Here is a 69,903-nt window from a genome sequence, read left to right on the forward strand (position 1 = left end):
TTGGTTTCTATTTAAATGATGTGATTCAAAGCTGACTGCTAGCCTGTGATAGTATTTCTGAGTTGTGTTACAGTGTTCTGCTGGCTGCAGCTTTGTGCATTTTACTTGATAGATTTGTGTTGTTTATGCCCTTCTTGTATACCAAGTGCTTTTTGCACAATTTGAATATCCATTCCAATTCTACATACTTGTTAATTGGAATCCTAATAAACACCCCTGTGTTCAAAGTGATCAAAGGCACACAGGTGGTGAATCCTCTCAGAATTGATCTCATTCTCTCCTTCTTTCGGATTTTTTTTCACACACACAAACACATATACAGAAAGTGTACAACTGGGCTCTGCAGCCCTCATTTGTCTGCATAAATACAGTGTCCTGATCTGACACCCTGAAGCGATTGTAGCCACACCTACTCATCCACAATACACACTATCAAACAATAAATGTTTACAGTCTACACAGACTCTTTTTAGCTTGTGCCCCTATAGTAATGACCAATTGTATCCCTCTCGTCATGGAGAACATTCTGATGGTGCTCAACAAGTTTTCTTATAGTATGATATAACTAACTAATATAGGCTACTTTTACCTGTATAAAGTAAAACGGCTAATTTAAATAATTTAGATGAAAACCCACAATACAGAAAAATACAGTACATTTAAAATGAAAGGTGTGTAACCTGTTTTTGTACCTTATATATGAGCTTGTGCTCCTACAAATTTGTATTGTGACCCCTGGTGGACTCTCAACCTCAAGGTTGAATACCCCAGGTCTGTTTGAAGATGTCACATGTAACAAAAGGCCATTACAACTGTTTAACTGCTGTACATGGCAGGCCACCTTGTCAGTTGGTTATTTCTCCATTACACTTCATTCCCATTAAAATCCAGAGGTGACTGTTTTTTTAAAGGCATCTGGAAAAATAATTTCTATAGATTAGTCTTTTGATAACACTAAGTTTAGCTTAAGCTTTTATTTACTATGGTTGCGTTCTTAGTTAATGTGTTTGTGTATGAGTGTATGATTGATTGTATGAGATTAAGCTTGTTTGTACGTCTGTTTGTATGTTTTTCTGTACTTGTAACCTACTGTACGTGAGGCACTTTGTAACTCTGTTTTAAAATGTGAAATACAAATAAATTAATATTATCATTATTATTGCTGTTATATTAGGGTCAGTTTAAATCAAAATACATGATGCATATCATTTTTGTATGAGTTTATGACGTACCTAATATTGCCATCATCATTTTTGATATTGTAAATTTACTAGTCTTATTTAGCTGTCCATTCGTGTAACCACATACATCACATGAACTAATTAAGCTAATATGAATCGCCAATATAAAAGCATAATTGGCATTAAAAAAATTATGAAATGCAATTATAGTTAGTGTTAGATTTAAGGTAAAATATTTAACCATTTAGATAGATAGATAGATAGATAGATAGATAGATAGATAGATAGTTACTTTATTTATCCAAAGCTGTGAAATTCCGGTATAACAGCAGCACATTTCACACAGCACACAAAATATGTACAATATATAAACAAACAAATGTAAAAAAAAATATAGATAATAAGAATAATACATATAAAGAATTTACATGAATACTAATAGTGGAAATAGTGCAGTAGTACAATCAGTTACCAGTAGTGTGCAGAGGAACATGGTGACATGAAGGTGCCAATGTTCCTGTTTTATTTTAGATTAAACAAAGTCCAGAGTTTTTCTGTCAGACAGAGGTGAGGTGTTGTAACGTCTTATGGCATCTGGTAGGGAAGGTGCTGAATCAGATTTACCATAGTGTTGGTTCATTTAGCTACATATCACTATTATATAATGATTATTATTATTATGATATTTATTTTCTGTCTAACAATAAATGGGCCACTTTGGGGGTAGGTGGGTCACACCTGGCTCCTCCGCGCCACTAGGGGGCGCGTGTCCGCTGTGAATAAATGCCATCGTGGGTCGACGAGGCCGCCCAGCCATGTTGAGGAGTCTGTCAGGCGAACTGCAGCCCGCCATTGTGTAGACACCAGGCTCTGTAGAGAGAGAGGGGCGCTTGGCTGAAACTCTTCACTAGCTAGACACATTCTGTACCCTGCCGCTTTTATTTAGGAGTAAATACAGTTATACAGGCGCCGGGGGGGGAAAGACATGTCAGCCAGCAGCCTCCTTGAACAGGTAAAGAGAGGTATTTTCTGAACATTTACGAGGGGCCAAATTTTCTCAGCATCGCGACGGCTAGCGGGGATAGCTTAGCTCCGAGGCAGCGGCTGCGTCTCCGTAGTGCAGTAGGCCTGACCACCTGCTAAAGGAACTGACTGCTGAAAAATATATCGCTTCATCTATTTTTTCCCCTTCCTCTCTTCTCATAAATCAAACCTTCATGAATCACCTGGACCCAATCCAGAGACCGAAAGGCCAAGCTAATAAAGGTAAGGCACAACATTCACCTGACGCGATCGACTCGGGCTTGAGTGAATGCGGATCTTTTTTTTTTTTCCTTTTTTTTTTTTTCCTTTTTTTTTTTTTTTTTTTACGTGCGGTGCGCTTTGAAAAATCTTGCGTGCGCGGACGCGATAGCTCGTCTGCTAGCGTCTGGGCACACAGGCCCCGGCTGTGAAGCTGTAGGATTATTATGTTTCGCCCACTTTGCCAATCCAATGAGTATAACAAAACGAAACGGCCTCTCGCCAGAGTGCCCTCGCTCCTTTACCCGCCACTTCCCTTCGCATCCCCGTGCTGACATTTGCGAGGTTCCCACCGTTAGCATTAGCTAGCGCTCGACTAGCTAACGACGTTGAATGGCAACATGATTGGCACCAGCGCGATTTCCCCGCGACGCTCCTTGTCGCCCCGGCGAGTGCGAGCAGGCGCCATCGACACTTGATCTCTTCGCAAACATCAGTCGGTGGAAAAACGTGTTTTTATTAATTACTCTTTTCGCAGTGTCGGGCTACAGGTGCCATGCTAGCACGCCATCGCACTGCGCTAACGTTAGCCCCGTCCGTCATGTTGAAAGGACTGTTGGCGCTCGTTAACGTGGAGACGCTGCGCATCGCATGTGGCTCGCGTGCTAGCGCTAGCCGATTGCTGCGTCGAACCCAGGATGACACGTCTTCCGACATGCTTTCCACCGGGCCTCGCACAAACCCCGCCACCGCTGCTGTTCGGACAACATCGCGTCACCGGGCCGTGCACCTCGACCCCACTCGGCCGTCCGCTGAAAAGCCCCCCGAACACGCTCGTGTCCACCCCAGCACGGGACAGATCCCAAGTTGTGACAACAAACCGAGGACCACTCGTCCGTCTGCGTTCAACATGCGTTCAATCTGCCCCCAGTGGGTCGCTTGTGGTCTGTGGACCCATCATTCATTACGAGACTGTCCGGTGCATTTCGTTTTCCTCTGTAAGGAGAGACTCCTCAGTTCCACCGTTGAATAAGTTGATACTGTGTAATGTGACACCCTTTGTACAGTAGTAATGTGTCACGCTTTTGCTGGGTGTTCTGTCCTGTGAGACTCGTACATTATTGCAGGGAGTGGTTCTGTTATGCAACAAGCGGTGGTGATGCTGATGTGATGCATGACCCACACGACGTAGTGTGTCTTACCATTGAGCATCTCTGGAGTCACACAAATACGGGTTGTGTTAACATCAGTGTGTTGTTTTTTTCTTTCCAGTGCAAAACGGAGCTGTGACACAAAAGGATACTTTGAATGACGATGAGTTTGAGCCTTACCTGAACACTCAGGCCCGACAGGTAAGCTTTCGTTGACTGGTGTTTGCTCACGGATGCTGCTTTTCAGTGTTGTCGCCTAAATTATCATCAACTGAAGTACCTTTCAAAAAAGGGATTCATTTTGTTGAATCCATACTTTTGCAATGTATGTGTGACCAACAACTGTGACACAGTTGATGGATAGGTTTTAGCTGGATTTCGGACAAGTTTCTTTCTAAGAAACTCACAAACTTTCTTTTTTTTTTCTAAGTTTGACTTTCTTTGTGAAGAGGATGTTGAATGTAGGTTTTTTAAAGATATTTTTTTGTATAAAAGCTGCATTTGGAAAACAGGGAGACTAATGTCCAGATCCAATAATGACGATGGCCCTATTTGCCTGGGTCCTTTCATAAATGCCTTGAATTGATCCTGATGCCAATCTAGCAATTAGGCTCGGAGCATCAAATATTGACGCTTAATGTTCTACCTTAGATAAACAATGTGTTTTTGGATATTATACTTGAGCTATGGGATTATCCAGGCCTCATGTTAACTAAATATATTGTGCATGCTGTAAATCACTGACTATTTTGGCATCCGTAACATTCCATTTGTGTCCTCCACACTGAATTTTGAACATAAGCATCGGAAGATGATTTCACACAAGAGATTTGTCAAAATTTCAGTGAAAGCTATTACATTTCTCCACCGTAAGATTGATACACACACATGCAGAATAATTTGTTTCAGTAGCCATGAGTCCAAGCTATGTGTGCACATTCTTGTTTGCAAGAATGAGCAACAAAAGACCTTAAGAATTTGGAGCTGCATTGGGACCATTTGTCTTTCCTAAGTTGAAACCAAGATGCTGTTAAGTGGGTTTTAGAGGAAAAGAATGGATGTTGTATTTTCCTCCACTCAAAAAACTGAACAATTCTTTTGTCCAAGAGACTATAAATAGGCAAAAAATGAGTTATTAAAGATCAGATAGGAAGAGAGAGAGTTCCCTCTTTGTTGACATTGTTATACATCCTTCAATATTGTGAGTTGAATCTTTAATACATATGAAAATTACAGTTTATCAATCACTTTGCTCGTCTTTTATCTTGGTCTGACTTTTTGGATCCACAAGAACGAGGTATACACATCAAACAGAAGCTTTTGTCAAGTTATCGGTAATAATTGTTGCTGCATGGCAGTGTTTTTTCCCACCTTAATATCATGTCACTAAAACGTAATCTTTTTTCTATTTAGAGCAATGCCTATACGGCCATGTCGGACTCGTACATGCCCAGCTACTACAGCCCCTCCATAGGATTTTCCTACTCCCTGAATGAGGCAGCATGGTCCACAGGTGGAGACCCTCCTATGCCTTACCTGGCCTCCTATGGACAGCTGAGCAATGGGGAGCCCCACTACCTCCCGGACGCTATGTTTGGCCAGCCAGGCCCCCTGGGGAGCAACCCTTTCCTGGGCCAGCATGGCTTCAACTTCTTCCCCAGTGGTATCGACTTCTCGGCTTGGGGCAATAACAGCTCTCAGGGACAGTCGGGGACACCACAGAGCTCTGGCTACAGCAGCAGCTATGCCTATGCTCCCAGCTCCCTCGGGGGTGCCATGATAGATGGACAGTCCCCATTTGCACCTGCTGCCAACGAACCTCTCAACAAGGCACCTGGAATGAACAGCCTTGACCAGGGCATGGCGGGGCTAAAGATCAGCAGTGCTGCTCCTGGTGGTAATGGGGACATGGCTCCTAAGGTGGTTGGTTCTGGCATGCCTGGAGGGGGTCCCCTTGGCCCTGTATCATCTGTAGGACCTCCCATCATGCCTCCTGTCTCTATTGCCCCTGCCAAGCCCGCTTCCTGGGCCGACATTGCCAGCAAGCCAGCCAAGCCTCAACCCAAGCTGAAAACCAAGGGTGGTATGGCTGGTGCCAATTTGCCGCCTCCGCCCATTAAACACAACATGGACATCGGCACTTGGGACAACAAGGGTACCATGCCTAAAGCTGCCGCCCCTCAGCAGATACCCCCTGTTCCCAGCAATGGGCAGCCGCCCAATCAGGCTTCCCCACAGCTGGGCGCTACTGCTGCAGGGAACCCACAAATGCCCCTCAGCAATGGACAGCTAGTACCACCTGGTTCCCAGATGGGGCAACATCAGCTTCCACCCAGTGGGCAGCCAGGTATGGCTCAAATGCCCCAGCCTCCCCTCTCCCAGGGCCCTCCTCCCCCAAACCAACAGCAGCAACCTTCTCAGCCCACTCGTTGGGTCCCTCCACGGAACAGGGCCAATGGTTTTGGGGATGCTGGTGGGGGTGGTACAGGCCAGTCGCCTCCCACTTCTTCTGGCGTGGGTGTTGTTCCTGGGGTCCCCTCTGAGCCTCACCCGGTCTTAGAGAAGTTGCGTATGGTCAACAATTACAACCCCAAGGACTTTGACTGGAATCCCAAGCAGGGCCGGGTGTTTATCATCAAGAGCTACTCGGAGGACGACATCCACCGCTCCATAAAGTACAACATCTGGTGCAGCACGGAGCATGGCAACAAGAGGCTCGACACGGCCTACCGTTCACTGGGTGGCAAAGGGCCACTCTATCTTCTTTTCAGTGTCAATGGGAGCGGTCACTTCTGTGGCGTAGCAGAGATGCGCTCACCCGTGGACTACAACACTTCTGCTGGTGTTTGGTCACAGGACAAGTGGAAGGGTCGTTTTGATGTGCGCTGGATCTTTGTTAAGGACGTTCCCAACAGTCAGCTGAGGCACATTCGACTTGAGAACAACGAAAACAAGCCAGTGACCAACTCTCGGGACACGCAGGAGGTACCACTGGACAAAGCCAGGCAGGTGCTAAAGATCATCGCTGGGTATAAACACACCACTTCCATCTTCGATGACTTTTCTCACTACGAGAAGCGCCAGGAGGAGGAAGAGTGTGTGAAAAAGGTAACCTAGTTACTGTTGATGTGATGAATGAAAAATAATTTAAACTTGTTTTGAAAAAGGTGCAGCATATGAAGTCTGTGTGTGCATATGTCCAACATTGCTTTTTGCCTTACAAAGTAATCCAAGGATCTACGTGATTTACAGCTGGAATGACATCTTTGTCAGAGATTTAAATGATTGTAGAGAGTAGAATATATTTTTTTCTCACAGAAGATCATATATCATTTACTTGATGTTCAGTCAGCTGATACTATGAAATGATAAAGTGGTTATAAAAATTGAATTTGTGTTCCTATGTACACATCTAACATACTCGGCTGTGGAATCTGACAATAAGTCAAATGTTGTATTTTTAGTTTTTTTTAAATCTCTTGTGAAACTTTTATAATGGGTTCAACTAAGCAGCATCACCATAAAGGACGAACATGGGGGAAATGTGTATTTGTAGATCCCAAATTTTTCCGACAATCATTTTTTTCAACAAGGTATTGTTTAAACCTGGGACTTTGATGTCTTGCACATCTGTACTACACACTTTGTAATCCCTGACTTTCAGAGGAGCAAATGAAGACGACACAAAATTGGTTTGGAATCTCCCTGAACACAGCAGCTTATCAATGTTTAGTACATTAACGTTATCTGCTTGTTTGCTGTTAGAGGTAGAAAGGTCTGCTTTATTCTCTCTGTATACAAATATATATCTTCAAGTATGTTGTGATGTTTTGGGGGGGTTTATTCTAAAAATTGTTTAGTTGGATCCTCATATTGACCCCCTTCTAAATCGTATATGCTTTAGAAGGAAAGTGTATTGGGTTGTAGAGCCACAGAATATGCTGCCTGAAGGTTACTGTTTAGTACTTAATAGCAAATATACATGAGTTGATCGGTCTTGTTTTAGAATGTTTGGTTTATATTACAGATTTTATCTGCTGCCTACTTCCTCACACTTCAAAAGCATGCAAGCGATGTGCACAGAAAAACCATGTACCAGATTTAATTATACAGCCATTAAGATTTGAAATGCCTTTTTTTTTACTATACATAACATAGAATTCTTCTTCTCAAGTATTCATTTAAGACATTAAATACTGTGATTTAAGGTGTCCATGTTATCGGCAGCAGTAAAATTTACTTTGTTGTTTAGTGACGGATGCAGTGGACGATCTCTGTGGACATATGAAACTTATCCAGGACAGTCAAGTTATACTCTGCAGTTTTAAATTAATAATTGGCTGCTTTGAAATATTAGTTTGGTTTTTAGATGTGACCATTTTCATTGTTCCTAAATATGATGTCTGTGATCTATATCGTATCTTTTTGATCATGACTTGTGGTTAATTCAGCGTTGTCAGACTCTTATCAAGGTGCTCTGCTGTTCCAAGGTCTGATTTTTGAAGTATAGTAGTGACTTGTTTGAATGTGAAATTGTTCCAGTTACGCTCAGTTTTCACTCCTCTGTGTGACAGGTGGAGGTCCAGGGCACCGAGCCATATCCAAGCAACCCAAGCAACAGGACTCATTACAGGCTTCAGGTAACTTGCTTCATCTGTCGCCACATGCAGAAGCAAAATGTTCTGTTATTTTAATACCGGGAGACGACGTTAAATCCTTTCAGATGGTTCCAGAACATACTGGCAGAAGTCTTGAGCCGTTGTAACGTGATCAGAAATCAAGAATCTAAAACATTTCTGTATCCTTGTCCTTTATAGTAGAGCTAGAGTTGTCTGTTATTAATGAGCAAATTAACACATTTGCACATTTTACTTCATGAAAGATTGAACGAGGAGAAGCATTGGGTATCCTTCAGCTGTAGTTTTAAAATATATATTTTTTTTATTTGTCCATCCTCGTTTTCTAATGTGCTCTCTCTTTGATTGTGTTGCAGGAGCGCCCAGGACGAGTCAAGTAACAGTCGGAGCTTTGGTTAAAGACTGCAATGGCCCCCCTAAAGCCCTGTCCACCCCATTACGTCATTACATTCAGATCTCTTAAGAAATTCTAATAGGGGTGAAGAATTAACCAAGGACAAAAAAAAAAACTAAATGAAGACTTTCTTGATTTCTTTTGACTTTGAAGACTTACTTCGAACTTGTAGTAAAAACAAAAGGAAACGATTATTCATAGGACTACAACTAAATACATAGCATCCTTAGGTGAAATCTTTTTTGCCCCACCCCATTCCACTACATATCCTCTCCCCCCTGTATGCTGCTTTCCCCTTTTTTCCTTTTTTAAAAGAAAGGATCCTCTGTTTTTATGGTCCAAGAGTCTTTAATTCTCTCATAAACACACAAATACAATAGAAATTTGTAGTGTTGGCTTAAATTAGTGTCCCATAGTCAAGAATGGGGAGTTTGTCTCATTGTTTTCTTTTCAGGAACCCCCCCCCCCCTGTCTTCTGAGGATGCACATCTCTTCAACCAGGACTCAGTGGAGTTTTTTCCCCTCAGTGGATTTTCACCGTAGGCGGGTGTCAACTTCGCTCAGTGCAGAATCTGTTGCACACATGCTGGCCATGTTTTTGGTTGAGAGGACTGCAGATGTTCAGGGTGGCCCTCTTATTTTGTTGTCATGTGTTTGGCAGTGTGTGTGGGGAAGGTAGGGTCTGGAGAGGAAGAGTAGTGAAGGGGCTCAAGAGTTTGAAAGCAGAAGAAAAGTTAAGTTGATGAGCCATGCTCAATGTATAATTTAAATCTATCAAAAAAATATGGGGCCCTCTGTTGACAGTCTTCATTGGACTTTAGTTGCTCTCTTTTTCATTCTCTTGGACAAGCTAATTCATCATTGCTATGGGCTGCTTTCTTGTTTATTTTTTTTTCTCCTTCCCCCATTTTCTAAAGACAGTGATGTGAGTGGCCTTGCCCCCACTCTTTCTATTAATCAGTTCAAAAGTAATAAATGTGGTATATTCAGCAGAACTGGTGTGCATTCCCCTTGTTTGACTCTGTAAAGCAATTTTGTCATTCAGTACATCTGTGCATTCTTTCCATCTGTTTTTCTTTTCCTTGATGGGTATATGAATGAATGTTGTTTTTTTGTTTTTTTTCTTCCTGCTAACCTTCACTCTCAACCCGTCCACTCTTCCCCGCAACATCCCGACTTCCACTTCTCAACACTGAGGAATGTTCTCTCCTATCTACTTTCCGAACCCACCTTGTTCCTCCACACTCCCGTCTTTTCGTGTCTCTGACTGCTCAGCCAACCATACATAACTATAATATCACAAGCGGCTTCCACCATTATCAGAATGTCATTGTTGGTGAGCAAAAAAAAAAAATCAACAAAAAACGAAAGGTCCTCTTTCAGAACTACTGGCTTCTATTTGTGGCATAATAAAGATGCTCCACAAAGTCATGTGTCGGTTTTCCTCCTCATTAGCTGTTTTTTTCTTTCACTGTAATCACGTGGGTGGCGTCTTCTACCGGTCTACTGGTGCCAAATCATTTTTTCCTCAGCACAATGTGCAAAATGAGTTAGATGTCTTCATCATGCTTTATTTGATTTATAATGTCTGAGTACTGCAATTGGCAAGGTATTTTTTGTCTAAGGGACTATAAGTTGTTCTACGATGCTGTGTGGGCTAAAGCTTCTTCTTTATCCTCTTCACTGGAGTAGGACTGATGTCAAACCAAACTCGTGCATGAGAGGTAAGTGATGAAGTTAACTGGATACACACAAGCTGCCAGTGACATACTGGTTAACCCGGTTGAATTGGAGCTGGAGGTTGTGAAAATGGATGTCGTTTACCTCCATGTGTACCAATGACATAATCTGGACATGGATGATTTTTTTTTTGTGCAAGCCGCCATTTTCTGTCTTAAGTCATTGCGACTTTTAGGTAACGGCCACAAGAGGGCGATAGATCATCATTTACTGCTGCTCAGCTCTTCTGTTGGGGGTTAAAGTTTTTTTTAAACGGGCCTCAGCTTTAAGCACAGACCTCGAGTACATTTAGCTGTTGGTGTGTGTGTGTATGTATAAATATATATATTGTTTTTGTTTTAAACATTTGATTTATACACTTTTTAAAACACTGTCTATAGGACTATAGCTGACAGTGGCGACTGTTTAAGGTTCATAAAGTAAGTACATGATCAGTGCTATGTGGTTTCTATATTCTTGAAGTGTGTGTGCGCGTGCGTGTGCGCGCGCGTGTGGGTGCGCGCGGCACGTGTCGTGGCTGCGTGGCCCGCGCGCCGCCTCGAGGGGATCACCCGTGGCCCTTATCCGCGCGTCTCTGGGGACGCGTCGCAGCGCCCCCCGGGATGCTAATGAAGGGCCATAAAAGAGAGGCAGACAGCCACCGAGACGATGGAGGAGGAGGAGGAGAAAGGGAAATGGGACCACGGGGAGAAAGGGAGGGAGGGAGCGTGGGTCAGCATCCACACCTCAGAGCGAAATGCATGGAGGAGAAATCTCCCACTCATGGTGACAGTTTAGCTGTGTGTGTGTGTGTGTGTGTGTGTGTGTTTGGACTTTTTCTTTTACAAAGGACAGATTCTCGACAATATTACAATGGATATAGCCACTCAAATTGTCACCAATTCAATCTACTGTCACTAATTCAGACTCAAGTAAGAATAATATATTGATTAAAACAAAATTTCAAAATGCCCCATTCCAGTTCACTGAGTATCATTCTTTTTCAGACGACTGAATATCTGATTCAAGCTCTGTGACCCTGCATCACACAGGGCAAAAGATATTTGGGATAGTTTTTTTTAAAATTTATATTGAAGAGCCACATTTCAAGCGCCTTGTGTTCGTGGGTTCATATATTGAACTGCAAGGTCATGGTTCTGCTTTATTTTCCCTAATTACCACGAGGCATCCATCTCTTTCTTCCATTAGTGACGCCTCACCATGTCGCCAACCCGAACTCCATTTACATGACTAAATTAGTTTTCTTCTATTTCCATGCATTGTGTTTTTTTTATTATTATTATTTTCAAATCAAAAGGCCTGCCAATAATGTTCAAAATTAGAAAAGTGTAGTAGCCTAATACTAAACCAAAAAAAATGCAGCAACATAGGATAATGGATACTATCTTTATCTATGTGTGTGTTTGTGTGTGTGTGTGTGTGTGTGTGTGTGTGTGTGTGTGTGTTATAATGCCAGTTTCACTCACATTTTACATTAATTTTGTAGAGGCCACATACATTCCATGTATGTTACAAAATATGATTTGATTTAAGATGCTGAAAATTTATATATATATATTATTTTTTTTACAATAGAAGATCCCTTCTCAGTGACCTCTAATCTTTCTCCTGTCATCACATTATCATCCTTATTTTGCATAATAACAGAAAGCAGCAGAAGCAAAATAAATATGCAGGCTCTTTAGGAATAAGAATGTCATGATGATGAATGATTCCATCACGTGGGTGGAGGGGAGGGGGGGACTATACATGGTCACCTGCTCCCCGGCGCCAGGGGTCCTGCACTGTTGACTTATTGAGTGTCACCCCCTTCGTTTCTTCTAGTGTTCCCAATTCTATTGAGGGTTTTGAAAATGCGTAATATGCGGACAGGCGTGGGGGCCTATCCACAGTTGATGACCTCTGTCTCGACATATGTGGCACACTTGCCCTCTGCACGCTCTCATTGTGTGGAGATGTCAGGCAATAATTAAATGTCTCCCACTGGTATGTAAAGAAGAACAAGCACACAGGCCCTAATATAGATGCAGGATGTAAAGCCCATTTGCATTTGTGTGTTCATCTAATCTCAAGCTTCAAATCCCAATTTCTATGATAACAGATTTTTTTTTCTAGTTTTATTTAGTCCATTCCTCCTTAAATACAAGATAAAGCCATATTTCCACTAAAGCCTGAAAAAAAAACACGGAGAATAAAAAAGATGCTACAGAATCTAAAATATGTGCATGAGTCTGTGCAATATTCCACTGATTTCCTTTTTTCTTTTCTTTTTTGCACAGTCCGCCTCCATCATCTGAGATGTAGGTCAACTCACATCTCCATCGCCTTCAGCGATTTACCGCTGGAATCATTTGATGCAGCTCTGTGATTATACAAGTAGAAATAAAGCTCATTATTTAAATTTCCTTGACGTGCTCTGGGCCTTTTTTTTTTTTTTCCTACTTTGAAAAGAAATACTAGATAGTGCAAATAGAAATGTAGTCCATGAAATGACTTCTTTATTGGGATTTTTTTACAGAACAAAAACAAACAAAGGCGAGATATTGAAACTCACAAACAAAAACCATAATATTAAATGTGTTCAGTTTGGAATAAATGAAGTCGGCATGCGTGAGAATGGTTCGGGAGGTCTGTTGCCTTTCATGACAGGCCCACTGGCAGAGCTGGGTAAAAACTGTACAGCTCATGAGGCTCTTGCTGCATTCTCATCCTGTTTTTGCATCTTCCTCTGATAGGGCAAGTGTGCGCTCATGCGTAAACGCACAGACCTTTGAAGTGGCCCTTCGTCACCACATGGCAAATCCCCCTGGTGTGATCCCTCTGTCCATTTGGCCACCGGACCGACTCTGGTAGGCTCGCCAACAATTCTGTCTGTTCCGAAGTCAGTGTATTAGCTAGACTGGTGACCAGCGATTATTTCTCTCTGTTGTGTGTCCTGTACGTGTTAATAATTCATATCCTAGATTTCTGTGACTTGCATTTACTGACCCCTACACCTGCCTGAGGTCATTACTCTGTAACTTCTATGCCTAATGCCTCCTCTCCCGCTTCTGTTAATCCCGTAGGAGCGCAGTGCAGATCCATCTGTGTGGTTATCAGCGTAACACTCCTGTCCTGTACAGCCGCTTTGTGCTTGTTCTTTCAGGTGAGCGAAGACTGTGGCTTCTCTCTTGGCATTCACCGCGTGCCTTAATTGTATTGAAATTAAATCAAGGTCCACTGTGAACACAAAGAGCAAAAAACCCAAACTTCCAAAAACGTTCTCGGGGTCCTTTCCATGTCCTGTTCTTCTCTGTCACGTAGCTTTTGGCCATAGTTTTCCTCCTTTGTATTCATATTCTACAGACATTTTCAACATGTACTTGCATAAAAGTGCATCCTATTTTTGTATTTTCTTACCAGTCCATCCCTTTTTCACTTTCTCATTCTCCTTCCTCACCTGTGATCTCTCCTCCCAGTGGACTCAAAGGCGGCTATGCGGTTCCTTTCACATGTCAAAGTACATTGCAAGCTAATCCAACACCAGCATGCGTTCAACCTTTGGAGTGAAAACAGATTTTTTTTCAATACAGACGAAACATTTTCAAAAATTCATATACGATACAAACCAATGACATTGTGATTCATCCGATTGAACAACCCAGAGTGTGTAAATGCATGCATGCGTCTGTGGATGTGCGAAGAAAAGAGGAAAAAAAAAAGGCTTTCCAGCAACAAAATATGAACAAAGAAAAGAAAAAAAATTACATCTAGTGATCATCAAAGCAGCATTCGCGCCATTAAGGCATTCTCTGTAAACACACACTAGAGCACATCATTAAAAAAAGCACCACAGAGAGAGGAGAGCTCGGAGAAACAGGGAGTGAGATAGAGCAGCGAGCGAAGCTACCTTTGTTGCACCATAAAGAGAGCAGCAGCCCAGCTACCTGATTGCTGCCATTCCTGCAGACCATCTTCCCCTCAGAGCAAAACAAAGGATGACGACTAGATATTTATGAGTACACACAGCGATGCGCCGCTACGCCTCGTCCTCACCATAGCACTGCCTCCGATGTTCCTGGTTAAGAGCTTTGGTACGGTTTAACAACCCAGTTCTTCATTACAGTTGGTAAAGCTGTGTCGTTACCCCCCCCCCAATCCTCCCTCCCTCTCTCCCTCCCTCCTACTCTCCATCTCTTCTCCACAGTTCTGTGTGTGTGTGTGTGTGTGTGTGTGTGTGTGTGTGTGTGTGTGTGTGTGTGTGTGTGTGTGTGTGTGTGAGTGTGTGTGTGTGTGTGTGTGTGTGTGTGTGTGTGTGTGTGTGTGTGTGTGTGTGTGTGTGTGTGTGTGTGTGTGTGTGTGTGTGCGCGCGCGCGTGCGTGCGTGCACTCTGCGCATGTAACTATAGCACTATGTACATACTGGAAAACAGAATCTTTTTAACAAGCCTCCATCCTCTTGTCTAATAACTACTTACACAAATTAATAATTTAACTGAGTAAATACTGATGAATTTTTAAAAAATCAATCAACATGAGAGGAAGAATTTAGCTGCTTTGCCCTTATGTAAGACGCTCAGGTCCTTGAAAACTGCAACTGTTACATTTAAAATCACTGTCGTTTTAAACACCTGACCAATGCGCTTAACTCCTTTCAATATTTGCCTATATAGAATACTACTGTAACACAAGCAGAATAGGGTTTGCTCATATCAAATATATCCTTCCTCTCTAAAGACGAGGCAAAAAATAGATGGAGCTGCAGAGTATTTCCTCCTTCAGGTCCTTGGTCCTGGTTTTGTTGTTGTTGTTGTTGCTGCTGTAGTTGTAGCTGGAACTGCGCAGCTCCATCCTGTGAAGGTCCTTGTGGGTTGGGAAGATCAGGGGAGCAGGCACACTGGGGGTGGAGGGATGGCGGACAAGGGGGCTGAAGGGACAGGAGGCAGGCAGGTGTCACGCATGCAGTCAGGGGAAAGAGGAGGGAGGGCGGCAGGAACAAAAAACTCAGCTAAATTCTACCCAGTCACCATCATTAGAAAAAATTCCATTTGGATCTGCTCAAGACAAAACCAAAAAGGAAGACAAAAAGCCCAAGATGTAAAACATACATATATAAGCCCGGTAGGTATATATGTATAAGGATCCAAGGGAGAAGGAGGAGAAGGAGAGAGATAAGGGATGGACGGACGAGGAGGAACAGGCAACTGCCTCACACACAGACACACTGCGCCGAGACGAAGGCACGGGCTTCAATTTATGCTTTCTGGTCGACACCACCCCCCGCCTCACACCCGCACACACTCACACACACACTCATGCAGACACACACACACAGAGCGTCCCGCCCCTATCTGCCCCTGTCCCTGTCCTGTCCCGTACTGGATGCGTGGCCCAGCTGATCAGTGCAGAGGGATTAGCCATCGGGGCCAGCTGGCAGGGATTACACAGGCAAAGTGGGGGAGGTGAGTGTGTGTGTGTGTGTGTGTGTGTGTGTGTGGGGGGGGGGGGGGGGGGGGGGGGGGGGGGGGAATGGGAGGGGGACGAGGGGTGAGGAGGGTAGGCCTAATAGTGGGGGGGATGGGAGGCCCTGTCTTGTCCTGCACACACACACACACACACACACACACACACACACACACACACACACACACACACACACACAGATGTACATGTAGACACTGTGTACACATGCGCTCACACGTACACATTTCATGCAGATGCACATTATGTATCATGCACCGGTGCCCGAACACAATATGAAATGCTTACAAATATGACTGCAGCGAATGCACGGGCCGCAGCGGCACAGACTGCAGCAGCAGTCGGCCGGTAATGCATGCAGCGCATCCCCTCACTCAGCGAGCCACGACGCACAGTGTGGATAAATGTATGTAAATGTGCAAGAGGCATCGGGGACGGATGGAGGAGGGGGCCGAGAGAGGGAGGGAACTCCGCGGGAGAGCGGGGCTCGGCTGACAATGCAAGGCTCTGACCCTTGACCCCTTCTTCGCTCCATCATCCACGGCCATCAGCTGATCCCGGGAAATGGACAGCCGCTGTGCCCCCCCTCCCCTTCTCTTCCTCCCTCTCGAATCACTCACTATCACACAAATGCACACTTACACACACAAACACACACTCATCCACTAAAAGCGCTGAATCTACCGGGGCCTACCTCAACTCTTTTTTTTTTTCTTCCATCCTTTTCCATCCCTCGCTCCCTCCAGCCCTCCATTGCTCTTTCCCGTCTCATGCCTCAGTTCACCACTTAGCTCGTCCTTATATCCACGCTCCTAACCACTCTGGGTTTTTTTAAAAATGTGTTGACATCTGCAACTGTCAACACATTTCGCAGGAGAGATCCATCCATTCATCTTTTGACCGATTCCATTGTATTCAAGATTTTTTGGCTTATATCGTCTGTCAGTCTTAGTTTTGCCATTTATATCTAAAATTGTTTAGACATGTGTCACAAAGCTATAACACTTCATCCACAGTGCTTCATGTAGTTGTTGAAGTGGTGACATTTTTTTTTTCAAATGCAACAAATTCTTTATCAATAAATCAAATGCATTTATGCAACTCAACTGTGTTAAAATCAGTGCTGTAATTATTTATGACAATGAACATTAAAAAACACATTTTAGGATAGATTAACTGGCTGAGGAGATGATTACAAATACATTAGCAGCACCGTCTTCCATGTTTAGTATGCACCGATTATGATAATTTCCTCATCTTATTTTTATCTGTAACAATGCAGTTGTTGGATTGGAAGTTAAATTCAAACCTTTTGAGCTCCATTTTTAGTAAACTCATGAAATATATATTTCAATATCATGCAGAATTACTTACCTTGATGGGATGAAATGTCCTATAAAGTAATGTATCATTTTTCATGGAAAATACGATCTGTCTCTAGTCTGTCACCGAATCTGCATAAACTGCTCTGCATATAAGGATAAATCTGAGACATGTTCAATTAGCATTAGTCACGTCAAGTGTTATTTTTGTGGAAAGCTAAATGTCAAAAGTTTTTGCAGACTGTCACAGCAGTTTGAGCCTCAGTAAATAAGACGAGAGACACCACTCCGTCCAAACACACACACACGCACACACACACACAAACTCATGTATACACACGCAAACATGACACCGATGCATACACACACAGAGGCAGACACAGAGTGACTTCTGTAAAATCACAGAGACATGTTGTCGGGCCTCGCAGGCAGAAAACCGCAGCAGTGTTTTACAGCAAATGTATAGTATCAGACACGGTTGACGTGTGACGAACAGGACATTCGTTTAGATCCATTTACCTGAAATGCACAGTAACACTGCAGCAGAGCTTTGGGGAGGAACAGGAGAGACGGCTTCAAGAGTGAACGCGAGAGAAGACGGTTTGAACGGAAACACAAACAAAAATGAATTACCTTTTGCTTTATTTGTTTTTGCAAATCATACTGCACTATTTGCATTTTTTTTTGTCTATTTCTTGAATTTAGCTGGAACTGTGTTTTTTTTCACGGCAAAAATTTCATGCCATAAATTTCACGCACACTGTACTGTGTGCATTTCTAGGTTTAGGTTAGGCGTGTTCGCCCTTGCGCATGTTGGCACGAAGAGGGGAAGGAGATTTGTCCTACCACCCCGTCCTCCATTTTAAAAGCTTGTACATGTGAGGATGAGCGCGGGGCAAACAGGCATGCAACCCTACCAGCAGACAGCCTGGAAGATCACAGAGAGGCAAGCGAAGAATTTTTGATCATACAGAGAAATAGAACGGGAAGGAACAAGCGGTTATACAAAGAGACAAGCCGGGATAGACAGACGGGCAGGAAGACAGAGAGACAGGTTGAGATAAATAGACACTGCTCGTCCCTAGTTTGGTAATCTGATGGAGAGATTAGCAAGCAGGCAGCATTTGGGTCGGATTATCGAGTCATTAGAAAAGACTGGTGCTCCAGAGCCTCTCTCATGTGTTAATGTGGCTTTAGAGATCCTCAGCGCAGTCTGCGCAGATAAAGTCTAGATTGTGTTCAGAGTATACGCGACATATTGTCTTTCAATATGTAAATAGGGGCACATTTACAGTGTGTGCCGTACGAAATGGACCAATCTTCATGACTGTTTTCTCAAATTTTTTAAATAGTTTTTCCAATTCCCGTTTTAAAATTATTATTTTTTTTTAACTATTTTGGCAGAGGAACATTCACATTGCAATGGAGTAGATGTGATGATCGCATTAATATTTACAGAAATGTTCCTTGTATTTGATTGAAACTAATCAATACAAATCAAATTTTATTCTTGTTACACTGGTATCACTAACTGCAAAATTTAGTTTTTGCTTTTTGTTTAAACTTCCACAATTCACCAACAATCAGCAGAATATATTTTTATTTAAAACACTACTTTTTTATTGACAAATAAACACACACACACACAAACTAACAAAACCCCAAATAACAAAACCCCAAATAACTTTTTCAGCAAGGATACAAATTCTGGCCCAGAGGAGGGTGAACCTGTAGACAAACGAACAGGTCTCTGAGCAAATGCTTCAGCACTGTATGTGTAACTGTATCGCGAGATAAGCTGTAGCTGTGTGTGTGTGGTTTTGTGCATGTGAGTTATTTGCTCTGTAAATATCAGTATATCTGTGCGTGTGTGCACGTGTGTGGACGTCCGTGTGCGCGTGTGTGTGTGCGTGTGTGTGTCAGTCAGGGGTGGGGGTTGCTGGGTAGTTCATTGACAGCTGATCAATGGTACTGACACTCTGTGTCAGATGTGCTGATATGGTCCCGTGACTGCAATATCAGTTTCAATTACACTATAGTGAGCAACGCAGCCTCTCACACTCTGTGCGTTTTCACGTGTGTGGTCTGTAATATTTCCAAAAATATAAACTAAAATATATTTGGGGAAAAAAAAAAGTGTTTATGATCATGTGTCAGCAGACAGACTTTTTTTCAATTCCTTACTGACCAAGCAGTTCTTGAATGCGTCCTCGCAGCTTGCAGCTTCACTTCCAGGTCGAACACATGAACGCTCAACTACTCTCACACACACACACAAACGCACTCTATCCGATCTGTGTTCCCAAAAACATTCCCTTTCTGCTGCTGCCTCTGCACGCACCATGCCCCAGTTCCCCACCCCCATCTCTTTTTGTCAAATAAATTGCTATGTGACCTACTTCCCATTTTGCACCATTTCTCTCATGTACAGATATTATTGTTTGAACATGAGTGATTTGCTTTGGGGCATACAGTAACAAACACGGTGTATATAATATGGGGACTACTGTACTGTAAAGAGTAATGAATGCCATTTTTTTTTAAAATATGGAAATATTCACATCAGCATTGACAGTTTGTTTTTTTCCGACCATGATTTGCTGTTGTTGCAGCGTGGCAGTTTCTCTCGATGTGAGGGCAATGCGTTATGAGTGGGGTTTTTTTTTTCAAGGCTTTTGTTTTTTAAAAATTGCCATTGTATGATTTGTAATTAAAATACACGGTTCACATATTTTCTGATTAACACATACAATAATATTCACAGCCCTCGTAATAAGAGGATGTCTTTGTGATGGTCATAGACTGGGGAAATAAGGTAAATCAATTTTGCAGCCTAGTTAAGCAGAAAGCGCAGTGGTAATTTTCAGTAATAAGCATGGCTAATTCATTGGACCACATTGCATTTATAACCCAGTTAGGTCTGCACTAGTTGGCATCCAGTATCCTGTTTGTACTTGAGGTGCATTTTTAAAAAAAAGAAAAGCTTGTCGTGATGAAACGGGATCTTGCGGCGCGGTACTGTGGATCCCAGATATCACATGTAGGCGGATTATACGGCGGCAAATGTGCACTAACTTTATATTTTATTTATGCATTTATAACTTCATATTACTGTACATTTTATTTACAGAGAATTTCATGTATATAACTTTTTATCGTTCCAAAGATCCTTTGTTTTTTTCATCTGATTTGTTTTGTCTAAATTTGCATGTATTCACAGACATCTGATCTCCCTCACAAGTCGCACAAGGATTATCACATTTTCTCAGTGTCTCTCATATTTCTTAAAAAGGTCAAAATTTTTGAGATTTGCACGTTTTATTACATTAGAACAGCGGTATGCGTGTACGTTTGTGTGTTTCTGCATGGATGGATATGTGCGTGCCAGCGTGTGTGTGTGTGTGTGTGTGTGTGTGTGTGTGTGTGTGTGTGTGTGTGTGTGCGTGCCTGTGTGTGTGTGAGTGTGTGTGTGTGTGTGTGTCAGATCAAAGCTCCATCCTGCCTTTTCCTAGCCATGCAGAGATGGCACTGGAGACCACACTGACCCTGATTTATCGGGATCAGAATCCACATGACAGCAATTAATTTACATCCATTAACTACATCGCTTGCTCTCTCTTCTTTTTTTGCTCTCTGTGGACATTTTGCACTCTTGCACAATCACTTTGAACATTCTTCGTTTCTTCGCTCACTCGCCGCCTTTTTCCTCTCTCAGCATGTTCTATTGCTCTCTCCCCTTTAATCAGTCACTCTCACTCCACCAGTCACCCCTGCATCTCGCCGCTCGTTTCGCTCAAGGTACATGGATTCCATATTCTTAATCCAAGTAGAGGACCATTAGCATCCTGTCCTACCTCCGTGCATTAAGGGCTGCTGAGTAAGCGAGAATGTCATCAAGTTCATATACATGTGTGTGTGTGCGTGTGCGTGTGCATGTGTTTCTTTGCATGAAAGACCCCTATAAATAATCATTGATACATTTTTACAGATTCTTTTTTCTCAATAAGAGAAAAGACTATCTGTGTAATCAGAACAAATTAACAAATTGGCCACGTATGATTAGGCAAAGAATTTGTCATAATTTGAGATTATAAACTCAGCATCCAGTGATAATTTCAGCGGGTCGTTGTTTTTGCCATTTAAGCATCCGACTCATGCAGGTTCTCATTCTCAAGGGTCTTTCTCTCACGATAAGATACTTCACTGCTGGCCTACATCTCTTGCCGCCTCCTTACCTCACACGCTCCATTCTGCCATTTTCTGTATGGCAAGTGCTTTCTGTCTGTCTTTTCAACTCAAGAAAGGAGACTTTTGCTTGAGGGAGAATTTGCCATTTATTTCCTGAGACAAAAAAAAAAAAAAAAATGAAAAGAGGCTTTAGCACTTTGTGTCTTTCCCCCTTTTTGTCTTCAGTCTCTACGCATCTTCGCTCCCTGCACCATTGTGGAGTCTCTGCATCCAGCTCAGGCTTCCGGGCTTTGACTCTGTCCTCGGGGTGAGAGGTACAGGAGAGCACGGCTGGCTTAATGCACTGCGGGTTGGGTGATTTGGCCAGAAGAATGAAGGATGAATTCTTTTGACTTTCATCAAAGTCTGTCGTCCAGAAGAATTGAACAAACTATCGTGTACATGCACAAAAGATGCACACACACCAAGTCCTCATGTTGTACGCACACTTTCTATATAGTCGTGCATTACTGCATGCTCATACACACTAATACGTAAGCAAGTGTTTAATTTTAGCATACAGTGTATGCACAAAACTCGTTCCAAATTTATTCAAAAGAGGCAGACAATGCAAAAATCTTTTGCTCGCATCCCTGAACCAACATAGCTCGGGGACAGGTTCCACCAGGATCTGTTTAAAGATTGGCTGCGGATGTGGCGCGGGAGGAAAAGTTGCAGTTGGCAGCAGGCGGAAAGACACTGCAAAGGGAGTGGGGGTTCACAATAAAGGATTTTAGACCAAAGCCTCTTTGGTAAAGAGGAGGGAGGAAGGGAGGGAGGGAGAAAAGAATGGGGCTGTCAGGGTGGTGGATAGATACAGGATGACACAAGGTCCAGATTAACCCTAATCTCAGGCCTGGTGGTTTAGGTGAGGCGGAGGGACTGTAGGAAGCTGTCCCATGCCAGGTGGTCATGAGGAGGTTAAAACTGGGAGAGGATGGGGGCCACTGGGAGGATGAGGATGGGACAGGGTGTTACTAGGGGAAACAGAGAGAAAGAGAGAGAGTAGCAGAAACATGTGAGTGGAATGAGGCGTTTCAACATCTCGGCTTCCAGCGTGCTTTGTTAGGATAGAAATGAAACCGATAATTCCAAAAAATGGCTGACCAAAATCAGAAACAGAGAAGATGTTGCGGATCGCGGTGGGGGGTTGCACAGCTAACAGAACAGCAGGCACTGTGACGGTGGCTGCAGGGTGATTGGGTGGTTGGTGCATGGTGACAGTGGCACATGCCCTGGTGCATGGGATTAGAGGGACAGTCAGTAATCTGCTGTTTAAGCTGTATGTAGGGCAAGAGTGGCTTAGTCTAGCCACTCTTAGCACGGGTGGAGCGCTAGAGCTAGAGGGAGAGGAAGTGGACTATAGCTTTATATAGCTGCGCTCATCCTGCGTGGATCACCTTCTGTTTTATCCGCATCTAACTCTCTTTTTCTCTCCCTTAATTTGCAACCTGCATATAGCAGTCTATAACATCAGAAGTTCTACTTAATATTTTGAAAAAACGCATCAACTAATGTCCACGGGAGAAGATAATTCGGAAGGACGAAAAGGGAAAAGCCCACTTCACAAATTGCTTACAGAATTGGGGTTAGGGGGAAAAATGTGTTGCATTTATTCATGAGAAAAAGAATTAGTTTAAGAGGGGATTGTATTATAAGTCCTATTGAACAAATATACACAATGATTTCGACCTGCTGTCAGCGGTGGAGAGAAACTAAAGTACCGTACCGAAGTAACATTTTTAGCCACTTGATACATCAAAGATTTCTTACAAAATTGAGTAAAACAAACAAATGAATGTATATATATGCATATGCTCAACTAAATAATTTTATTAAAGGAACAAGCATCGGTCTAATACAATAAAGTCTGAAGGGTAAAAATAAGGATCCAAGAGAAAGACATAATTCATGTTGAGCAGAGCTTCCCCTGCTACTCCTGATAAATATTGTAAATGGGGGGCTGTTAAATTTAAAAATCTAGTCCCTCATAATCCCTGCAATACCCTACAAAGCCCTTCAGTCGCGAAGCGCTCTCGAGATTTACAACATAAGCACCACTCACACTACAAAACATTTTACAATCATCCAAAATCACAGAGCAAAATCAAATCTTATTATTTCGATAACATATCCAGAACTCACAATGAAGTTATTCGCTGCACGGCTCTAAAGAGAGAACTTCAAATTGTGTAGGGTGAAATGAGAAGATGACACAAACAGGGTCGCACACAGTTAGTAATTATAGAACAGGTGAGGTAGAGACAGAGATGCACTTTGTCCGTCACTGTGGAAAGAATTCAATTCACAATGTCGCTCATGACCGAGAATATTTATGAATGAGAGGTTTATTACATATTCAGTCATTTTCAGCATTTCCTCTACCATATCTTTGTAGAGATAGATATTCTGCACTTATTTTTGAAAATTGATTGATATTGAATAACGTCACCTTTGGCTTTTTCACTACTTCATTTTGCAAGATTCAAAGATATTAATCCAGATGCAGATGAATCAGTCATTTATTATGAAAGTAACGATTATTTGCAGCTCTAAAAGTACTCGTCACTTATTGTTTGTAGAGGACATTATTTTATATATGCATCTCTGTGGCGTTTATTACTTTTGACTTTACTTCCTGTCAGTTAAGTTCAATGAGTTGAGAGAGAGAGAAAGGGAGAGAGGATGTTACATTGCAAGGTCACCTGACATAGCATGAAAGCAACTGAAAGACACATCAACCATCTTGGAGATTTAGCACCATTCTATTTCCCCCCCATCCCTTTGCTCCATTTTTCAATGGACCAAGTAATTTATGTCGAGTGATGTCAAGCACGGGCCAGTGTATGAATCAAAATTTGTCATGTTGGCTTTTCCCACTCAGGTCTATGAATGCATACAGCTCAGTTTTGAATTTGAATCCCCGGAGAGCAACGCATTGCTTTTAACTGACTGCAGCCTCGGCCGAGCAATCAGGCCCTTTGTTTTTTTCACACCATCCCACAATCCCACCTGCTTCGTCGAGACCATGGAGGACCCTTTTGAAAACAACGAGGCGGCATGATTTATTATTCTAATTAGGCAAAGTGAGACTTTAGCATAGCCACAATTACGCTAAATCACCAAAACTGTTTTCTGGTTGGCTGGCTCCTGTTCTGTTCAGACGTTAATCAGAGGCAGCTATTGAGTTGAGGTGCAAACTACTTGTGAGTCCCATTATTGCTCAGTAATATCTTACACAAGCAAACAAACACTTGAGTCCTGTACTACATTACAAATACCTATTTTGGCTTATTAACTAACATTTTATTAAACTGTCCTTACCAGGTTTGTAATATGCAGCTTTCCAACTATCTCTCAGTCGGACGGCTTTAAGTGCCACGACACCCAGTTCAAATCTACTGCGCTCCTTAATTCCAGGTCATTTCATAATCTCTTTGATACTCACTCACATCTGCACATCTCTTTGCTCTCACTCCCTGACAATGAAACAGCTGCAAGCTGGCATACTCACTGAATGCTTTGGTACAACACACACACACACACACACACACACACACTCATAGGAACATACTGTATGCAATCACCTGCCATGCACGCGCACTAGTGCCCATTAGAGAGCACATAAAGAATGGTGCACACAGGCACACGCGTACAAACACTTGCACACGTACACACACAGACGCACACACACACACACACACACACACACACACATAAACTGCTACTGAACTCATGCAAAGAAACTGGTTTCATCCACCACAGATATTCTTCTGAATTAAAAGTAAATCCTTGCTCCATCACAGCAAGAGAGTCACAGAAATAGTCAATTGTGTGATCTCTAGTGAGAGATGTGCACACACACATTCACAGATGCATGCACACACTGAGGAAATAAACTTTTTGTGTAGGCTCTGTATGTATGGGGTCTCCATCCATCCCTGTGGCTCTGATCACCTTTACCGCCCCTCCTCCCTTTCCTCTCTTCCCCCATCTTCACAAGCATCCCAAAACACTCAAATCCTCCTGCATCAACAGGCATGTGAACCCGGTGTTCAGTTCATCTCTCTCTCTCTCTCTCTCTCTTTCTCTCTCTTTGCCTGCTCTGTTTTCATCCGTGTGCTTCCACTCTCCTAGCTTTTGGGTAATTACCTGGCATTTGCATTGCAAAGTCCCCTGTGCCGCCCTCAGCTCCTCTGCAGGTGATTGAGCTTCATTTCCTCAGCAGATAAGAGAGAGGGAGAGAAAGAGGAAGAGAGAGAGAGAGAGAGAGAGAGAGAGAGAGAGAGAAAGGAAAGGAAAGGAAAGGAAGAGGGGATTGCGGCAGGGTGTGATGTTATTCTGGTTTAGAGGATATAGAAACCATGCGCTGAATCCTTTTGTTGCTGGTGGATTGATTGGTTCTAGGCGTGCACAAGAAGTTCCCACACTTACACAACCGTCCTCATCACTATCTCATCACTCGGTTGGACTGTAGTGGAAATAACATCAGTCAAATCACTATGGAGTGTAAATACTTTTTTTGTTATGGTTCATCTGAATTAGACGGGTTATACAGTCAGACAGGAAATGTGAGGGCAAGAGAGCGATGTAAGAGGGGGGTGACATGCACCTTGCTTGCATGACAACCAAGGATGCTGCAGTTGTCGAGTGTGTGTGCGTGGGTGTGTGTGTGTGTGTGTGTGTGTGCGTGTGTGTGCGTGGGTGTGTGTCCTCGACCACTAGGCCATCATGATCTCAAACTCTTAAGCTGCTTTCAGACACGCACTGACGTCCACACATTTTCCTGAACCTTTCCGGAGGAGCCGTATGTGAGGATGCAAATGTCTGCTGATGCTTTGCATGCATTTTCCAGAAGCCAAAGATATTCAATGCACAGTGATTTAAAAGAGAAAAATCCGCAAATCATCACGTTGAACAAGCTGGAGCCGGAGGAAAATGATTCAAATTATTAACTAATTGTCAAAAAAAACAAAAACTGTCGCAGATTACCCATTATAGTTATGAATTGCTTGAACACCTTTAACTGCTATTTGCAACTTTTTATTTCAACTAGGGAGCTACGGCAAAGATGACGCAGCATATAGTGTGGTTCATTTTTTTTCCTCCCTCAAACTGTTGTTGTCAACTCACCCTGAAAACATCATAGACTGACCAAGTAACTATGCATTTTTCAACCGATGTGACCAAACTAACCTGCTCATCACTTGGAAAGTGCACATATAGGCCTCCTCTCCAAACATGTCCCACTGCACAACATATCACATTACATGTGTATTAAAGAAGAATGCACTTGTCAAGTTCAAATTGCAGATAACAGAGATACGATTTGAGATGAAGTGAGCCAACATGGGGCGGTGCCCGGATAAAATGTGCTTATTCTTCCAAATGCACTGTACAGATCATTCTCTCCTGATGATGATTTTGGAGATAAAAGCATCATATGGCTGGTCGCTGAGTGCCGGACAGTACGGACTGAATGAACTTAGGAACATCGCCACCGCCGCCTTTTCAACATTTGCTCAACAGGCCACACAATTCAGGGATGGAGCGGTTTTATTAACGGCCGTTAACCGTGCAGTCCCGAGGCTGTGGCTCGTCCCGAACACACTTCCCCTTGACGTAAAAACGAAAGCACAAAGGGCGCAAAACCTACCCATCCATACGTCCACACTCGCCGCCTGCTCCACCGGTGGCGCCTCCCACCGAATGAGAGCCGATAATTGGCGGGAGCTCATTTGCATGCTGAACGGCGTGGATATTTATTTAAATTTAATTTCGCTGCCGCACGCGGCGCACTGTAGGCTTTTTGTGCCAAAGTCATATTAACCCCTTGACTAGTTAATATGCGGTGCACGACGTTGCCCACGCGTAATGAATATTCATACTGATGGCGTTTTTTTCGCCGCCTTCCATCCAACCCCCCCCCCCCCCCCGCCCCGCCCCGCTGCAAGAAGAAGAAAAAAGAAGCGCAACAGCGCGCGGCTATTGACGCATCACGGAAGACATTTTTCATAGTTGTTCTCCCAAACACAAAGACGCACACTCCGTTTGGCTCCGTCTCTCCGCTGCTGCTGCGTCCGCGTCTGCGTCCGCGTCCGACTCCATGGCAGATAAGAGCCAGGTGCCCGGCAGAGAGCGCGCTCTGAGGGGAAGGGAGGAGGCAATGGTCGTGGCAGGTAAATGACGCACGACGACAAGTTAGTGTCCTAGATGAGGAGCTGCCAGGGGGGATGACGCCTGGCGCAGCGGTGGAGTTTCAGTGCCTCTCAGTTTAAGGCCAATAGAATGACGTGACAGTCGCCGCTTAATGAGACAGCCCCTTCCATACACCTGCTCAACTTCATTTTATTCATGTGTTTTAGGGTTTTATAGGGTCTACCAGCATCTGAGAACGAAGTTCTTCTAATAGAACTTTGCAACGTTCGAGAAAGGAAAAAAAAAAAGATTAAAGGTGCCCGGGGACAAACCCATTTTCAAAGTGGATGTCTGTGGTTTTTCACCGGCTTTAACGTGGTGCGTTTCTCGACAGGAGAAATCTTCCCCTGAGAATCGTTTGCCAATCTTGACGCCACCCTTGTTTGATCAAACTTGGTCCAGAAATCCCAACTGGTTGGTTCACCTGTCTGTTGGCTTATCCCCGAAGTTATTTTCCCACGGAGATTAAACGTGTTCAGATGTGTTCATTTGTTTCAAATGAACACATCTGAACACACTCAACACACAGTGCAGCTTCACAGTGCAGAATGCAGTGGCATTTTTGAGGTCTTTGCGACCCAAAAACCCATCATAAGCAACAATGGTGGTTGAAGTACGGCTCTCGATGGACAAGTACCATCTTTTTTTTTGTGTTCAGTTAATATATATATATATCTCTTTGTTGCATTGAATTACGATATAAAAACGGCTATAGTGTAAGATTTCTCCCTTTGAGTTTCGGCCCTCAAGAACCCTAATCTAGCAGATTTGACTTTATAAACCAACTCTGCCCACATTTGCTTTACCAGTTTCTTTTTTTTTTTGTCTGTTCGGGGGCACAGCGATGACATCTCTGAGCCAGGCACAAAATGTGAAGTGGCAGCTAAAGCCTGTTGGGATGTATTGTGGGATTGTGTTACAAATAGTTGATGATTAAACCGGGATGAAGCAAATCTGTATGGATCAAGGTCTCAGCACTGTCAGGGACGTACTGGCACTCACACAGAATATGACATTTCAGTTACTATTGTTTTTCTTTCATGTTAACAGTGACGTTGTATTGTTTTGATCATTTCTCTGTAGTGCATGAAACACATTATACACCTACTTTTGCATTTCTAATGTTATTGGTTTTTAGATGTATGACTGCCAGTCAAACTGCTTCCTCACATCTTGGCCTGTCATCTTTTGATTGTACTATTTAGGGACAGTAAGGCTTGTATGCGACAATGTTGCGATTGGAACCCGTGCTCCCAGTCATCACCTACTCAGACGTGAGCGTCCGCAAAGTGCATTGTGGGAGCTGGTTGTCGAGTGCATGGTTAGAAGCGGTGCCGCAGCGTCCAGGGGCCCATCTGGGCATTATGCGCATGAAGGCTCCGCCCCGTCGTAAGTTCCTGCTCCGTCTGTCGGAGCAGCTCGGAGACACCGCATGGCAGAAATCTGTTCCTCCCCTTTCACCGTGGGGGGCGGCTTAGGTGGGGACGGGGTTGCTCTGGAGTGTGTATGTGTGTGTTGGAATAGCATGCTTCTCTGTTTGTCAGCGTGTTCCAGTAAGCGTGAGTAATTTAGGCATCGCAAGGACTGTCTCCACATATGCCCTGTGCAGTCCCAGCCTTGTGTGTGAGTGAGTGCACACGTTGTCCCCGATGTACAGTCAAAAATCACTTATTTTGCAAGTTGCTTCGAGCCCGGCGAGTCTCTTTAAAGAAGCTCGTTATTCCTTGTTCAGACGCCTCAGTGTCCTCTGTTCCCCCCCTTGCTCCAGTGTGTATAATGTTCTGTGTGACCTTGGCGAGAGTGATCCAGTGGCAGATTGCTACATGGTAGGGCCACAGCAGCTATTATTTTGAGTCAGTGCAGCATAGGCCGCCAATATTTCTTCCAAACAGGATGGGGAGGGAGGTCAGCTGACCAAAATCAATCTCTGTTACATGCCTCTCTATAACTCATCTCTTCTGTCTCCACATGCCCTTGTTCTTTGGCTTTTGCATTAAGCTCAGAGGGTGGGAAGGATGTGTAGAAGTAAGTGGGAGAGCAGACAAATCAAGTAAATAAACAGTAGGTAAAAGAATGAGACAGATCTGCTCATGGGCAGCGCTGTAGCTCAGTGATTCTGTTGCCTCAGTGAAGGAATGTAATGGGCCTGGACCCAACCTGCAGTGTGGAGTTTGTATGTTCTCCATGTGTCTGCGTGGGTTTTCCTGCAGGTGCTCTGATTTCCATCCCAGTCAATTATATGAGACCTAGAATAGTGAACCATGCATCTTGCCCAATGCATGCTCATGAGAGTCAGTGGTATAGAAAATGTGTAGAGAGATTGGAAATATGAATTTACTTTTGCTATGCAGTTGCAACAAGGTGCATTTATTCATTTATGCGGACCAGCGGGGCGCCACCCTCTTCTTTTCCCACCAAGTTGGCTTTTGAGAAAGATGTTGATAGCAGGGTCCAACAGGATGTTCCTCCATCTTGCTGGGGCAAGATTACGGAGCCAGTATTATAGTAGAGGGTCTTCTCCATAGCAACTGTTCCCGTTGCTAGGATACAGAATGTATGGAATGCATGGATGAGTTGAAAGTTGTACTCCCCAGAGTCAAGACAGTTTTCCCACCCTGCACAGAGGCAGCTTCATATGTATGTGCATCTCAATACCAAGTTGCGGTCGGTTGTCTTAAGGCCACAGCAGCATCATTTCCTTAACTTACCTCTTCCTTTTTTTTTAAATGGGACCACCTCCCACCAGCCTTGCCTCTTTCCTCCCCTCCCCTTCTTTGCCCCACTCTTTCTCGCCCCAGCCCATCCTCCCATACAGCAGAGGGTAGTTGGCACCGGTATAAAGCATCAGCCTCCTCCGACGACTCGTGCCTGACTCTCTGCCAACCTGTGTGAAGCTAGAAAGCGGAGTTGTGAGAGGGAGGGAAGAGGGAAAGGGAGAGAATGGATTTTTGGAAGCAAATAAACAGAGCAGCCTGGAAATCGACCTTTCCGTCACCAGTTTTGGCATCGGGGGATAGAACCTCTCCCGTGTCTCTGCGTGAGGGGGCAGCAGCGCTCGGACTTCCGTTTAACGGGTGAGAAAGACGGGACCACGGGTAGATGCGGAGGGTAACAAAGACTGAATACCCGCCGAAAGTCAAAAAGGGTTCTTATTATTCGCTAAGCAACAGATTGCTGTGCCCTTCACTGATGGTAACCATGATACAAGCAGAGTTACAGGGCAGCGGGTCCGATGTTTTGGTTGTGGTCCAGCCGCCTACGACCACCAAGCCAAAAGCGACAAAAGGTGACCGAAGTATTCCAGTCCACTCCTGCTGCACTGTGTAGCCTGCACTGCGCTTTTCAGATATCCTCAAAAACAAAGGCGCACAAAAGAAATTACGCCCATATCTCATCCAAGTTGGAAAAAAATCCTTTTCATGAATCCTTCCCCCATATTCAGCCTGTTTTCTTCTTTTGTAAGCTCAGTCAGTCACACTCCCTGTTTTTTGTCGTCCTCTGTTCTTTCTTTTGCTGGCGTGGTGAGGCATCGTAGTGAGGGTATTCAGCCAGTTCTTTCTCAGTGCCTCTGTGTGTGTGTGTGTGTGTGTGCGTGTGTGTTTGTGTGTGTTAGGTGGGGTAATTCTGGCAGAATGGGGTGTGGGCACTGGGCTGGCAGGGGGGGAATGCTGGGCTAGGCACAGTGAAAGGAGCCAGCCTGGTACCGCCTGGACCTCTGCCAGCTGCTCAGTGGGAGAAATACCCACTGCAGAGATTGGTGCGCCAGGATTGTACAGCTGATTGCGCACTTGTGTGCGCGCAGGCGGGCGTGCACGTGTTTCCAAGAGGAGAGTGAGGGACGATGGGAAGGTGGTGTGAGGAAGAGGGTGTGAAGTGAAGATGGAGAGCAGCTGAGCGAGACGAGAGGGCGGGGAGTTTTGGCTCGGAGTTGGCTCTTCTGGACAGTGCTGTGTCGGCGTGTTCTAGGCTGTCTTCATTTTTACCTCTTTTTCTTGTGTTTGTTTATTTGTTTGCTTGTTTGTTTTCTCTTGGATGAAGCGCTTGGTCTTTTCACATAGTGCCCAAAGGCACGGTGGTCTGAATGCCAAAAGAATCCTTCACTGCCTCTCTGCTTTCCCCTCATCTGTTGCTTCTTCACTGGCTATTTTCTCCTTTTATTGTTTTCGCTGGCGGATCTCTCCTCCTCCCTCTCCTCCCTCTCCTCCTATCGCACACTTGTCTCTTTCGCTGTCAAATCTTCTTTATCTGTCATTTGGCAACCTCAATACTTTCTATCACAGTGGCCAGAAATGAAGGACAAGAGGGTGAGATTGAGCGGAGGATGGAGACCAAATAAACTCAGAGAAGAATGAAGATGTTTCCTGTCCTCGCTTCACCTGGCGACACCCCCGAACACAATATTTATCAAGTTCAGTCACCGACACAGATACACTTTGATTGCGGCTGACTGTGCCCGTGAACATGAGATGGCAGTGCCACACAACCTGCTGCTAAAAGACAGAACTGTCGCACAACAGTAGGACAGGAGGGGACTGCCTGAGGGCAGCCAGGCCTCTGTGACATTTCAGTCGTCCTTTGTGCTTCCACAATCTGTCACTGCACAGAGAGAAAAACTGTTTCGTCTAATATCGAAAAGTGCCCTTAAGGTGGCACACCTCGACAGGCTTTATCAGCTCGCGTGCCTGCGCTGCTTCTTTTGCCACCTATATATTCTTCAAAATCCATGTGAATCTCTAGGGCCTGGATTTACACTTTGTGTTTGAGATCACGCTGGGCCCAACTAGGAAGACAACTTATTGTGTCTGTAGCCGATTAAAGAATGTTTGTATTCAGGTCAGTGTCACACATCTCATCTCTGGGCGGCCACAACAACAATCACACATTGAACTTAAGAGCAAGCGTCCCTTATTGGTGTGCGCCTAAGCTCATAGTGTACCCTGTGGCCTGTTTATCTCTCGACTAATATTAGTGGTTGCAGTACAAACCAGCCTTGCTTAGCGGAGATTTGCACGCTAAGTCACCTCAGTCAACCTAATCCTCCTCACACATCTGTGGGTTACACGGACAAGCACACACACACACTTCCTTTTTAGCGCTCTAATTCCACGCAGCACAGTTGGCAGTGGAGGCCCCCCCCCCCCCCCGCCACCTCTCAGCACTGCAGTTTGTTTTACTTATTGGGTATTTTTAACATGGTGGAGATTAGGATTGCATTGGATCTACTTACAAGGCCCTTCCCTGCTTGTGGGGTTAAACAAGTGTGTGTGTGTGTGTGTGTGTGTGTGTGTGTGTGTGTGTGTGTGTGTGTGTGTGTGTGTGTGTGTCTGTGTGTGTGTGCGCGCATGTCAGACATGTTGTCATGGGCTCACTTTGTGGCTACCTGATGCTGCCAAGCCGAGCACTTAATACGCTCACATTCAAAGCCATACACTAGAGTAAGAGAGAGATCAGAAAATAATTGTGTTTAATTGTGGGTATTGAGGGGAGGACAGCAGGGATATAATGGCAGTCAAAGCCATGTAATCTCTTAAATGTCTTCCAGCACAGAAGCCTGTGGCTCTGATCCGATGGCCCGGATCAGTCTGTAACAAAGTGCAGACCTACGCGGCCTAGTCGCGGCAGCTAATGGCTCTCTTTACTACTAATGCTGTAATTTGTATTGTTGGAACACTGTTCGCCTCTGATACCATATTTGCTCACCGTGTCCCTTCACAGACAAGCATGCAGTCAGTGGGAATCCCACCGTGGAGCCTTTTCCAGAAGCCATGGATACCATCATGTTCGGTGAGAGCTCACAATCACAAGCTCGTTAGTCAGAAATAACCCAGTATAAGATCCTCTGGTACATCAATAAAAATGTTGGTCTTTCTAAGGACTAAGCACTGATGCTGTGTGTGCGCGTGTGCACGTGCTGTTGTCATATATCCAGGTATGGGCTGTTTCTGGGGAGCGGAGAAACTTTTCTGGCGACTTCCAGGGATCTTCTCCACACAAGTGGGCTATACAGGCGGCTTCACACCCAATCCCACCTACGAAGAGGTCTGCTCAGGTACTATGCACCATTTACTTTGTCTACACTTTGATTTCCATTGACTACTAACGCCGCCTGCCTGTGAGGAGTCGAAGGTGGATTCCTCTGTAAGATCGGTCAAGGTTCAAGAGACCAAACAGAGTGCAAAGGAAAAAAAGAAACAGGGTTTGAAAGATTGTTTTAAGGACAACGCTCTCCTCCTCTCGCCTCCTTCCCTTCATCTGCAGTCAACTAGTCAGACTATACTGCTCCAGATGGGCTACACCCCCCCTTGACCTACTTGTAAGGATTGGGCTCTGTACTGTGCTGTACTGCGGCGTTTTTTGCCAACTGAGGTACTGTGTGTGACGCGCCATAAATTGGCTTCTTTCCCAGAGACCATGATTTGGTGAACAATATGTTGACGCTTGAAATTGGTATAATTACAGTGAAAATGTTGGGCTGCCTGTTCGTGTCTCTGAGTTTGTGTCTTTCTGTTTACCGCCTCGTGAGATTCAACTAGATCGTGCAGTGTGGCTGATATATAATTCAGACGAAGATGTCTCGGCTCTGTTGTTCGCTGTGTGCCTCCCTTGTGTTTTAGAAGTCACGAGCAAGTAGTTTGGGGCTGCTCCATTTCTGAGGGCACATGATTGCAGGCGGGCACGGGAGTCGGGGTGCAGGCACAGCGTGGGGTACGTGCAGGAGAGGAGGGGAAAGACGATTGGGCCTGGCTGGCAGACACTCTGGGCAGAGCCCTTCAAGGTACTGTGCGTTTCCTATCTGCCTGCCAGCTCCCTCAGCAACAAGATGGTCGGCTGCAGAGGAGGAAGGAGATGGAGACAGATGACAGAGAAAGAGAGATTGAGAGCCGTGGCAAGTGAGGGAAGTCCAACAAAAAAAACTTTTGAGAGGAAAGAAAATTTGAGGGGGCAATACGTGTGAGAGAGAGAGCAGTTGCCTGTCCGTCGTCTGAGAGAGTTCAAGCGTCGCTCCAGTGGCCATGACGGAGCAGAACACTGCGACGGCATGAGGCCGGGGAGCTGTCAACACAGCCGAGCTATAGGACAGGCGGACGGACAGAAGAGAAGGAGCTGATGGAACTGTCAGCAGAGCCAGGGAAGGATGGAAGGACAGGGAGGCACTTGGACGGCCTGACAGACAGAAATGAGGGAGCTTGAGGCGCAGTCAGGTTCGCCTCAGGAGGACGGGCGGTACAGACAGCTGACAGGCGGAGAGACGCACACGTTGTCATCAATCAGCATATCTTATCTCAACTCATTTGCAATACATGTCTGTTTCGCAGCACATGATCCAGAGTTGATGCTGTAACCTGTTATGCTTTAACTCCGTAGAATCCACGATAACTCGCGTAATTGTTCCGACCATGACTCGTAGCAGTGTTTATGCAAATACCTGGTGAAGGTCAAGGTAAAGACTGTGGTCATGGGGAGACAACAAACAGTTTCCTTGAATCACATGTGTGCTTACCCAGCCATCTACGTCGACCTCCTCCCAGAGAAGGTTTGCACAATGCCCCACTACTTCAGTCTTTGCTTCATAACTTGATTTATACATGAAACAAAGGTTCAGCATGAGTCCTGATGTACATTCCTTTGGCACGGGTGTTGATCCATAGTTCAGTTTTATATTTCACTGTTGGATGTCACGAAAAACCGGTGCATCATACATTATTGTGCTTTAAATATACTCCCCTCAGTTCCTGTGTGTGTGTATCGGTGTATTCCATGTGTGTGGTGTGCCTACTTTTTCACCCTCACCCATCGCCACCGGCATCATAAACTTGGAGGAGAAAACGCAATTTGTGCAGTCCCCCACATTTTATTTCTATAGCCTTCGTAGCATGTGATTACATTTTTGACGAGCCACATGTCAGTTGCAAGCAAAGCGTCGGAGCCTATGCACATAGTTGCCGTGGGAACGTTTTAACACCTGAACACAGAAGTATAAATTCAGCTGTAGAGATGGTTGTGTCCAATGTTGCTTTATGATGAGGACACTCGTATTGGAAAGTAAAACAAAGTTAACTTCATAAAGTACCTTACTGTTTTCAACAGTGGGGGACAACTTAACAAAAAAGGGCCAACAGGGTGGCATGTTGATCTGGGTGGCTGGTCATCACCCAGAAGTCCATTCACCCTGGTGAAGTGTCCTTCAGCAAAACATTGAATCTCTACCGGTCTGTATCACTTTAACCCCGTCAGAGGGGACGAGCATGAAAAATCATGGAGCGTTTTCCCCTTCTTTTATTTTTTGTTTGTACTACTTTCGACCGTTCTACCTGACTTTCCTGTGCCATGAGTGTCGGCCTGCAACCCACGCAAAATGCATGCAGCTCCGTAGGCTGAGAGCGTTTGTATGTGCTGGAGATGGAACGCAATGAAATGATAATGTTAAAATGTGCAAAACGTTCAAACGGTACAGACAAACACACTAAAGTATTATGATTACTATGATTGTCTCAGTCATTTCGACACACACACAAACACTGTCTATCTTCCATGTTGCATTTCAGTATATCCACTGTCCCCATGCACAACTTACACAAACACCAGAGAGTGAGAAGAGGGTGACAGCTAATCACATGGTGACAGCTAATTACAGCGAGTCTTAAATAGGAATCTATAGTGTTTCTCTTGCTGTAACAGTTTCATAACCAATATCACGGATGGTAACTGAACTATGTAACGTGTGCATTGGGGGAAGAGACACCCGACACATACAGCCAACAGAACAATGTGTAGTGTCATTTCAAGAGCTGGTAACACTGACAGCTCCATTTTACATTATTGACAATCTAATAGCAAGTCAGACAGACGAACCCCATTTTCTAAAGACCCCACGTGATGCATTTGAAGTGTTGCCCTCTTTTGCAGCAATTTTCTCTCGGCAGGTCCAACAAGCCGACAAGTGGACCATTTTCGAGCAGGTTTGCAGAACGAACCCAGGTAGCAGGCGGCACCTGCAAGGAGACTGTTGTTATCTGTGGTCGATGCTGGACAGTATTTATGTTACGCCCGTGCCACGGCAGACTCATTAAATAATCAGGCTATAAAAGGGAATTGGGCCTATCAATTTTTAGAGTAAAAAACAAAACCAGCTAAATCAGAGTTTCCAACTTGCCTAAAATCACTAAAGTAAAAGGAAATGAAATGCAGGGATCTTACCTGCCTCCTTTACATAAAGAGGAAAAAACAGTTGTTTTGCAGATAGTTACAATATATACAGAAGAGATTAATAATCAAACAAAATCATTGATGGTCACAAATTACTCTGGGTAATTTAACATAGCACATGAGTATTGCAAAGGGCAGTAATCAATCATGGTTTTCATGATGATTAAAAGTTGCAATGGTAATGCTAATGATCAGGAATGTTGCCAAAGTTTACCATGAAACCAGTTGCTGCTTCTTCCCTAGTAGGTAAAGGATCAAAAAGACAGGCACTGGTAAAGTATCAAGAAATTGTGAACAGCTCCAGCAAAGACTGACTATTAGCTGTTGTTGGACACTCATGGAAACTATTAATACCCACTGAAAAGGGTTCCTGTGCTCGGCTTCGGTGACAGCCGTTTAAACAGGTGAAGTCTTCAATGATCATTTGGCCCGAAATGATCCTTTGGGTGAGCTGAGTGTCATTTTCGAGATGGAAAGTGGGTCTCAGTCCAGATGCACGGATTTGGCAGGCGGCCTCCTATTGTCTGCAGTGCACCTGATGCGTGTGTGTCTACCTGCGCATGTGTCTGTGTAATGTGTGAACAAGGGATAGGAAATGCTCCTATTCTTACAACCCTGAGCCAACACCTTTGTATTTACATTTAGAAAAAGTACGTTGGGATGAGGTGTGTGAGTATATGTTCACTTCTGTGCGCGTGTGTGTGCGCGTGCGTGCGTGCGAGCGAGATTGAAAGTGTGTGTACGTATGCACCTGCATGTGAGACATAAGCAGCTCCCCAGTTTGAGGATGCCTGCCGGCAGCTTGTTGAAGCTTTGGGGTCCTGGCAGCTGCAGACAGCAGCGTGTGTGTGTGTGAGTGTGTGTGTGTGTGTGTGTGTGTGTGTGTGTGTGTGTGTGCGTGTGTGCGTGCATGCGTGCGTGTGCTTTTGGCAACCTCCAACACAAGCTCCAACCTTTCACTGTGCCCTCTCTCTCCTTTTCTCCCCCGTCACTCTCTGTCTCTTCTTCTCCCATTGTGCCATAAGCAATAACATGGCTGTGTGTGGATTCACCCAGAATTTCTTCTACCCCCACCCAGGGCGCCCTCAATGACTCGTACACCCAACACATCATGAAAAATTGGGGGGGGGACGCAATGATGAGTAAAAGCAGACCCAACAAAAAGCAGCATACAACTTGAATTTTTAATTAATGCAAGATTATGTTTCTCCTTTAGGTCTAACAGGTCACACTGAGGTGGTGAGGGTGGTCTTCTCCCCTGAAGACATCAGCCTTGAGGAACTGCTCAAACGCTTTTGGGAGAGCCACGATCCTACACAAGGTAGCAACACACACACACACGCAAACCCAAACATTGCCCTCAAATATGACTGATCCCGAGGGGCACGGGGTGTATTAGAGCAGAAGGATGATGCCCAGACGTGTGCCTGCGTGTGCGTTGTAGGTGGGGTGGGGGGGGGGGGGGGGGTCTCATGGGTGTAAGTCAACGCCAGACAGTGTTAATGTGTCTGAGATCCAGCCATCCATGGAGAGACACACCAGTGTGGTGAATGTTCAAGCCCCAACTGCATTAAAAAAAAACAAAAAAAAAAAACCTCTCTGAGCGCAATGTGAATAGCATGTACTTTATCCAACTAGAACCAGCTGAGGAATCCGTCCCTTTTGTCATTCACGTCACGTGTGGGCGTCTGTCTGATTCACCGATGATAGTAAATTGATTTTATTTTCTGGGACGAATGTCTGTGATTTTTTTGTGTTATTGCGCTCTTTGCGTGTCATTGGCGGGTTTATTCCCCTGACGGGCATTTCTGCTGAAGTACTCAATAATGACAGGAAACTTTGCTGCCATGGTGTAACACTTCACCTAATTAATTCAAATGCTGAGCGGGGTTATTTCGTCACGTTACATACGCAATGAAGTGTGCGTGACATGTGCGCCCCCCCCCCCCCCACACACACACACACACACACACACACACACAAAAAAAAAAAATGTCTCTCCATCTCTTCAAATCTCTTGCTCTCTCTGCTCACTGGACGAGGTGATGTAAGGACATTAATGCACCGGGAGGTTTGTGTGTCCATGTATGTGTGAGAGAGCAATGACAGGCAAAGATGTACTCTGCTCACTCATACTGAAATATAGGGAGGGGTACGTTGGGAAGAGATGGATCAAAGATTCATAGGCCAGACCTTTAAAACAGACTCACGCACACAGACTCCCACACACTCGTATCTGCCCGTGTCCGTTCCATCATCTCTTTTAACATCTGTCATGATTGCTCTGTCATACACCATGTGACCCGAATACACTCAAATGTCCGCCAGTTTAACTACCCGGCTAAATGCATTGTACGTTCTTCTCATTTCACTTCCCCTGTTCGGCTGGAGGTGGTTTTTACAGCAGTGGGAGGGGGAAGGAGGAACTATTGAGTGTTGAGGCTCATCTGAGAACCACACGAACGCCGATCGGATGAGATTCCGTAGAACGAGGGCAGAGACGCATCTTACTATGGGCAAAGGCACAGGAAGAGTTGAGCCGACACACCACAGGGCAACGAGGCCAAAAGAGTAGTCATGCATTTCCCATGACTCACTGCCTTGTCTCATCTCATGTTTTATTAATAGCATGCAGCTTATTGTCTATGAACTCCGCAAGTTTGTTTCTGGTCGCAGGTAAGACCAGGTGACCTAATTCTAACCACAAACTCAAACATGCTGTTTTTTTTCTGGATGTGTTAATCTTCGCCGCTCCCCTCTTCTCCGATTCTGGGTCCATGTCTTGCAGAAATTCCTCTGATTTGACAAATACGGTGTGGAGAGGTGGAAAGAGGCCCGCTGGCTGTGCCTTCACGCGTGCTTAAGCTCCAATTTATTCCGTCCACCTTAGAGCTGGGTTTAAAAGAGAATGGATGAATTAAAGAAGTTTGCTTTTTCCCCTTTTAACTGCACAGATTCACCAGAGATTATCGTATATGGAGACGAGCCAGGGAAAATTATGAATTCTGTTTTCTCCTGACAACACGGAGCTTTATATATGCTCTCAAGGAGCGCCTGAAGAAACTATCATGTATATACATATTCAGTTCCATGCGATACTTTAATGTGTATCTGTGGATGCGCATCTGCAACTGTGTGTGTATACACATGTGTGTGCGTGTACCCGTTTTGAGATCTGTGCCTCCCTGCTTTGCCTCAGTTCAAAAGGGTTTAGTCCCGACAACGTGATGTCGGGCTGCGTCAGCTCCACCAATCCCAGCCTGGATAGCAACATTAGCAGCCAATCAGAAACTCCCAGCAGCCTTTGCTGTGTGCCCTCTTTCCATATTCAGCAACGCTAGTCTCAATCTGCTGGCTTCCCTGGGATGTTGCATAAAGACCCCTGATTCAACACGCTCCCATATTATAAGTTTCTTATGTCTGCATTATGACAACTCTTCAGCAGCGTAACTTTCTCATGTGAGTGTACACGGAGACAGTTGAGCGCAGTCAAAGTGACGCCCACATGTCGGAGGGCAACGGCAGATCTGTTTCGTCATGATGCCTGAAAACATTGACTTGATGTGCTGCGAATGATCACAGTCGAGATGCGAACACATTGTGCCCTTTTGCACACTGCAGATCGATTGCCCACACATTTTTCGTATGCAAGCATACTGTTCACTTCACATTATGCACAAGTGCTTATTATGCCTGCTCATAGACAGCTTTACTTTGTGCATGAATGCGAATGGGCACAACGCACACACACCCCCAGTGCACAGGGTGCACACAGCTGCACCAATGGCACGTCAGTTTGATCTGGATACTTCCTTACAGAAGTCCGTAGGCCCCGTTTCACTCTCCTGTCTCCTTAGCTCTCAGTGGAACATAGGAGCGCCCCATCTAGCCACAGCTCACATGTCAGCTCACCCCTCACCACTTTTTATGCTCTTCAATCTATTCAAACGCAAGGTCACCTCCATTCCTCTGCCACCTTTTTTTTGTGATTTTATTATGCTTCCTTTCTTTCCCCATTAAGTTTTCCAAATTCGTTCCCTTTTTCCCGCTCTCCCCCTGTCTCGCCCATCTCACCTGTGCCCCCAACCCCCCAGTCTCCTTTGCAGTGAGCAGAGCGGAGGGGCAAGTGAGTGAGCAAATGGCCCCGGAGCCCGTCAGCACATCCGCACCGCAGCTCAGAGTTGACTGCTCCCCGAGGCCATCCGCTCATCACACAAACACACTCGCATCCACTCATTCCTCTTTTATCTCTTAGTCACTCCCCCCCTCCCCTTTCCTCCTTTCCCCTCCTCCCCCCTCCGCTGCCCTTCATCTTAACAACCAAGGCTTTTCCCCCTTTGTTTCTTTTTCCCCATCTCTTTTCCTCTCCTTTCCTTCCTCTTCCCTTGTTCCCTCCATCCTCTCCGTTTTTTGAGGACATGCAGTATTTATGGTGTGGGCTGCTGATGCTGCGGCAGTGAACAGGCATCACAGGCGTACGCCGCTAGACACGAAAACACAAATGCACAGCTAAGATGGCCGACGCGGCTGTCCTCATTTGAGAGCGTCTCCGCGTACATGCATGTTAACCCCTGTAGGTAGATATTTATGGAGTCATGCAGTCAAAGAGTGGTGTATTACAATTCAGAAAGCTATTCAGAAATAACACCTACGGCAGAGGGTGGCCTTTTTTTTATTCATTTATGATTGTCTTTTTTATTTTGTAAGATGTGTTGTGTAGTCGCAATAAAGGATATGTACTCTTTTATAGCGCTACCAACATTTATAGTACTCAAAAATAACTGACATAAAGTGTTACGGTGACTTATCACATATCACAGATGTACCATGGATCGGGTCAGATCATAAAATAGACATATATTAAGCAGTCATCGATGTGCTAAGTCACGCTGGCAGCCGTTACTTTCTGACAATTGAAATGAGCATGAATATTCCATTTATATCTTCACCCCAGCTGGCTGCGACACACGCCAATTCCCTATTGGGGTACCTCCCACGTCCTCCCTGTGTCACCACATCTCTTAATTTAGGGGTGTCCCCGCCACCTAAAGCTAAACCCCACAGGATCTGACCTTGACCCCTGACCTGTGACCTCTGCCACCCCCACACTTCTAACCCAACCTCTTCCATCTCCCCCGGTTGGCTGAGAATGGCATGCTCATTACCAGTTGTCATTTATTACAGCCTCACACACGCTGAGAGTCCTAATTTATGGAGATTGCGGCACGCGTGTGCGCAGCGTGGGGGGATGTGCGTCCATTTTATTATGTTTAGTTTGTAAGTTTTATAACACAAGTCACCTTATGTTCATAAGACAATTTTTTTAATATTTTCTTGTTTGCCTTGCAGGGAACTCAATACTCTCACATTACAATTGAAACCGTATCGGAGAAAAAATGGTTAACACTATAATGTTACCATCAGGTCTCGAACTAAAACATCGACTGCCTTAATTTCAAATTATCTAAAAAAATATATAGTTTGAGCGTTGTTAAATTGAGTTGACAAAAGACAAGATAAGATGAACTCTACCAAAAGATTTTTGTTCTAAAATAAGACGTGCAGCATTTGAAAAATAAATATTTTCTGACAAATATTGCCTGCAGGGAAGTGAAGTTGTCTCTGGACTTCAAACACAAAACTGTAGAGTTGTAGTTATAATAATCGTTGTTATTAAATTTGGAGCAATATTCATTGGGTAATTGTTTATTTTGAAATTAAGTAACTAGAAATATGTAAATTCAATAAAGATTTTACTCTCTGTTCCCAAAGGTGTGTTAGTTGTGAGACTGATTAAAGGCTATGATACAAATGTTACATAAACTGATGAGCCACATTATTTAATATTTGCAACATTTGTTGATTTGTTGCAACCCGTGACCTGAACACTGACAAACATAAATGTCTTTTTTTAATTCTTTTTTACTGCCAAACATCATATCTCATATTCAAATTGTTGAAAATCAATGTATGCTCTCATTCTGACTGATTTGGGTACAACAGTAGAACGAGCTCTACTTGACAGATTTGGTTGCAGCTAAAAATAAACAGCACAAGGGCCAGAGTCCCACTGCTCTGACAACATGTCCAGGACCATGAAGTGATCATGTTAGAGAGCTGCTCCAGCAGAGAAAATGAAAAAAAAGAGAAAAAGAGAGAGATAATTGTCACTGCAGTCATCAACATGATTCTTCTGCCGATGGTTTATAGGTGGTTTTAGTATGTGTAGTGTCTGACAGCCAGCAGAGCGTCACGTTCTGCTTTGCTCTTGCATATGTCACACATTCAATCCCCTATACGTATAACACATGTACAGTGTGTGCGTCTGTGTGTGTTCGCACGTGCAGATTGAGTGTGTGTGTGTGTGTGTGTGTGTGTATCTGCCGGGGATGCTCTCACCATCCCAACTCCGTACTCTGCCTCTGTCTCCAGCCCGTCAGGCGCAGCTTACATAACAACAGGGCAAAAATAGCTGCTGAGAGAGGAGAGGAGAGGAGGAGAGGGCTCTGCTGGCACGCACACAGTTGTAACGGGACCGCAGGGCACAGCTCAGCCCTGAGTATTATCATGCACGCACATGCACGCACACACATGCACGTGGTGTACTTTTGTGACAGAATAGTAGAAAAGGGATGATTGCTGGTCAGTGTTGATGCTTGAGCATGTGCAAGAGGCAGGGTTATGCCTCTTGACCAGAAGTATAGGTGACGTTAGTATTGCATTGAATGACGGGGAGTGCAGGGAGTCGGAAGGCAGCGGGAGGGAAAGAAAGAACGGGAAAAGAAACTACATTGGATTGTTCATTAGCGCTCACTCTGCCGCAGTCTAATTGGTACGCGCTGCCAAGTGCAGTAATTCTGAATTCACTTCATATGTTTTCTTTCCGTCGCACTCAGAAGGTTGCAAAAAGTCACCAATTATGCGGAGACATTTCTTAATTGCAGACACTGACAATATTGCGACTGCTGGAATGTTAATTCCGTCGTCTCTGTAATTATTTTTTTTGCCTCATTTGCACTCTTCTCTTGTTTTACATCTATTTGAGAGCTGACTTCCCTTCTGAAATACAGAGGGGGTGAGAAAGCTAAAACGGAGGACGGGGGGGGGGGGGGGGGGGGGGGGGGGGGGAGAGACGGACAATACCCGAAGAGGTGGAGAGATTCGACTAATCTCAATTCTTACAGTTGTTAATAGATGAAAGATCATGTGTAAAAGACATAAGAGGAGTATAATCCTGGGTCAGGCCACCAGTTCCAAAGTGGGTCTGGAAGAAAGGGACGCGTTAAAAAGTACAACACACATTGGTACGGTGCCCTCACTTTTTGACCGACCCGTGATTTATGTCCTCCGTCTCTTTCCTATCTCCTCCGTCCCTTTTCCAGTTTTTCATAGCAGGCAGCATTTAATCTGATTACCTTCTTACTGTTTCATCTCCTTTTGTTGCATCCAACTGAATATCACAAGTTTGAGGGTGTGGGCTGGATGAGGAAAGGGCCAGATCAAAAAAAACAGAATGGTACAAATTGTAGAGAGTGGGAGGGAAGGTGAAGTTGGAAGTGGAAGAAGTAGCTGCATGCTTTTATCCCCAACAGCCAGCAGTCGCAAGCTGAGTGATGGGTTTTTTTTTCTGGTGCAAGGGTAAACACGGGAAGAGATTTTCCCGAGTTGCAAGAAATGTACATTTATTTACATGCACTTGTACGTTACATTAGTTTTGTGCATGAATATTGGAGAGAGTACTCACTCCCTCACCCTCCCTCTTTGTCTTATTTTGGCTACCGTTTGTGTTGAAGGGGTCGCCTTCAAATGATCTGATTTAGGGGTGGAGCAAGTAATAAATATGTTTGCCTTTTGTGGGTGCAGGTCAGTGACCCCGAGAGGCGGCGCGTGTGTTTTGCCTGTGTGCATGTGTGTGTGACCCGTAGCCCCTCCCCTTTTGTCCACCCCCCATTACCCTCTGCTTTAGAGGCGAGGCTCTCATGCATAATGCAGAGAGAACAGGGAGGCTCTCATTAATAATTACTGCCGCCTTTGATGGATGGAGAAAATAACGAAGGGGGCTGTTAAAAATGGAGAGAGATGGAGGCGGGAGGAGAGAACTAGAGGTTTTTGGGTTTTTTTGGGAAGGGTGATATTGTTGCTGTTGTAGTTCTTTGAGGACGGAAGCTTAGAGGGATGGCTTCCGGCTTGGTACAATAAAATCAAAAGCCAGGCTGATGTTTTGGATGGTGTTAATATTTTGATTAGGATGGGTGGAGGCAGCTCTGAAGATGAGATTAATCTTAATTGTCTTTGTGTTGGAAACGTCCATTACCACTCAAGGGTTTTTGTCTCCTGACTTTTCTCTGATATTCCATATCTTCAAGCATTTCTTTGAGATGAAAAAGCCTTTTACTTTTTTACTTTTCTGTTCTTCTCTGACAAATTGCTCTGCTGTAAAACCGCTTTAATCAAATCAAAGCTGTCAAACCATTAGTTTGATGATAAATGACAGGTCTTCTCATAACTATTAAGCATAATTTGTCCATACACAATCTTGTGTGTGTGTGTGTGTGTGTGTGTGTGTGTGTGTGTGTGTGTGTGTGTGTGTGTGTATACGTGTGTGTGTGTGTGTGTGTGTGTGTGTGTGTTTATACGTGTGTGTGTGTGTGTGTGATTGTGTGTGTCAGAACCTCAGGGTCAGCGGGGAAGGTCAGAGGGAACAGAAAAGCCACAAGACCCCTGCCAGCCAGCCAATCGGAGTAAAGGCTCTGGTAGACAGCCAATGGCATAGTGACTTGGTGGCCTTTGATGGAGGGGCCACCATTAACCTTGTCACTGAACAACAGTGCTGGGAGCAAGATGGCTGACATCCAGCACCGCAGAGATGTAGAAAAAGAGGGCGAAGGTGGAGATGGATGCAGAGATAGAGAGTGAAAAATGAGAGAGTGGATTGATTGTAGACAGATAATCAGGGAAAAGGTGGAAATAAGTTAAGTCAGAAAATATATAAATATGAAATTTTATAGCTCATGTTGTCCGGCTCATCAGACCATCTTAACACCTTGCTGACCATGATGAATGTTATTCCTGCCAAACGTCAGCCTACTGCATGTTATAGTTAGGACCCGCTGAAGAGAGCTCCAGCTGAGATGGACAGGTTGTGTGAAAGTTAAGAATGGAGGGAATGAGAAGAGAAAGAGATTGGCCATTTTGACTGTGTTTAGTTCAGTGTGGTAACCGCAAAAACATGTTTGTTTGTTTTTTATTTGGACCACAGAAGCCATTGACATGGTTGAGCACATTTTGAGTGAAGCAAATTGTCTGCGGCAGCAACATTGGTTCGTGAGTTTATTCGGTGAGTGCCGTCTGAAGAACGAAGACCAGAAGAATAGTTCTGACCGTTGTATCTGAACAGACTGCGTCACAGATATCGGTTGTGACTCACCATGATGTAAGACATCATTTCATCTGAAGAGAACAAGATATGCAGGTCACCGTGTCATGGAGGTGTCAGCATCGTGTGGCTCCAGCTTGCCTGCACATTGCACAACCCCTCAGAGGGTGGTGGAGAGCAAAACAGAGCCAAAAGAAGACTGTTGGACTTGATATGTCCAAAAGACACAAAAAGAACTCCAAAAAAATACTAATGTGTCTAATCTGGATGCTTGTCTGATGTGTTAATAGGCAACGGTTTGCCAACATGTTCACATACCAGCTTTGTAAGGTGATAATATTGTATGTTGTTGTTGTTGTTGTTGTTGTTGTTGTGTTTACAGCTTGTTACCTCAAGTGGCCAAAACTAAATTATGCGGAAACTGTTATATGACAAATACGCTGCATGAAAAAAGTGTTCACCGACAGAAGCAGAATCACAGAACCAGCTCCGCCATTGATGTCTGCTCGGATATATACCACAAATCTTTGCACCTTCATTTTAATTGGAAATCACTGATCAATAGCCAAAGCTTGACCAACTTCAATAAACAGTGGCGGGAAAGAGGGGGAGGCCTGAACTAAGCCGACGTCACTGTCGCATGGCACTCGCCCCTGCCCATGACAGACGGCCAAAGATTGAGAAAGGCTAAAAAGTAATATATAATAATAAATAATAATGATGCTCCTCATCAGTAACCAGAAATAAAGGCTGTGTGGGAGAGATGGCGAGAGATGAAGACGGAGAGAATGGCTGCCAGTGAGAGGTCCACGGATGCAAGAGCTGCTATTGTAACTGTATTGTAGCATCTTAAAAGCATAGACGTGATGGCAGCTGCTTGGCGCCCTAATCAAGGTACACAAGGGCTGGGCCTCCTCCAAACACGCTGATGTAAAGCTGATGAAAATTTTGACAGTGCCACTTAGACGACGGAAAGGGAAGAGGAGGATGCACCCACCTGCGTGAGCCCGTACACCTACACACCGCAGGCCTCCTCGATGAAAGCCCAAATCTGCTGTGATCTTGGAATTCGTTTAGCTTCATCAATTCAAGATGCCGGGTGATGACATCACTGTGAAAATCGTTTATCATGCAATGATTGTGGTACTTGGGCTCATTTTGTCAGCCGTCTTGTCCCTTTGTGTGTGTGTGTGTGTGTGTGTGTGTGTTTATGCAGGTATGAGGCAGCAGAATGACCATGGTTCTCAGTATCGTTCCGCCATTTACACCTCCAACCCCATGCAACTGGAGCTCGCATTGAGGAGCAAAGTGGCCTTCCAGCAGGTGAAATAACTGCGCACACACAATCTCAATGTTTCATTATGACGTTACCTCAAGTACGGAGTTACATACAACCAAACCATGTGTGAAGTACGGCAGCAGCAGCAGAGTTTGTGATGGACAAGTGTTGAAGCATGTGAATACTGACGCACATTGAGGGGGTTCTCACAGAGGAACTCTGGGAAAATTGGGTTTCGGAAGTTTTCGGTTCACATATGAAGAATGCAGGAGAAGATTGGTCAAGTCAGACACATTCACAACAGCAGGACCATTTCCGGAACATGCAGCCGAGGGATGGCGCCTGGGACGAGCATGCATGAGGCATGACATAATGCCCAAATGCCAGCTGGGAATTTTCAGGATATTTTCCTGCTGTATTCTCATATTTTTCGGAAATTTGACAAGGGGGCTGGCAGGAAAATATCCGTAGCAACATTTTGCGTCTGGACATCCGTGCATGTCTGAAAGCAGCTTATTTTGGTCGTTTTTCTATTTAGTATTGAGACATAGTATAAAACGCATTGCCCCAATGCCCCATGTTAAAGAGTAACATCAACAAAAGGAGGTTTATCAGAATGTTATCTTTATTTTTCTTCATTTTATCATTATTCAAAAAACAACAACAAACCTTTTTGGCCGTTAAGTGGGGCGGAGCTGCGGGGTGGTGTTGTCCCAGTTATTTGAATAACAATCCAAAGCGTCTGGAGTTGGTGACCTTTTGGAGTTTGATACGGTTTCGTTAAGCAAAGCCGCCTCTGTTCAGTTGATCCCCACCTGCATCAAATTGTTGCCCCCTGAAAGAGAGGAAATGGGTCGATAGGTCGTCAAAACTCATTTCTAAATCTCTCCCTTTCAGTGGCACACGCGTCGCCCTTTTGTTCTTTCCGTCCATCTGTCCGTCCATCCATTCGTTGACCCCTCCATCAGGTTGATGTGCTCGTCCCTTCCCTCTCTAAATGGTATTCATGGAGAATCTGGCAGGGGGCAGAGGGGAGCAAATCACAATCGTCATGGTTACTTAGGACTCTGGGGGTCAGCAGTCACAGGCCACAGGGCTGCCATGTTGCCATGACAACAACCTCCCAACCTTGGCCTTGGGCTTGGGTCAGAGGTGAGAGAGGAATGGCAGATGGGACCAGCAAGGTGGAGAGGTGGGGGAGGAAAACAGGGGGGGGGGGGGGGGGCGCAATCAGATCAGAGGGCCATGACGGACAGGCTATCAACTGACGGTGACCCCACACACGCGCACATACACACACACACACACACAAATAAGGCATACACTCGCAGTGTTTAGGAAATCTAACCGTTCTCTCTCGATCTCTCTCTCGATTTTGGCCTCTCTCGATCTGTAGAGCCAAAATATATTCTTCACAAAAAGAAATGAGAGAAATACTTATGAGTTATTTCATTCTCGACCTTGAAACCTGCAGTTACAACAGTTAACAAAACAATCCCACCCTTAACATACCTTTTAGCAGTGGAAATTGCTGATCTTCAAATTGATATAGTTTTCTGTGCATCGTTACAACTCCTCATCCATGTCGTCTTTAAGGTTGAGTTTTGAAGTTCTTTCTTGACAGTAATAAAATAACGTCCAATGGTAGAATAATGTCATTTGATAATTATTACAACATAAACATTTCATTAAATCTTGAAACTCCACAATTTGACAAAGGAGTTTCAACGGCTGATGAAGATCATGTGAATGACCCAAATCTCCAAATAACAACAGCAGCTAAATGGACCTTGAGGCGGGATTATTCTGTCAAAGCCAACAAAGAAAAACAGTAGCAACAAAATGTATTAAGCTCTGCTTTATCTTACAGGCTTGCAATGTCCCATAAATGTGTTTTCATTCCCGAAGCACTGGCGTTCTCTCGTTGCGAATGGGATGCAATTATTATTGCTGTGAGCACACATTAAGAAATTTCATGCAAGTTAGAAAATCAGTAGCTTTATTGTGAGAATAACGATATATGACAGGAAATCACTTTGCCACAAGTAAATAAACTGAGTGAAAACCAAAGGGGGAAAAGGGGGGGGGGGGGGGGGGGGGGGCGGAGTCCAGGGTCCATCGAGTTAATATAACGGCACAAAATAATGCAGCAGACACTCGCAGAACTCACATGTATAAACACCCAGAGGAGAAACAACACTCAGGCTTTTCTCTCCTTCTCTCTCCCCACCAACGCTGCTGACACCAGCGATCTGTCAACCAACTCAGTGGCACCCCAGTTTCATATGGGGGCCGCTGGGACATGTATCTTCTCAAAGCAGCTGACACGCTCTGAACCAAAATGGCGGCTTCCCGCCCTGAAATGGCTGCCCTGCCGCATTGACGCTGAGTCTCAACAACGCGGGGCTTAAAAAATTGCATCTCCACAGACGAAGGGTTTGCTTAATGTGCGTCTGTCTCTACGCGTGAGGTTGTGCGTGTGTGTGTGTGTGCGTGCGTGTGTTTCATCCTAAAAGGCCAACGTTCTCTTATTTGGAAAAAGTGCGCTCATGTTCGGTGGAGTGGCTGGCGACGATGTAAGATGACCAGAGATCGTCAGTCATCCCTAAATCCAGATTCCGCCCCACCGCCAGCCAATGACTCACACACACACACACACACACACACACACACACACACATACACACGTGAAGTACAGACATACATTTGGCACATACACGCACAGCCCAATGAATAATTAACCCATACGAGAAGTCTCTTCTGCAGGGCTTTCAGTTTCTTAACTTCAGCATTGGAGGGAAGGAGGGGTTGTTCGGGGGGAGGAGGAGAGTGAGGCAGAAAAGCTTGTTTAAGCGCAAGAGCAGAGAGGGGGGAGACGAGGGAGAGGGGAGAGGAGAACGGAGTTCTCTATAATGAAATTTGAAATTTGCAGAACATCAAAGGCTTCTGTAGCCAAGCCTCTGTGGCAGCAGAGCTGAGAAGAGGAGTGCATCTCTTTCTCTCCCTCCCTCCGTCAGCCCCGTCTCTCACTCTCTCTTTCTCCTCTCTCTCTGTCTTTCCCTCCATCCCTCCCTCTTTGCTAAAATGTGTCCCCCCAGAGCTGGGTGAGGGGGGTGTGTGGGGGTGCGAGTGGAGGGGTAAGAGAGAAGGGATGGGAAGAGTTGATTAGGAGGAGAGTGTGGGGTGGGGGTGGGTCAGGTTAGGGTTTGGAGAGGAAAATGGGAGAACATGGGTTCCGTGTGTGTGTGTGTGTGTGTGTGTGTGTGCGTGTGTGTGTGTGCGTGTGTGTGTGCGTGCGTGCGTGTGTGTGTGTGCGTGTGTGTGTGTGTGTGTGTGTGTGCGTGCGTGCGTGTGTGCGTGTGCGTGTGCGCGTGTGTGTGTGTGTGTGTGCTCACGTTTGGAACAATAGGGTTTATCAAGCCAGCTTGAATATTGTGTCTGTCACACATGCACGTGTGTAGGGCCTTGGAGGGGTGAGTGTGCCCTCTGATAAGGCATCCTAACTTAATGAGCTTGAAAGGGGGATGGAGGGGGGGAACGCAGGGGTTTAGATGATGGTTGGAATAAAAAAAAATGGGGGGGGATCGTTTTAAGGCGAGAAGTCTTGAGGAGAAGCCCTGCGGTTTTTAAAAAGGGGGCACAGCATCAGCAGGTTTCGTAATCACACAAGCTCACGTCGCCCATTTTGAAAGTATTCAAAAGTCAGATTTTCCCTTCGAACTATTCCCCAGCCCGCACATTTTATAGTCTGTCTGGGCGTTACATGAAAACCTTAATATCGTTTTGCTAAATGTATTGATGACAACCACACATCTGGCTTATGTAGCTCTAAAACAGTATGATAAAAGACAGTGATAGAAAATTCTTACTGGTTCAATGTTCACAAAAAACTTGTTAACCCCGTTCGAGTGAGATACAGCCGTTTGAATTGCAGCTGAAATGTAAAAAGGCAATTTTGTTTTTTTAGAAAAATGCACGGCTGTTCTCCTGCGTTTTCAGTCTTCAGATGTTGAGCGACTTGTTGTCTGCCCTGGAAAAAGAGAGGGGGGTAAAAAAAAAAAAATCGAAAACAAAAAAACATAGGAGCGCGCACCGCCGCGCTCCGAGACTGAAGTGCGTGCATCCTTTTCTCCCGCTCAAAATGTAGGAGCGTTGGCTTCCTCGCTCACAAAATGTAGGCGCGCTCGCTGAAGATTAGAGCCCAGCTAAAATGGATGCCTGACCCGTGGGGGGAGAGAAAGAGAGATGGGGGGGGGGGACTCTTCATCCTCTGTGCATAGACAGACACACAGACGGAATACACATCCTTTAACACACACACACAGCCGCAGTGATGCACATGGCTGTTAAACATGTAGGGAATTTTTATTGAACCTCACAGGAACGAAAAAATCATAATGTCTTTCAGTATCTTTTTCTCTCTTTTCATTCCATCAGTCTCACGGTGATGCTCTTCTCCTTCACCTCCCTCCCTCTCTCCCTGCGTGTGTCTCTGCACCATCTCTTTTCTCTCCCTGTCTGTCTTTCTCCGTCTTCCTCTCTCCATTACTTCTCTCTCTCTCTCTCTCTCTCTCTCTCTCTCTCTCTCTCTCTCTCCCTGAGGTCATTGAGGGCAAGCGTGGTGCAGTGGACTAGTTGATAAGTATCATGTCAGGCCATTTCGTGTGTTTTCAGGCACAGCCACAATATATTACCAGCGTTGTACCGCGGAGCCGCTTTTGCCGGCTGTCTGCAGTACTCCAAGTGTATTTACATTTTTTTGGGCCACAATTGTTCTGGTGTGCAGCTGCAGCGAACGGAAGAGATCAAGTTTTTGTGTTGATGTCTTTTGAATTTTGACTCAAGGCTTTATTTAACTGCAGTATTCTTGCTAGGTATTTTCATTTTATGCTCTCTTATTTAGTTCCCTCTGTGCACCTCATAGGGGAATCGTGAATCTGAAAAATTTGCAGTCACATAGTAAATCAACAGGACCGCCCAGTAAGGGATTATATTTACGGTGACATTTGTTACTTTAACCAACTAAAAGATCTCAGTGTTTGCCTGTACACGCTTTGAAAACCTTGCACGCCACGCTTTTGTAATCCTGCGCCAAATTATGCTCATTGTTAGGCAAATTTGATTTTGAATTTGAAATCAACACTGAGATGACGGCGATTAAAAGAAGAAAAAAAAATACACTAACAAAGGTGAGAAGAAATCTTCAACTGGTAAACCATAGACCAGTAACAGGAGTGGATTAATGGGTGATTACATAAATTGCCGAATTGAGGTCACATCCCTCCTTAAATGTCTTCGCCATGAGTCATCGGGTGTCACAAACTCTATGCCTCTTCCCCCTTGCGCTCTGCAGCCGTAGGCCTTCTGAGGGAGAAAAAGGACAGAGAGAAAACAAGACAGTGGGTTAAGGAAGAGAGGAGAGCGTACATTTTTACTCCTCCTTCCTCCACCACCTCCACCCTCTCTCCGAGTGTCACCTCCTATTTGTGTCCTGGGGCCGACTCTTGTGTTGATGGCGATGGCGAGAGGGGCTCTCTCGCTTGGCTGGATAGCAGGGACGACTTGGTAGCACGAAGAGATGGTCTGTGTTCACGTGGGAGAGAGGGCGAGAGAATGACAGAGGAGAGAAGCAGCAATGGAGGTAGATGGAGAGATTCAGCAAAGGAGGAGAGAGAGGGAGAGATGTACCCGTTCAGCCATGTCTTTGACAGGGGAGTCTTTCCGACAGGCGTGAAGAAAGGAAGGGCTGACTGGGCTGAGTGAGCTCAGCCCTGGACACACACACACACACACACACATGTGGTCAGTTAGGAGGACATTGCGTTGACTTACATTCATTCCCTTAATATTTAACCCAGTCTTATAACCAACCTTAATCATAATCATAACCTTAACCAAAAACCACCTCTTGAATCTGATGGTTTTTAATCTGTAAAACAGGAGGCGAGTCCACATAAAGTGGCTTTTTGTGACACCACAACTGAGGAGTGCGTACACGTGTACACACACACACACACACACACACACATTTCCCTTTGTTTCAGTCCTATCTCGCACGAACATGTACAAATTTCGACATGTGAACGTCATCACCAACTTGACGACGTCCGTTTCGCTCGTCCTCTCTGCAAATTTACTCTCCTCCATCTTTGCCTTTTTCACCCTCCACATTCTTCCTTACATTACTCTGCTGCTGCTGCTGCTGCAGTGAGAGAGAGAGAGAGAGAGAGAGAGAGAGAGAGAGAGGGAGGGAGGGAGAGAAAGCAAAGCCACATAAGGTTATACACAGTGGCATGACGCCATGCATTCTGATTTATAGATCTAAAATGGCCGCCGTGTTGTGACTGTTGTGGAGGGTTGGATGGAGAGCGAGGGAGTGGTGCGGGGGTGTATACGCTATGCTCGGGAGTAGCAGGCCTTTTCTTGGACGTTGTGTTCTCCTCACGTGAAGCACCCTGTGCCCTGGAGGGTTCACTACAACAGTGGTTCGGTGGTGATGACTGATTAATTAGGCCACGCTGTGCAGATCTCCATGCTTGTTTGTGTGGCGTCTTTTTCTTTCTTTTCTTTTTTAAACTACAGTGCTGTTGGATGAAAGCAGGGGAAATTGCTCTTCTCCTGACTGCACACTCACGTGCATTTGAAAGGTGTGTGCTCGTGATGCTGGTGCTGCGTGCGCAAGGGGCGGCGTTGTGCTGTAGTTTGCTGTGTGGACACTGGGTCCTTCCTGCAGGGAGAGTAGAGCCCTCACATTGTAGCGGCAGCCACTGAGGACTTAGAGGTCAGCCGCTGCCTCAGCCGCTCTGTGGGGCGCGGAGCTTTGATTTACCGAGTCCACTGCATCACCTCCAGCGAAAATCACACACACGCGCACAAAACACACACGCACGCACGCACATCTAGTACCACACTGCCTCCATGTGGACTAAAGGACACATTACCCTGCTGCACTTGATTATTTGTCCAAGACTTTATCATCCTCGGGATATTTTACACAAATAATGCATAAAGCAGGTGGAGGTTATTTTACTTCCTGATTATTTAGACTCTCAATTTTTTTAAGTTTGACTACTTTCTGGCCAACAAATAAAGTTTATTTACCAAATTTGACTCCTGAAAAAATAGACACCTTCCAGAACAACTTACGGTTCCATTGGTGTGGCTCCTCGCAGGATGAAGGCTTCAATCGTGTGAATCATTCTCACTATTTGAAATGAATATGATCCCGGCTCAAATTAATAGGAGTTTTTGAACCACTTTGCTTTAAAGCTCTCTCCACCGTCACCGACAACAAAATGGGGAGAGATTCAATTTGAAAGAAAGTAATGTCCATCCCCCCAGTAGAGTTTCAGAGACACAAGGTACCTGAAGATCCCGTTTCTTACTAAGGAACTAAACTCATCTAATTTGTCACTCATTCCTTATACCCTCGTGATATTTGTTGGCCACTTGGTGGCAGCAAAACATCCTGCGAACACAATATTGTATCATCCCACGAAGTTGTGAACATGTCAGCAAAGCAGCTTTTCCAGTTGACATGGAGCATTTGGATCAATATGGAGATATTATTATTTTTTTCACCTGACACATGTTTCACATTTCTCTGAGCTCAGTTTTGATCTCAACTCCTGAAGGAAATATGCAGCTCTTTAGCTGAGTGCTCCACCATAATCACCAGCTATTCTCTAACTTTTGTCTGTCTAACTGACTTTGGCGTTATTCAAGCTTCGTCCCTGAAAACGGGGTTTGACATCAACGAGAAGGATTCGGAGGGATTGCAAAGTTGGATGATTATTGTCTTCATCACTTTGAGCAACACCTTTTATGTTTAACGTAACTTGAGCCAATTGTTTATGTAAACCTATTGATTGTTGCAGCTACATCCTGGAATATGTGTCTCCTCGCAGTCTTTACATCGTCACGCCCAAGGATTTAAAATCAAATATGTGTCTTTCACCATATTTCTGCGTAAAAGATCATACAGTTCCGCAAAGGGGAAAGTGGATACTGCTGCGCAAGTGTCTTGTGAAGCTGCCTGACAGAATTGCCTTCTCGGACTCCACCGTAACCTTTGTGAACTCATCCCGACCACGGCCTCGATAAAAGGAGCAAGCTGCGAACTAAAAATGGCCCATTTTCAAGTTTTACCACCTTTCAGAAGAGCAGTTCTCCCAAAAGTGTCTGTGACACAGTGCCGTGCAGAGTCGGGATGTATGCAGAAGCTGATAAGAACAGGTTAAGCCTGGATTGAGAACGTTTGGCTTCTGTATCACGGTTGCTTGCTCAACCCTGCCAACTGACGCCTCCACAAAGCCAAGCTCCTCCGTGCAGCGCGCTACATGTAAGCTACTTGTTGCCCACAGACGGTCCTTAGTGCACCCACGACGTGCTGTTTTGTCAGCTCTCAGGAGCACTGATATGGAGCGGGCCGTGCGCTTGTATTATTAGACGGAGAAAGGCCCTCAGCACAGCAGGTATACCTTTGAAACATCTGTCAGGGGTGTTCATTGTGCGTTTCTGCGAGTGCGCCGTCTCAGCGCGTTTGAAGCCTTCTCTCTCGATGTTTAGAGAAGTGTAAAGTGTGAAAGAGTCTTAAGGAGTTCCACAAAGAGCGCGGATCCTCTTTGATGCTTCGTCCCACAGAGAGAGCCACAGAGGCAAGCTGCACCACAAAGATAAAGAAAAAGATGTTCCTTTCTTCTGTCGCTCAATCAACCCGGCTTTCTAGTTGAGGAGCAAAACACTCTTTACTGTATTAGTGAGCGGTATAGAGAGTTCACGTCCGATGCAGTGCGCAACAAACCATTTCAAAGTCGCGCTCGTTCCGAGGAAGTGCAGCTGAATCTGTGTCATGACTTCGGTGATGGAAACGGGTTGCAGAATCTGGAGAAAAAAATGAAGATTCTGAATATTAGGGGCATTTTCTATTGATTCAACTCAAAGATGGAAGGATTGAACCCAATCATCATTGACAAAGAATGGTATCCACATAGAAAACATATTTTGTGCCCAATTTGAACAAAATGTAGGATTAGAATTTGTAGAGTTACATTGATTGCTTGATTTTCTGTAAAATGCAACCTTTTTCATCAACATAAACAATTGCATAGTAATTATCACTTTATGCTTGTGCTTTTACCCCTAGGAGTTGGATAAAAAAGGCTACGGTCCCATCACAACAGAGATCCTGGAGGGGCAGCAGTTCTACTACGCTGAGGACTATCACCAGCAGTACCTGAAGAAGGTTCCTAAGGGCGTCTGTGTGGTCAAAGGCACCGGCGTCTCGTGTCCCATCGGAGCCAGAAACGATGAAGTGTGAGAGAAATTTAAAGGGAAGTATCGGATGATGGATGAGGATTTTTGTCGGCACAAAGTTGTTAGGCCCTGAGTAGTAAAGCCGTAAGTAGAAAAAATCCTAACCAGGGACAGGGGTTGCAAATTGGCATAGGCTAGAAAACCTATATGCAATACATCTGTATCATGTTATTGTAACCTGCTACATGGTTTTTTTTTGCATTATCCCTGACAAATAAACTAATAAAAAAATATTCTGCTTATGTGCGTATATAAATATTTTACTAGTGTATCTGTCGGTGTTTTTAACTTAAGACCATATGAGTCAAATCACAAGTTCATCACTAAGCCTCAGGGGGTCCTTGCTTACTGCCAGACATGGAGAATACATACAATGAACAGTGATCTTCCTTGTGTAGCAATGTTCAAACAGAGAGTAATTCAAAGTGCTTATTGTACGATATAAAAATAAGAAATGAAAATGAAAAGGAGCTAAATAAAAAAATGCTAGAATTAAACTTGACTAATGCATAGCTGTAGATGTCTATGGTATTGCAGACGCACTCAGCTTCCATAGGGTGGCGACATTTCTCAAAAAATGGCAGCTGATTCTGTTTTTTCTTCATGTGACACACTGGTAAAGAAATGGTGTAATATTCACAGTTTGTGCTTTTCTAAGCCGGCAGACATTTTACATCCATCCTAAAACTTAAACACAGAGTTCAGACCCCTCTGAAAAATATGTTTTTTTCATTGCAGACTTTGATACGATCATATCATTTTACTAGGTAAAGACGCAGCTTTAAATAAGTTAAATGCAGCCCCTCTTCATTTTGTTATAAATAACCGATAAATGTACCACAGACAAAACAGACTAAACACATTTACATTACCTCTTACTATTAAAAAAAAATGATGATAAGCCACAAGGGACAAATGGATATGAGTCACTGTGACACACAGATAGACATTTCACTCTTTCTGGCTTGCAGAATGAGACACTTGAGGCACTCATGTATGTAATATGTGACACACTCTTACTCCACTACCCCCCTCCCAAAACCCATAATTATGAATAAATGTCAAATATAATTCTAATAATCATAGAGCCACGATCCATTTCTGAATAATATTTGTGTGCCTTGCTGGTTATTTTTAAACGCATTAACTTGAAAGTCTTTTTTTAGTTGGTTTTTTTTATGAAAATCACACTCATGGTTAGACTCCAAAATACAGAGATGATATCTAGAGAAAAGCTTTTCAGTCGACCGCAGTATAGTGTGATTCACCCTGCTCTTGTTTTCCCCCCTCCCTCTCTTCTATCTTTCTCTCTGTGTGTGTGTGTGTGTGTGTGTCACATCCTGACACCTGTGTGTAGGTGTGGACCAGGGCACAGGTGCAGGTGCAACCTCTCAGGGCCTATTTTAATATTGGGACAGATATTTTTGCATGTGCCTGCATGCAGCAGCGCGTGTGAGTGAAGCTGTGGCGTGCTTGATCGAACCACGCCGAGTGGTATGTGGTTGTGCCAGCTAGCTGTTTTCCAGCCCGGCTATACTTTTGCATGCTGTTGTGTTTTTGTCGAGTGTGCGAGGGCAGATAACCTTTTAATAATCTCAATTTCTACGGTTTTGAAAGCAGGAATGGCGCGAGGGCTTTAACCACACGAATCTGCATCCATCTGCTATGATATAAATTCGTCGCGTGGTGCCCCAGCGAGGCACGGCATGATTCTGTTTATTTCTGCCACATTATAGAGATGGGCGTTGTGACAAGGTTATGAGTCTATTATATGTAGGAAGAGCTGCTGTGGAAAATTACCAAGTTTTAATGGAGACACATTAAAGTGACACCTATAATTAGCTGCATGTGTAAGTGTATGCTTTCATGTGCATTCCTTTTGTAATAGATTCAAATGGGGCATGGAAATGCATGGTACTCTCGTATACGCATCTATACACAAACACAGTGAGGCAGGGCAGGACACGAACTAGGCCGTGTGTGCCCTTCAGACAGAGCCTATTGTTTGCAGATGGGCCTTCAGTGGCCCCACAGCTGGCCACAGAGAGCGCACCACTCCAGCTCGGTGCTGTGCCTCTCGCTGACCTCTGCTCAGTCACCCCGAAGAGAGGAGGAAGCTCACAGGCACATGAACCCGACCATGTTCGTGAATTCAGTATCTTACGCCATTATCCTCTCACAAGCATGTTTTTACCGTCCAATGTCAGATTCTCTGAAAAAAGCCCATAGGGAAAAAAGAAAAATTGTTGCCCATCTACAAGAGGTAAAGAATAGGTTTGTGAAAATGTGTGTGGTAGGCTTGTGTCAGAGTGGGCTGAAAACAAAGAGGTGCTGGTTGTTTATCAGAAGCACTCTGCACTCTTACCCACACATGTACACACACACACACACACACACACACACACACACACGTCCCAACCACTACCTCTGACTTCGTCCTGTACTGACGCCTAATGCACAAGGTAGCGCCCACGCAGAAGAAACAAACACTCCTAAAAGACACCTTGCAGAGACATGCGCCCACACACATTTCTTGCACTCCGATTTGCTCTCTATTGTGTCCTCCTTTCACCGCTTTACATTTATCTTCCCCATGAGGGCTCCCATAGATCTTACTGTATGCACATACAATACCATGGATCATTGAAAGAAGCCGTGCTTTACTTCTCTTTAGATGCGACAAAATAATTTGTTTTTGTGAGACACCAACACAGCATTGTCTGGTAAGCTGTATAAATAGAACAATAGCAGGGCGTTGTGTTCGGGCGCTGTCCTACCAGCTGGAGAATTGTTGTGCCTTCTCCTCCTGCTCCTCATATAATTACTTTTCTGCTTTGTAGAGGTAGTAGGCACACACGTGAATATATGTGTGTGGTTGTGTGTATCTTCAGCATATGTGATAAGAGGGGAAACAGAGCTTGCATTTCCCTACATGGCTTGTACATTTCTCTGAGGGCGATATGAGAGTTGTGTGCAGGGTTTTGCAGATGCCAGATGTGTTTGCATGCCCTCCCCAGCTCTCCCTTCCCCTCCCTCTGGTTCCTGCATGGGCGCAGGGTCTCAATCAGAGCATCAGGGCTCCAGGAACCGGAGCACAGCAGTCTCTCTGTGCTGCCCAGAGAAGTGCAGCCTTGTCTGGGTCGCTGCATCTGCGGCCTGGGGGCGAGCTGGGGGAAGAGGGCAAAACCCTGGTGCCCCTGCATGCTGGTTTCACTCGAGGTCTTCTCCGGCGGCAGAGCCTGACCCCTGAACTCCGCCGTAAAAAGGACAAGCTCGTTCCAAATACAGTAGATCTGCAAATGGCCCTTGAGGCTCCTGCGTCTCAGTCATGTTGATGATTGGAACTTAAAACTCAAAAAGGTTTAGTTTGGTGCAACAATAACCTCATATACCCTTATCCCAAAACTTAGAAACAAGCTCCCACACGCAGTACACTGACGTGTGTTCTTTCCCATGGAGAAATTTTCATAAGCCTGTTCTCCTTCCTGCAGGGAATAGCGATGGGTTAAGGGCGGGGGTGGAGGGCAGCACGTGCTGCAGGGCCTCGTTGGCTTGCTAACTTGCCCACTGGCTTTCTGGCTGACGGCCCACACAGTGACACTCTGCACCTGGGAGCCTGGGAGTTGTCAGCCATGCTCGCTAGTTCAAGCTACCACCACATGACACACAGGAAACACAGAAATAACTGCTGAGTGTCTTCTGCACACTAACCACTGACTGGGGGGGGCTGCTGACAAAAAGGGGCTTAAGGAGAGTTGTTAGAGGAAAGTAGAAGACAATGGGAACCTGGCAGGAATGGTGCCGGGTAAAAGCGTTGGGGGGGGGGGGGGGGGGGGGGATAGAAAACTGGAAAGGAAAGTGAAAAACAAAGAGGTTAAGGCAGTTGCACCTGTGCATTCTCTTGTTAGAGGAAGATTCCACCGGCTCGATTCAGACACGTCGAGAGTATCATGTTGTTTTAATCAAACCGCTACAAGGATGGTTGCGCAACAATCAAAGTTTGACATTTTACAGCTGAGGCACTAATGTAACAGCTAAATTTCCACCACCACCACCCCCCATCCCCCTCCCTCCTTCTCTCTCTTCTGTTCATTTTCTGCCTTTATCTGCTCGGTCCATCTGGGCCTGGAGTCATCTGAGCCTCACCTCACACAGGTGTGTTTGAACGCTGCCAATGAGACCTCGATTAGAACAGAAGACAGGCAAGTAAAGTGTTGTGCAACATTTGGGCTTTCAGGTCATGGTCTGTTGATGTGTCACAATTCTGAGGAAAGAGGACAGAGACAGGACACACACACACACACACACACACACATTTTGCATTGCAACATGCACCAACTGCGTTTTCTGTGCGATTGCTACAGCCAGCGCATTTCTGCCGGCGCTGCAGATTGAATCTGGTGTTCAGTTGTCTGATAAGGGCCGGCGTGAGAAGCTGCTATGATATTGTCTGTTTCTGACTGGGAAAAAGTTTATGTCAGGCTAAGAGAAAGAGAGAAATATATAAAAAGAGGATCGTAAATAAATGTGAAGGAAATGAGTAGATAGAGTGAGCGAAAAGGGAGGAGAGGTGGTGCTGACCGCACCAAGAAGAAGCTGGGTCTGATGCTTCTCCATGCAGCTGCTCCCAAACTCCCACACTCTTCCTGTTGGAGTGTGTGCGCCCGTGTGTGTGTGTGTGTGCGTGCGTGCGTGTGTGCGTTTGCGTGACTAGATAGATATAGTGTCTTACTGCTACTTAAGTAGAGGAACCTATATTGTTGGAGCACAAAAAACCATGTATTTCCAGATTTTTGAATGGCTTCATTCTGATGTAGTCATGTTAATGATATGTGTAGTAACATTCTCGTGGTCTTGTTCTCCATTTAGCTTATTTAGAATAGAGTGAAATTTCAAACCATGCACTATGAGGGCAGATCAGTCAGGTACAATCAAAACTGAAAACTGGTTTAGATCAAAAAAGTGTTCAGCTGCGCAGCTTGAAAACTCTTGAAAAGTAAAACTTCAGGTATCCTGCCCAAGATGCGGTCTAAAGAAGCTGAAGTAGGTTCCTCCTGCCTGCCAAAGAAACACTGGCCTCAAAAAACATCCGCCGGTGGAAACACTGGCCTGGCAGTCTGTGAATGGAAAGGTTTGAGGTGAGAATGTGGCCACACTGAGGTGTCAGCATGGTGTGTGTGTGTGTGTCTGTGTGTGCGTGCACACATTTTAAGTTTCGATCACAATGAAGTGGAAAGGGCTTTTTTTTCTTCTGTTCAGGTTGACCTCTGACACTAATGTCCTCTGCGGATAGCACCGTTACATGTTTGGCTTCATGTCCACTCAGCATCATACGCCATTTACAAGCTTTCATCTTCATAACTTCATAATATGCTAGAAACTAAATACTTTTTCCATGGAAGAAATGAAGCCGTTGCATTATAAACATATATCAACAAAATTATTAAAAAATAAACTTTGTGGTGGATGTTTAATGACACATTGCATTTTGCTCATTCTAATTTGAAATTATTAACAGTAAACACACAGATTTGTGTAAAAACAGATTTGTAAAACAGATTTTTTATCAGTTATGTATTGTTTTAAATTAAACAGGACAGCATCATACTCATCAAGTGAGAGACTGCTTCACAGTCAGATTATGTGACTGATCTAAACTAACCTGCACTTCATTGAGATCAGCTCAGGTGTTACTTATATGCAGACCATTGCAAAGACTTCAACTAATCAAATGTTACCCAACAATTAGGACACTGGATTGGATTGGGATACTGGGAGGACTGGAGGCTCCTCTATTTGTATTTCTATTCTTCTTCATTTGCTGCGGGTTACTGAGGCAGGATACAGTACATCTGCTCCACTCTCCATAATGAAGGGGAAGAGCACATGTTCAACACTGAAACTGTGTGACAGACTATTACATTTCAGTGATGCTTTAATTGAGGGAAATGGGAGTTATGAGGAATTATAGAACAGAGTTTGCTCTTTAAATTTGGTTTGGTTTTGTAACACTTTTGACAAAATTAGATTTTGTCGAATTGAAATCGCAATTTTTTGGTTGTTCTTCTCTTTTACTTCTGTATTGGCTAAAAGGCCCATTGAGAATATTTCATTCATTTTGGAGATGTTTAACAGTAAAGTACATTGGAGACCAAATGGACTAATGCAGCACATGTAGATGTGATGCATGCCACTTACCAGTCCATACGGATTTATCAAATATTCTCTGAAGCCATAAACTCATCTTCCTCCTCTTCTACCTCCTCTTCATCTCTTTTACCTTTGTCTCGCTCACTTGCTTCTCTGTCTGTCAGTCCTGCCCCGTTGTTCTCATGGGTTCCTGTGAGATGAGTACAAGACAAGGGAGAGTGTGAGCTGTGGTGAGCCACAGACCAAAATAACTGGTACTTTTTTCTTTTCTTTTTTTTTTTTTTGATAAAAACACATGTGCGTCCACCCACACATGAACCCACACATGCGTATATAGTCACATATACGCTCCGAATACAGAGGTCCCGTTTTACGTGAGGATCCCTGGAGAGACAGGGTTTAGCTGGATGCATTTTGGCCATTCGAGGTTGTGTGTGTTGGTCTCCAGTGCTGAGGATGGACCACCATGAGGAGTGAACCGGGGCACGTGTAGACGCAGTTTATCTGGTTCACGTCAAGACTTATAACTACAACAAAACATCCAGAGATAAAGCAAATGCTTCCACTAGGCTATACTCTCCGTCTCACTTTCTCTCTCAGTGTCTCTTTCGCCTTCTCTTGTGACAGATCCTGCAGCCTCCCTGTCAAGCTGGCATAGTGGCATCATTCTAAAACTGGTATTAGGCATTTCCTGCTGCGTCCGTTGGCGGGTGTGAGGGTGTGTGTGAGTATTTGCACGTGTGTGTGTGTGTGTGTGTGTGTGTGTGTGTGTGTGTGTGTGTGTGTGTGTGTGTGTGTGTGTGTGCGTGTGCATGCGTGTGTGTGTGCGTGTGTGTGTGTGTGTGTTGGGGCGGAACGCACCTGGTCCGCGCAGCTGTGGGGATCCTAGCAGGGGGGAGAGAGAGAGAGAGAGAGAGAGAGAGAGAGAGAGAGAGAGAGGAAGAAAGAGAGGGATGGGAGGAGACGAAAAGGGGGCCCTGTGTGCTGTACTGGGGACACGGCGATTCGATAAAGATATGGGCAGAAATAGAGGGACTCGATGATTTTAAGGCAGTTGCGGTGCACATGTGCTCACGCTGTATCTACAAGCTGGAGCTTCCCTCTGAAAGGGAAACATCCTCTCCGTGAGAATCGGTCAGTTAAATTTGGAATTTGTTAGACAGAGTTTTCCGCCTCAGCCTCGTGTTATTGCGATGGAGATCAGTGTGATCTGTTTTGTCTCTTGGGGAAAAGTTTGACAGGTAATCTTAGACACCACATCTCATAAAAAGTCCTGTTAATAATATCTTGCCATAACTTATTTCTAAATGTGAGAGGAAACACATGTGAAACAAAAGCTGGACCTGCACAGTGAACTCCCCTTAGTGGTTATCTTATAAAATAAATATATTCAATGATTTTTTATTGTGGTTTGAATGCAGTTTATTTTACCTGTTTAAGTCAGTTTCAATTTCTCTGTCCAGTCCCTTTGCACTCCCGAGTCACTGTTAAATATCTGGGAAGTGTCAGGATGTACTAGGATGCAGTTCCTCTGGTCCTCTGCAGAGGGGGCAAGGAATCTGGGAAAAAAAACCCACAATGGCAGAGCAGCTTGATAGTTAAAAAGATTTTCCTGTGCAGATTCACAGTGTGAGCAAATAGGCCAACGATAAGAGAGGAAACCCTAGGAACCTGCACCAACAGGAAACGAACAAACGTGTCTATCAGGCTTTTGTCATTCAAAGTGCACATGTGCTCTCTGAGCACAGATGTGTTCACTCACACACGAGCGCAGTCTATTTCACAGCTGGACGGCCAAGGAGCGGTCAGCGCCGGGAAGGTCAAATGATCAGGTCAAAGGTCAAGCCACAGAGAGCTGAAACAGAGGAAAGGGGAGCACGAGGGCATCAAGCACACTATGCGCACACACACACACACACACACACCCCCCCTCAAACACACATTTAGTAGCCCTCATGGATACTGTTGCAACTCTTGAGCCTTTGCTCCAGATTGGCAAAGGCTGTTTGTAGAGCAGTTTGGTCTGAAGTAAAATGCTGGACACACACACACACACACACACACACACACACACACACACACACACATACTCCATCAGCACATTGGTCTGAGTTGTGATTTGATAAGAAGTCAGGGTAGAAAACAAGGGTCAACATCAAAGCATCAACTAACTAGATCGGTTCACAATCTGTTTTCCTTCATTGTTTGGCAGTTGGTATATATATATATATATATATATATATATATATATAAATTATTGTTGTTTTACTGATAATAATTACGTTGCAAGTTTAAAATGTTGGATGGTTTAATGTGTATTTAAGTGTTTGGGAGACAACCAAACACAAATTTACTCTTAAACATGAAAAGTTAAATTCACAAAGCAACCAAGCACCTTTGCTCAGTTCACTACTCTCGGGTTTTGCTGCTACAGCTTTACTTGTTCTGATATGAGCCGTCATAACTTTTAATATCACTGTATGACTGACCTTAACAAGTAAGTAAGTATGGTTACTCTTATTCTACTCTGTTAAAGTATGGTTGGCATTTCCCACTATGCAGTAATTGTCACCCAGCAAACATTACATCCTCTCATTTTAACTAGTGTGTAAGTTCTTGATAAGAACTGTGTGAGCCACCAACTGTGGCCTGATTCTCTGCTCTCGAATTCTCACAGGGAATCCAGAATAGCTGCTTTGTAACAGGCTAATAGGCAGGAGACGTCTGCTCACAGCAGGTGAAATGAAAAGAGTCTCACTTGCCTGGAAGTGACCGGACTAATACATTGCGCACCGGTGTGCTGCTAAGTGGTCTAATTACCGCAAAGTCAATTTTGCAGCTATTTCAGAAGGCCCCCGCCACCCGATGTGACCTTTGGATGGATGGACATTGTGTGATAGTAGACTTGATCTGGTTGTTGGCGTTTACTCATGCGGCTGCAAAAATAATGTGAGTTCTCCATTTTGAGAGTGACAAGTATATACGATTGAGTTATAGAGGATTTGTGGACTTAACTTGCCTGAGAGCAGGCTTGAGATGTGTGTGATCTTCTATGTGTATTCATATGTATATGATGTATGTACTGTGTATAAGGTTTGTTTAATTGAAGGCTGCATCCAGTTCCATGCCTCCCCCGAACAGCAACAACAGCCGAGCAGTCGTGCTTTGGTCAACTTGAATTAAATCTGCATGTTCCGGTGGTTTTTATGGCAGCAAACCATAAAGCTGCAGTCTTTTCCCGTAACGTAAAGCAATAACACTGGAAACCAACTAAATCTCACTTTCCCTCGTCTTGTCTATCAGCAGCTACCTTGTTGTTCAGTTTGTTGATTTTACTTCAAATTGCCTGTTAAACACACACACACTCACACCCTCTAAATCTTATCAATGCATTAAGATATGCTAAGTAACGTGCATGGTGAATCATGCATGTTAGTTCAATTAGCCCTGGCATGCAGCCTAATTTCACGGTGTGACCCCTGCTGCTGCACAGGCACACTCACACAGAGTAACCAGTACACCTCCCTTAAAATGTCTATCAGTGTCTGTCGGTGATCAATGTGTCCTTTCAGGGAAGCTGCAGCGAGGGGGGGGGGGGAGTGAGCGAACGCAGGACCCAAGTGGGTTAGGAGCAGCAGCAGGAGGAACGAGGCGGTATGGGACAAGAGGTGAGGAAGGTGATGTCGCATCACAGGTGATGGATGGAGGTTCACTGAGCGAGATAGTATCTGAAGAGATTCGCTGACCCCCCCCGACCCCTCCCGTAAAGGCTTTTTGTGAAGACAACAGCCTCAACATTTAGTTTTAGAGCAGAGAAGGAGAGAGAGGTCATGTGGCGGAGATGTTTTCGGGGGCGAGGAGACTGGTCTCCACAACAACTAACGAGAGACAGTATATTCTTATGGAAAATGATGATGATGATGATTCCGTGGGTGCAATTGGTACTTTACAATCAGGTTATGCCGGGACAAACGTACATTCACAATAGTTAGTATGTGATTAGCAACCCAATAAAATAAAAATGTTCTTAATTATCTGGCATTTCAAGACTTAGATGACAAAGTATACCATGTCTGTATACTAAGTGTCAGAGGTGTCTGTAGGTATATTTCTATTATCGTTTCCAACACATGAAGACCACAATGAAACACAAGACTTATCTTATATCTAATATTCGCTGAGGAGCAAATTGAGAACATGGAACAATTTGGTGCAAATTAAAAAATATACATATAAAAAACAAAGGAATAGTTACAAACAGTACAAATACATTTGAATAAAAAATTAGACTGTTCTTTTTTTTTGTTTACTTTCAAGAAAGACTGAACTAAAACTACAAAAACTAAATTGACACCATCTGAAAATGAAAAATGACAAAGAAAATAAACACATACATACACACACAAACATTTAGACAATAGATTAACAATGAGAGTCTAAGGGGTTTACACGGATGCGTTTCTGATGTGTATCCGGACTGAAGATTGATATAAAAGAAATCAATTTTGTTCAGTTCTCTAATTCCCTCCGGCCTCTAGCCCCATAGCCCCATGATGCACAAGCTTCTATTTGTCAGAAGCAAACAAAAGCAAATTTCAATATCAAACTATTCTTTTGTATCCTTGCAAACAGACGTGCTCATCGAATTTGGCCAAAGTATGCCGCGGCCTCAGTCCACAGAAGCCAAAAGAAGCAAGAAAACACAAGAATATCAGGCAATATATGCTTGAGATGAGAGGAAGGAGGCATGAGAGGGCCCTCTGCACGCCCCGTCTCCAGCCAGTCTACTCCAACATCTGGAGCTCACATCAGCCCTCCTCCGAGACTGGCATAGCAACAAAGACCAAAGTGACAAAATGAAAATAAGAGATAAGAAGCATAGAGAAAAAATGCCAACACGATTCTGTATGACAACATTTTGACAATAATTTGTTTCAGAAGTGACTAAACACGTATTTATCCTTTCAACAGATTAGGTCGATGCAAAATAGAGCTGAACAGTAACTGTGTGTGTGTGTGTGTGTGTGTGTTCATACATCTGTGTTTGCGGCGTGTGTGCGCGTTGTGCTGATTTTCCAGTGATCGTCTTCAACGCAGAGAGAGTGTCAACACTGTTTAGCTTCTGTGGCAGGAAACAGAACAACCTGTGATCTCTGCAAAAACGCTAATGGAAAAACCTCACTCAGATAGAGGACGTGGGTGTGTGTGCATTAAAAGCACCAGTGTGTGTTTGTGTGCCTGTGTGTGTGTGTGTGTGCGTGTGCAGTCAACTACCTGCAAGTTCATAATCATAATCATTCCAAAGACAACACAGACTGAAGAGTGTGTCAGGTTTTCTGAGAGAAACGCAACTAACATCTGCTTTTGCTGCAAATTAACTCGAGAACCACAGACTTTCCTTTACGGATCACAAGTGACGCCTTAGAAACGTGTAAGTAACTCAGACATCACAAGCCCAAACCTTCGCTCAACATTTCATGACATCTTTTTTTAAACCACAAACCCCACTCCAATTTCAAGAGTTGAGCTAAATTTGGTTCAACAACTGATATTATATACGTTTTAAAAAATACTTTTTTGAAACCTTGTTCTTTTCATTTAACACTCCATTGTCTACAGTTGAGAAAGAATTGATTCAAACCTGGTTGAGTGTAATAACAAATGTTTTTTTTACCCAGGCGCCAAATGGGAGTTGTTGTAATAAACCTTCCCTATCTTGTCTTCCTGGCAGGTCAAAAGAAATTCTCACAAATATTCAGCAATTAGTCTGACCCTAGATTCTTGTAATTGGGTGCACTAGGTATTATCCCTCTGAGACAAACCACACTAGTTCTACACATTCTCATCAGGACTACGGGGACCAGAGATGAAGGGCCACGGTGACTGATTTCGGTGTCTTGTTTTTGAACTTCGAGATGCCTGAAAGCTGATCTCTGAGTAACATTTCTTGTGAGAGTGTTTCACAGTCGGTCATGTCCCGACTGAGGATGATGTCTCAACTTCAGCGCACAGAAGAAGATGAGGGAAATGAGGCTGCGACGAAACTCGCCAAAGCAAAAGGTGTGTGTGTGTGTGTGTGTGTGTGTGTGTGTGTCTGTGCTTGCATGTAGAAGGGTGGGTGGGGGGGGGGTCACAGGGATGTTCTTGACTGTGTCATCTCCAGCAGCTGTTTCCCTCAAACCCTGCCTCACCCTCCTCCTCCCCCTCCCACCCCAGTCGCCTCACAATGAAACCAATACAAAGAAACAGGAAGTGCCTCCCGTTAACTGGGGCCCAATCAAAGCCATCATTATTCCTGTGTCACAATTTTTTACAGGAAATAGCTTCTCAGAAAATATGCCAGCTGTGCAGGGAGTGTGGTATTATTGTCTCACAGGTCCTCTCTGTTTTTGCTGGGGTTTTTTCTTTTTTCCCCCACTTTATCAGTCGCTGCAAACAAAAGGACACACAGACCCGTCTCGACCACGTGCGCTGCACACTGTCACTGCTGTGCGTTCACAAGGCAAGCCAGGCACTGTGTTCTCTGGGGCTGGCTGGTTATTGTGCACGCTGTGAAAAGGGCTCCCCTGCTGTGCCTGCACCGGCTTCTTTGGTTCCCATCCTGAACCGAGCAATTGTCTTTTTAAAACCCTGCAAACAGAGCCGAGCCCAGAGAGCACACAGATGCAAGACGACATACGCGATCATACACACATACATGCACACGTGCGCACAACGCCTCGCCCACTGAAGCCACATCTGTAAGAGCGGTGCTCATATTACAGCATAAACGGTGGGTTTAGGTGAAGCCTAACGTTTGCCAGATGCTGCGTTAAAGTCACCAGGAGGTTAGCCTAACATTGGAGTGTTATTGTTGGTCGGGGAGGGTGGAATCATCTGCCTCCCTAACAAGGGGGGCACACATCTGGCGTGAACAGAAAAGTCATTTATGAGCATTATCTTAAACGAGCGTGAATAACAGCACTGATGCTTTGTCTCATCCGTGATACTGGAACGGCAGAACGGCTCTGAAACCTTGTGATCAA

At 44.6% G+C, this 69,903-nt stretch overlaps 2 protein-coding genes across 3 annotated transcripts; both read left to right on the forward strand.

The window, feature by feature from the left end:
• Nucleotides 1-1,987: 1,987 nt before the first annotated feature.
• On the forward strand, nucleotides 1,988-10,036 carry ythdf2 (YTH N(6)-methyladenosine RNA binding protein 2). 2 transcript variants are annotated; one of them, XM_035610189.2, is made up of 6 exons: nucleotides 1,988-2,193; nucleotides 2,423-2,447; nucleotides 3,696-3,775; nucleotides 4,988-6,682; nucleotides 8,149-8,214; nucleotides 8,568-10,036. In XM_035610189.2, exons 1-6 carry the CDS (start codon nucleotides 2,167-2,169, stop codon nucleotides 8,589-8,591), a joined length of 1,917 nt encoding a protein of 638 aa, XP_035466082.1. In that variant the 5' UTR covers nucleotides 1,988-2,166; the 3' UTR covers nucleotides 8,592-10,036. The 2 variants fall into 2 exon arrangements, with proteins under 2 accessions (XP_035466082.1, XP_035466081.1); XM_035610188.2 differs by lacking the exons at nucleotides 1,988-2,193; nucleotides 2,423-2,447 and adding an exon at nucleotides 2,670-3,421.
• Nucleotides 10,037-27,318: 17,282 nt separating this feature from the next.
• si:ch1073-358c10.1 (mitochondrial peptide methionine sulfoxide reductase) lies at nucleotides 27,319-56,961 on the forward strand. The gene is made up of 6 exons (XM_035610764.2): nucleotides 27,319-27,532; nucleotides 33,267-33,335; nucleotides 33,481-33,600; nucleotides 37,975-38,079; nucleotides 47,351-47,457; nucleotides 56,559-56,961. The coding sequence occupies exons 1-6, from the start codon at nucleotides 27,460-27,462 to the stop codon at nucleotides 56,730-56,732; spliced, it is 648 nt and encodes a 215-aa protein (XP_035466657.2). The 5' UTR covers nucleotides 27,319-27,459; the 3' UTR covers nucleotides 56,733-56,961.
• The last annotated feature ends 12,942 nt before the right edge of the window (nucleotides 56,962-69,903 follow it).

This window comes from Scophthalmus maximus, chromosome 15, assembly GCF_022379125.1.
Source record: "Scophthalmus maximus strain ysfricsl-2021 chromosome 15, ASM2237912v1, whole genome shotgun sequence".
In the NCBI taxonomy this organism is placed as follows: domain Eukaryota; kingdom Metazoa; phylum Chordata; class Actinopteri; order Pleuronectiformes; family Scophthalmidae; genus Scophthalmus; species Scophthalmus maximus.

What these genes read in the sequence shown, in the direction of transcription:
- si:ch1073-358c10.1 (XM_035610764.2), top strand. Translation starts at nt 27,460, where the DNA reads ATGGCAGATAAGAGCCAGGTGCCCGGCAGAGAGCGCGCTCTGAGGGGA. An exon ending in GGAGGCAATGGTCGTGGCAG is followed by an intron (nt 27,533 to 33,266) that starts GTAAATGACGCA and finishes GTCCCTTCACAG; the next exon opens with ACAAGCATGCAGTCAGTGGG. An exon ending in GCAAAGTGGCCTTCCAGCAG is followed by an intron (nt 47,458 to 56,558) that starts GTGAAATAACTG and finishes TTTTACCCCTAG; the next exon opens with GAGTTGGATAAAAAAGGCTA.
- ythdf2 (XM_035610188.2), top strand. Translation starts at nt 2,980, where the DNA reads ATGCTAGCACGCCATCGCACTGCGCTAACGTTAGCCCCGTCCGTCATG. An exon ending in GGTGCATTTCGTTTTCCTCT is followed by an intron (nt 3,422 to 3,695) that starts GTAAGGAGAGAC and finishes TTTTCTTTCCAG; the next exon opens with TGCAAAACGGAGCTGTGACA. An exon ending in TGAACACTCAGGCCCGACAG is followed by an intron (nt 3,776 to 4,987) that starts GTAAGCTTTCGT and finishes TTTTCTATTTAG; the next exon opens with AGCAATGCCTATACGGCCAT.